The sequence below is a fragment of the Nelumbo lutea genome, chromosome 2 (genome assembly GCF_056320005.1).
Source record: "Nelumbo lutea isolate HS-2025 chromosome 2, American lotus-T2T, whole genome shotgun sequence".
Taxonomy (NCBI): domain Eukaryota; kingdom Viridiplantae; phylum Streptophyta; class Magnoliopsida; order Proteales; family Nelumbonaceae; genus Nelumbo; species Nelumbo lutea.
The window spans coordinates 109,075,105-109,139,406 of NC_142685.1; the positions used below are offsets into that span (position 1 = coordinate 109,075,105).

Here is a 64,302-nt window from a genome sequence, read left to right on the forward strand (position 1 = left end):
TGGCCACGTGCCGACCTCGACGGGTACTGTCACTTTTCCAAGGGGCCTGACTTCTTCCCCCCTGAAGCCCACCAAGGGAGTGTTCGCGGGCTTCAAGTCACTTCCCTGCAGCTAAAGCTAGTCAAACGCTGATTTAAAGAGAATGTCTATCGAGCTGCTTGAGTCGACAAGTACGCGCCTGACTTTGAAGTTGTTGATCCTCAACTTTATCACAAGTGCATCGTCGTGAGGGTAGTGGACCCCTCGCGAATCGTCTTCTGTGAAAAGAATTAGTTCTTTCATCTTCGGCCTCTTTGGAGGATTCTAGCCTTCTCGGGCAGTTTCACGAACTGACGTCCGGGCCGCTGCCAAAGTGCACCCTGCTACAACCGAACCTCCCACTATCATGTGGATGGTTCCTCGAACTAGCCTCTCTTCCGGAGGTTGTCTCTGTGGCTGTTCGGTCGGCCTATTGGTAGACTCGAGAGCATCCTTACCGTGCTCCCCTTGCCGACCTGTCATGTTATTATTATTATTATTATTGTTATTATTATGTTGTACAAAATTTCTTAAGTACCCACGGTGGATGAGTTCCTCTATCTCATCGCGAAGATTATTACAATGTTTGGAACTATGATAGTGATCTCTATGGAAACTGTAGTACAAGTTTTTGTTCCTCTCGTTTGGGTTCCCTTTTAGGCAAGGTGGCCACTTTACATACGGGGCGTCTTTGATCGTCATCAAGATCTCAGCCCACTTCGTGTTCAAGGGCATATAATATGTCCGACCTGCCACGGGAGTTCGGAACAACTGGCTTGGTTTCGGCGCCCAAGCTGGATCCTTCCGGCTGTCTCCTTGGTTGGGGAGTTCTTTCTTTCTTTTTTCAAACCCACCCCCGGCCCTTTGGCTGATCTCCTCCTCCGTTCGCATGAACTTGTCCGCTAGCTCAAGGAATTTGGCGATGGTCATGGGCTGGTTGGCCACTATGTGCCACTTGAACTCCTTGTGTATCACTCCCATCTTGGCCGCATGCAAGCTGAACTACGGGATTAGGCACGTGTCGTTAAACCGCTTGATGTAGCTACGGATGGGCTCTCCTTCCTTCTAGACCACGCCGAGGAGGCTCTCCTCGGTTCGGGGGCACCGCTTGCTAATGACGAAATGCACGGTGAAGATCTGCACGAACTAGGCCCAACTCCTTATTAACCCGGGGGCCAAGTTCCTGTACCATGTGCGAGTCACTCCTCTGAAGGTGGTTGTGAAGGCCATGCACATATAGGACTTGCTGGCCCTAGCCAGGTGCATCTGGGACTGGAAGACATTGACATGGCCGCTGGGGTCAAAGGACCCATCATACTTGTCAAGTGGGGGGAGTTTGAAGTCTCTGGGCATAGGAACTGCAAGGAATTCTGATGACAGAGGGAAGGGACTGAGAGGATAGGGGCATCTTTTACCTCGTCTGAACTCACTTCTTTACCTCGGAGCTCGAGTAAGGCGTGGGTTGCAGTTCGGTGACTTCGTCGGTGGCGCCTCTGCTGCTTGGAAGGCCCGGCGTTGGCACTGCTTTCCTCGGTGTTCCCGAGCTCAATGGGCCTGGACTGTTGGAGGTAGTCCGCGGGTAAGGCACTGAACCAGTTTTCGGTGTGCAGGAGCCCGTCCTGAGAGTGCCGAGGTGATGCTGACTTGACAGGTCGGGTTTCTGATCCGCCGGCGCATGGCGGGGTAGGGGCAGTCGCTCTCTCTCCTACCGGGGGATGAGGCTTGGCTCCTAGGGGGGCTCCGAGCCTGGGAAGCCCGAGCTTGGGAGCCTCCTAGTGGGGGCGCCCGCCTTGAGGGGAGGGCTTGGCTTGCCTAACGGCGGGGTGCCGAGGTGGGAGTTGCTGCTGACTTTGAGGCAATTGGGGGAACTGCTGCAGGTAGTGGTATTGGGAAACATGGTGTAGCATCTGCTGCTGATAGATCTGATGTTGTTGAAGCTGCTGCACTTGGGCTTGGATGGCCCGCATGCCATGCATCAGGTCATCAAACTGGTTCCGGCCAGCTGCCGGGGGAACAATGGTTGGTTCAGCAAAGGTGGTTCCAACAGATGGAAGGGGGACGTTCACAGTGGGAAGATTCACGGGCGACACTGTTCGTGGCGCATTTAGGCTGGGGATCCCATCCACCGAAAGGGGGATGGTGAACTATCCGATGCACACCATGGGAACTTGAAGTTGTTCCCCGTAGCGTTCATCTCCGTGATACGTCCGGCATTGCTGGAAGAAGCCATGGGTGTTGGGGTTTCTTGGAAAAAAAGGTGTTATGAAAGTTTTAGAGGGAGGCTTTTAGAAGCGCTTCCCACAGATGGCGCCAAATGATGGAGCGCTATCCGGTCGGTCCTACCTGTCAATGTTCTCGCCTTTGACTGGAGCAAAAGGTGCCTGAAACGGGGAGGAAAGCGAGTAGTCTCCGGGGAGGAAACCGGTGAGAGTGCTCCGAAGCTCAAGTTAGTATCTTATCAAAGGCAAGGTAAAAAACCAGATAGCGCAAAGTTATCACATACCTCCATTCTTGGGGGGAAGAGAGCCTCTTATAACCACTTCGTGCACTCACTCCCAAGCTCCTGTCAGGTCCGGTATCATTACCTCTGCACTTCTGCCAGTTCGGGTGTCATCACCTCTGCTGGGGCAGACAACCGCCACTGGTCTCTTTGTCGGAGCCGTCTCCGTAACTAGAGGTGGCGGTGGCAAGTGGCCGTTGAAGTGCGACTGTGAAGCATCAGATCCTAAGTCAATCAGGCACGCCGCCTCATGATACGGACTCCTTTGGTGTTAGGTACGGTTGTTCAGTTCGGCGGCCTGGAAACAAAGTGTTGGAGTGGCATGCGGGATGAAGTCTTGAGTTCGGATAGAAGTGTGGCCCGAACTGCCCTGGGATGGGTCAGTTCGGGTTGTTTGCCCTTTACACTCCTCGCAAGGCTTGGGGTCAAGGGGAGAGTTCAGGCTCCTTTTGGGGAGCTTGGGTCACGGGTTCCTCCTGGAGGAGCTCGGGACACCTCTTCTCAGAGATCACGCCTTGAGCACTACCGTACCGAACTGTCGTTCTTACCAGGTCACCCTTGATTGCTTCCACGTGTCGGGTGGCCAAAAGGTCGGGCCAAATCTACCTCCATCACTTCCCAATCAAATAGTTAGAATTAGAATAACCTATTCTGATTCTAATTCCAGACCCCTATTCCTACTAACCAAATGGAGCCTAAATAGTCCATAAAACCAGACTACCCGGTCCATGTATAATGGGACTGTTTCTCAGTCAAAAATATACAAAATGAACATTACAAGTATACATTACAACTAAAATGGCATTAAAAGAATCGAAAATTACTCCCTTGTACTATTCTTACTAGTTTTTTCTTAATAAAATTCTATTTGGCAAGTTGAACAAAACCATGGATGGTTCAGTTCGGTCCATTCCATGGGATCAATTCATACTATCTCACAATTTTTCATTTACATTGAATTTTGTGGATCAGTCTATAACACCGATGTATCCAAATATTCTTATGAAGTTTTGCACTAAACGACCAAGATTTTTTATTGAAAATTTTGTTAACAAGGCATTCGTACCAAGATTTCTCATCCATTCGCTAACCAATGGTGGCTCAGTTGGTAGGTCTTTTGACTCGTTGAAGTAAGAGAAAGGGGATGGGCTACCCCTGTTGTGTAGCCCCATAAAACACAAAAAGAAGAAGATTTCTCATCCATTCCTACTGAAAACCCCCTCAAATTTTGAACTAATGGACTCTATATCTATTACCTAGGGTTGAAACTTGGGTTAAGTTAGTCCAACCCAAGTCAAAAAAGGTCAGGTTGGGTTTCTTGACTTTAAGTTTATTTATACATGTACATATATAAAGCCGACTAATGCTGCATTTGTACATTCCTAATTTTAAAGACCAATCTTCTTTTTACTGTTAAAATGCCGTTATTAATATTGAGTTTTTAATTCAATCTATTTATAATATTATTAGATTCATTATATATGTGCTTACCATTGTCTCCTTAAAATATAGTATTGCTGTCAACGGGTCGGGTCTAGCTAACACCCGACAACAGCAGGGATAGAGAATCATGAACCACACAAGTGGTAGCTCTGTTGGCGCTATATGAACCGAGTGATGATGGTGGTAATACACATTTTCATCATCATTGGAGGTGTCACTCTTATTTCTACACTACAATTGTGCAATTCTTTATTTGTGCCCTAATTGCGGCAGAAATATTTTGATTCCCCCTCAAATTTTATTAACCATTATCAAATGAAAAATCACAATATGCACGCCTTGTCCCATGCATGCCCAATACAAAAAAGCACTCATCACCGCCCTCTCAAAACCCACCCCAACAAAGTAATTAAAAAATACAATCAGATTTAACCAATTCTGAGAATGGAAAGATTAACATAATCCTCTCATGCAGCAGTCTTTTAAGTTTTGGTGGGGTATGAAATACGGAATTAAAAGTTGCATTGCTTTTCAAATTCACACCCACATTTGAAAAGCACTCATCCGCCTAACATCCTTGGTTGACATATAAAGAGGGAGTTTTTGGATGGCATTAATATCAATCAACCACTTCTTCACTCTTGAATTAGACATGGGGTGATAGCTTTTAAATTGTCAACTTGAGAGTCAGATTTGCACTGACGCCACCATGCTCTCACCCGATCACCAATATGTTGTGAGGGATTAATGTGTATTCAGCTCTATGGCTACCACAACAACAACATTTTGAAACCAATTAACCCCACGCTTCATGACTTTGTCATCAGTTGGAAGAGCAGCATGCATAAAAATAGGGATTCTAGTAGGCATGCCCTTTTTCCAAACAAAGCTTTCCCAATCGATCATACCACCCATTTGGACCAGGGGCACTTTCTAATTTCATAGACAAGACAGTGTCTTTAATTTCTTCGCTACTTGGAACCCGAGTCAACATTCGATTATCCTTGTCATTTACAAGGCAAGGGATAGTTTGAAACAAGTAGTCATGGTTTTCACACCCCTCATCAGTCAACATTCTTTCAAAGAAACTAGTGGCATGGTTTTTAATAGCATTCTGGCAAGTAATTTTCATACCATCCTACCAAATTCTATTAATTGAAGAATAATTTTGTTGAGCTTTAATAGATGAGAAGAAATACCTAGTATTGCGATCACCATCCATTAACCATTTTTCAAGAGATTTTTTTCCTTATAAAAGCCTCTTCTTGAGCAAGACATTAGTGGAGATTGTCATTCGCCAGCCGCAGATTCATTTGGTTATTCTCTGAATTGTCCAATTGGACCCTCAATTCAGCATTTGCTACATTTTCTTCTGCTGCCTTTGCATTCTCAAAAACATTTCTATTCCAATTTTTCAGCCAAAATAAAAATAGCATTTCCTTCAATATTAACTTCCCAAGACTCCTTTACTATAGTCATGAAGCCCGGGTGGAGAGTCCACATCTGTTGGAACCTAAAAGGCCTAGGCCCACTTTCAGGTTTGTCTGTAATTTTGACTAGCAGAGGGGCATGGTCCAAGCAGGACCTATTTAAATGGAAAACTTCTGTGAGAGAGAAAGAGTTCTGCCAATGCATATTAACCAAACATCTATCTAGTCTAGCAGCAACTGAACCGTTAGACCATGTGAACCGGTTACCTATGTAACCCAAGTCAATCAACCCCACATCTAGTATAAAATTTTCAAATTCAATAATTGGGCCTAACTGAAAATGGCAGCCCACCCTTTCAGTAGTTTCTTTTACAACATTAAAGTCACCTCCTAAAATCCAAGGGAGGTTTACTCCAACAGATAGAGTTTTGATATGTTCCCATAATTCACGCTTGATGATGTAATTACAACTTGCATAAATGGCTGTAACTAAACGGGAACCATTTGATCTTTTTTCTATAATTTTAATAGTAATGCATTGATTCCAAGAGTCCACCAATTGGGTTTGGAAATCAGATTTTCCAAAAATCCAAATCTTACTATTTTCATCATTTCCCATAATAGAGAAATCCATCCCAATTTTCCCCGCTAAATCTTGAGCTTTAATAGAAGCAAGAAAAGGCTCTAAAATAACCACTAAGGAAATTCTATGAATTTGAATAAATTTCTTTAAACGCCGTACAGTTTTTTGGTTGGTAACACCTCTAGAATTCCAAAAGAGAGATGTAATCATGGCTAAAAACAAGGCGAAGATTGAGGTCACTCATCCATAGCCTTGATTGGCTTTCGAACTCGTTTCGATTTCACCTCCACAAAAGTTGGTTCAACCACCGGTTGGCTTGGTTCGTGAGAGATAGGGGTGTCTGCCACAAACAATTGTTATAATTCCTCCGACACCGGCGAACTTTCACCGTTATCTGGCGAACTGTCAAGCTGAGACCCTTCATCATCACTCTGAACAATCTCATACACTCTTTGAACAGCTTCTGTTACTTTCGTAGCAAGGTTGCTATAGAATCTCCTTAGGTACGTGGCATCAGCTCGTATTAAGTTGATTGAGTTTTCGTTAATAGTGTCTCCATCAGCAGACCTTGGTCTCTCTTGATGGCTTTCAATGACCCTATCTCCCATGATTTCCAGGTCATCATGAACATTAATTTCAGCATTCTTTGCATCCGTTGGCGTGCCAAACACCTCTTATAGAGCATCATCAATTGCTAACTTCATCTCCTGCGTAATATTCTTGTTAGAGCAAGAAATATTAATTGACGTTGGGGAGGAAGAGACCGCAACAACTAGATCCTCGGCGAGATAATGATGTCAAGTTTGTTGACAACACCAGTCGGCTTCCACTCTTGACGTTCGATCCTTCCTGGTATCGTTATCTCCTTCACTTTTCCTTTCTCTTCAAGGGAGCCACCCTTCTCAGCGAAAAGATCTTTCTTCTCATTGATTCCTCTGTTTTCTTTAGTCACTTTATTTTCCTTTGTATCTTTTTCCATTTTCTTACATTTTCTTTGGACATGGCCAACTTTACGACACTTGTTTCAATAGCTAGGGATGTTCTCATAAACAATACCTTGGAAGAAACCATCTTTCCCCACACCAATCCAAACCTTTTACACGAAAGGCTTGGCTATATCTACTTCAACACAAACCCGAGCAATTTTAGCCAGTAGCGATATGGATTTTTAGTACCTTGCCAACGTTGCCTGCAATAGACTTCATGAAATCCTCCCCAAAAAGATAAATAGGTAGCTTTGGAAGATTAATCCAGATAGGGAGGACGGTGGGATCTTCATCAGGGTTAAAGAACGGAGACCACTTGAAGAACCGGAACAAGAATCCCTTGAGATAAATGACCTCTCTAAGCCAAACCTTCAAAATATCTTCCTTGCACTGAAATTGAAAGAGAAGGTGTGTGTGTGTAATCAATCACAGAAATGACCACCTCTTTTTGCAAAACAAAACGGGCCAAGAGTAAGGATTTGATTTCCAGCATTGAGGGTCTGCCATAAGAACACTTTACAATCAATGAAAACCTGAAAGGTTCACAAGCCTTCTCAATTTCAATGTCAAAGAAAAAAACTGCAGGTTCACCGTATTGGGTGAAAGAGGGAGGTTTAACTCCAGTGTGAATCTGTTCAACAGCACAAGTTTCTGCAACAACGGAAGCATAAGATCTTGGTTTCACGGCAGATGACGAGGGGCCCAGATTGCAGGGCCCCCACCGCACCGGCTATGGAGGATGGTCGACTATTTCTCCGCTAACTCCTCCTTGTAGTTCCCTTTCCTATATGATTTGCTCTGTCATCGGAAAAATAGGGGTGTCTCTGGACCCGTTTTCGATTGGATACTACCAAAATCAATTTGAATAGCTTGGACGAATCAAGACCATTACCATTCCAGACTTAATGGTCCAAAGTATTTATCGGATTGGATTGAACCTGCTCTATTCATGATGGTTGATCGACTTATATTGGATTGGGTCGGATTGAACTAATATCTAATCTATTGATTAATATTAGAATACAGGTGTCAATGGACCTGATTTGGATTACAACCGATCTAAATTAATACCAATTTGAACAGATTAGTATTAAATATTAAATTCGATCCGTCCAAAATAATTCAAAGGATTCCTAGATTGCATTAGACCCGATCCACTGTAATGGATTCATGTTCGGCCGGAGGGTGAACTGAATATCCTCATAACTCATAACATTTGGCACAATTTCCCACAATGGTTACTTTCAATTCAAACCCACATTCTAATGCCTGAAATTAATTTTACCATTGCACAAGTTATGGCCTCTTTTCAATTAAAAATAATATATTAATATCTGTCGTAAATATTGGGCTCAGTTTGGAAGGAGTACAAATATAAATATGTATTGCATAAATACATACAAAATATAAGATTTTGTACTCCTTTCAAACTGAGCCTTAGAATTGATTTTTTTTTAAGCCATAAAACAAAGCAGTATAAGATATATGATCAGTTAACTATCAAGATCATTCATTTAAAGGGCTAAGACCCATCATTGATCCAAGGTTTACAAAACCGACCTGGACAACGAACAGGTTAGGGTTTGGTTCTCAGGTCAAACGGTCCGACCATCTGAGTCGAATAATCGGCCCTGTTTTGATAAAAAATAAAAAATAATTAAAAAGAAAAAACAGTCAAAACCGTCGAACACTTCAAATGCTCGGGTCAGCGGTTTACTGACCAAATCAACATTTTTTGACAAAAATCTGGTTTTGAAGAAAAATGGAACCAATCACTTGACCGATTCCCAGTTTTTCCGGTCCGGTGTGATTTTGAAAACCATGACTTTCCTTGTGTGCAGGTTGTGGCGTTTTCATTGTTTACTAAAAATCCATTACACGCCAAGTGATATGTCTCAAAGTTGGAATTAAAAAGTTTTAGACATGACCAGTAAAGACAAGAACTTTTGTAAATGCTTTTCTATCTTTATTTAAATGTTAAATGTTGATTTAAAAAACTTAAAGCATTTGTTAGAACTTGACAGGCCTGAACCTTAAATTATTGAAATCAGATATTTGCATTTTTTCTCTTTGAAATAATGCAAATCCCATGAATCAAAAATCATGCAGATGAGATGCATGCAATGGAGAGAGATCGGGTTCAAATCTTCTGTGGATCTTGTCATACACCCAACAGATTTTTCACATCTGCCCTTGCTTCAGCTTCACATGAATGCTTTTTACCACATGATAAGAAATTGTTGTAGGCACTAGTCCCCGCTTTGAATGATTCAATCATTCAATTCAAATGAATGGCACATTTTGACTTAAAATAAAAAATAAAAAAATATCTTAAAACCATTATGTGGGTTGACAGTTAGACGTTTTGATTGTCAGGGTCAATGATTCATTAATCAAATCAACGGTTTTTGACCAAAAAGCAATTTTAAGGTGAAATGATACCAGTCAGGTGATCAGTTCTCAGGTTTTCTGATCTGACTATCTGGTCTAGTCCAAATTTGAAAATTATATTGTAAGTCTTTTTTTCTTGGGTATTTAAAATAATTACTCTCAAAGGTGGTAATAGCAAGACTTGAATCCGCATATATGCTAACATACCAACTGGCCACTAGTCAGTTGGTATTAGGGCTGTAAGTCCACTTCCCAATTTGAAAATATTTTCCCCTTTTCTCTCTTTTCTCACTTACCATTAGGGTTGTAAGTCGACTTATCCAATATGAAAATTTTCAATTATATTGAACTTTAGGTTAGGGTTTGGATCCATTGAAAATTAGGGTCTTTTGAGATCAGCCTCCTAGAAAAGGGAGGTGGGCCGGCGTAAATACATTTGGCGAACCAACAAATCAAATGTAAGGGATTTATCAAAAAAAAATCAAATCCAAGGGAAATTGAACTCGAAAAATTGAAATTTTTAACAAATTTCTAATCCAGTTCGACCCAAGTTACACCCTTAGATACATTCCCCCTTTTTCACATTCCATCTCTTCTCACAAAAAACCAATACACCACCAGCTGACTTGTCCTTGTTGCTTACTCCCTGTCTGATTGGAGGAGCTGTACTAGAGAATGAGATAATTTAAATTTCCCATTTTTTGCCGGCCTCATTAGACATATAAAAAGATTATATGGTAGATTCTGTTACCCCACCAACTGGAGTTCATGTATAATCCCAAGAAGCGTTCTATGTACGGGTGCTCATTGTTTGTTTCAAACCACAAAACCAAATCGAATCAAACTAAATTTATGGTTTGGAGGCACTTGAAAATGGTTTGGTTCGGTTTTATATTTTGCTAAATTGTGGTTAGCAGTTTTGGTTTGGTTTCTTTTATTTTATAATAAAATAAAAATTTTAAGTTTTAGGAGTGATATTTGGGCTTTTTAATTGCAATAAGCCCGATAGAATCAAAGAATTGTCCAAAGTTTTCCAAACCATATTAGAAACCACATCAAACAGTATTAAAACGGTTTGATCTGATTCAGTTTCCATGCTAAAACAGTTTGTTTTTGTCAGAGAATTTCTCAAATTGTAATTCAGTGGTTTGGTCTGAGATTTTCTCTCAACACTGTCCCATTAAGCCATTACAGTCAAACATTGGGAACATCTCTATCTCTCAATGAAAGACAAGGGAGATGCTCCCAAGGTGTGGCTGCAGTGGCCTGTTGGGACAGTGTTGGTAGCAGATCCCTACCCCACAAACACAGATGGCTTGCTGAGTTGGTGCATTATTTGTATCATTCAAACAGAGACTTGAGATTGAACCCCGCTGCCACCAGGGTTAGGGGATTGTGGGTATGGGGATAGGTTACCTCAATTGTGCAGATAGAAAAAAGGGATTCTGTAACCCAGAATTAGGTGAAATTTTCTGAAGAATAGAATTCAACCCCATGGCAAAGTTAACAAACTAATTCCACTGGAATCAAAGAAGGAAAAGAGAAATCGGACGACAAACAGTAGACTTCGGTCAATTCTTACAGTATCAAAAGAGGAGAAACAAAAGATGGGAAATAAAGTGAAAGTGACAGAGACGAAAGTGAAAGTGAGAAGAGAAAGATGATGGAAGTGACAAATACCTAACTGAACATACCAAATAACTAAAATAATTGATTTCATTTGTTAGAAAGACCACAAAAGAACCACCAAGAGCAGAGGTTCTATGTCAAGATAAAGGTATCGAAGACAAAATAAGAGCTTCTGCCCTACATATTTCAATTGGGTTTTTTTGGGGTTCTTTTATCCTTGTATTTCTTCATCATTGGTGGCTCCAGCAAAACCTTTGTTTCGGTTTAAAAACCAGTTTTGACCCCAGTATACGACCATTTTACAGCAACCCATAACCAAAGAAACAGCATTGGTTAGTCTAAAACCGGGCAACAGGTGAGAGAGGAGAGGAATGTATTGATCAATCCTTATATTCATACATGTTTTAAGCTTTCAGCTCATCCATAATAGTGTCACCACAAAGCACTCGACACCATAAACAGAAAACCTACATCAATCGGTTGCTTTCAGCCTAACTAGAGATCAAGTGATGCCTGAAGAAACAACCTACAAATTCATCATCTAATTTTTTTTTTTTCAATATAACCTACATTGCCCATAGAGGTTTAGTGAACTTGGCAAAGGGGAGGATATTAGATCCTTTAAACCAAAGGACCTGAGGCAAGGTGATCCCATCTCCCCTTGCCTCTTTATTATTTATATGAATGCTTTGTCCTTGTTCATTAAGAGGTATTGCTGTTAAGGTTCAGTTTAAAAAGAGTGTAAATATAAATATGTATAATACAAATACAAGATTTAAAAATACCATATTTGTATTTGTGTCCTTTCCAAACTGAGCCTGAACAGAAACTACTTGGATATGGTATTTCCAAACAGCACTAACTTCAACTGGGTAGACATAAGACGAAGGCTATCAAATCCGTGGTGGAAGCAATACAAGGCAGGTTGTAAGTTGCGCTGCAACTTGGGCCGGGCTAGTGCAAATCCAATCCAAAAGAGTATGGTTGAATTTCAGTTTAGGGTTAAGGTTGAGAAGTGTGAACCCAGGGTTGACGCCTTAGCCACCTAAATCCTAATTCGACTTTTTTTAGTTTTTCTTTTTCCTTTTAGAGTCCAACTCGAATCCCACTTAATTTCATCTTTGTATGTAAAAATATTATATAAGCGTCTTTACATATAAGTGTTTATGTATTTATATGTATGCCTTTCATATATCTATGTATATGTATTTTATGTATGTATGTACATGTAAATGCACACCAACAATCTTTAAGTTTTAAAGGGAAAATTTTGTTAAACCATCACAATTATGTATATAATACTAAAACTGAATTGACCTTTATTGCAGAAAAACCCAAGAAAACATATTCGAAATGGCATTCAAATGAAAATAAAACAGAGATAAAGAGAAAGTAAGCACAGAGAACACACAGATTTATGTGGTTCGGCTTTTAACCTACGTCCCTGGGTGAAGGAGGAACAAAAATCCACTATGTAGTAGGTAATGGAGAAGAAATACAAAGTTGTGCTCACACAAGAAACTCTAAGGCCCAAATACACCCAATGTCTCACTCATCTCTCACCAGACTCAGGTTTCTATATGCAAGAGAGAAAATCTCCAAAATACATGAATCTTCGTATTCAGTTCGGACCTATAAGATGAATACAGGTCGGGTCCATATCGCCTTTGCCTTCGGGTTTTTCTAAAATTAATTCGGAGTGCATTCATGAACCAGGTCACCATAAAGAATTCAAGGCACAAACATAACAAATCTCCACCTTAGCTTGAATTCTCTCAAGCATCACAGAATAGTAATCCCCCTCCACCTTCTCCAACAACAGCCCCAATTGGCAAACTCAAATATTGCAAACACCAATCAAGTCTGAGCAATAATTGAACTTAGCCACAGGAAGATGCTTTGTTAACATATCAACTGGGTTATTTGCAGTATCAATCTTCTTCATAATGATATCTCCTTGTTCTACAACATCACGAATAAAATGGTACCTCACATCAATGTGTTTCGTCCTCTCATGGTACATTTGATCCTCAGTTAGATGAATTGCACTCTGACTATCACAGTAAACAATAGTCATTTTTGGACCCAAACTAAGTTCACAAAAAAAACCTCTCAACCAAATCGCTTTTTTAACTACTTCAGTCATTGCCATATACTCGGCTTCAATAGTAGATAAAGCAATTGTAGACTGTAAAAAAGCTTTCCAACTAATAGCACAACCGCCAATAGAAAATACATAACCTATAAGTGATCTTCTCCTATCAAGATCACCTGCATAATCTAAATCAATATAACCTATCAAACTGACACTACTCCTCCTAAACTCTAAACAAGTATCTGATATACTTTTTAAGTATCTAAGAATCCACTTTACTACCTACCAATGTGTCTTGTTAGGACATAACATATATCTGCTCACCATACTAACTACATGTGAAATGCTAGGTCGTATGCAAACCATAGCATACATGATACTCCCAACTGCATTGAAGTATGAGACATGTGACATATATTTTTCTTCTTCATCTATTTGTGGTGACAAATTTGCTAAAAGTCTGAAGTGGGTTGTAATAGGAATACTTACTAGTTTAGCATCTTTCATGCCGAAGCGCTCTAAAACTTTTTCAACATACTTCTGTTGTATCAAATACAAATTCCCTACTTCTAGTCCCTCTCAATGTCCATGCCAAGAATTTTCTTTGCTGCATCCAAATCTTTCATTTCAAACTCACCGCTCAATTGTATTTTCAATTTGTTGATTTCAAATATTTCTCTTGCTGCAATAAGCATATCATCAAAATAAAGCAACAAGTAAACAAATAAATCATATGCAAGTTTCCTGAAATAAACACAACTATCATACTTGCATCTAGAATACCCAAGAGCCACCAATAAAGAGTCAAATCTTCTATACCATTGTCTAGAAGACTGTTTTAAGACATATAGAGATTTCTTTAACAAGCAAACATGGTCTTCCATTCCTTCAACAACAAAACCCTCGAGTTGATGCATATAAATCTGTTCATCAAGTTCTCCATGCAAGAAAGCAATTTTAATATCTAAATGTTTTAATTTCAAATTATTCACAACAACCAAAGCAAGAAAAACACGAATGGAGCTATATCTAACAACTGGAGATAAAGCATCACTAAAATCAATACATCGTACCTGACTATAGCCTTTTGCAATCAATCGTGCCTTATATCTACCATCCTCTACACCTGGAGTACCTTCTTTTCTTTTGAAAACCCATTTGCATCCAACAATCTTTTTTCCTTTAGGTGGTTATACAAACTCCTAAGTCCGGTTCTTATGCAAGGATTCAATCTCTTCATGCATAATTGTCAACTACTTAGCAAAATTAACAAATGAGATAGCTTCTACATAAGTATTGGATTTTGTAACATCAACATTCTCTACAACTGACAATGCATAGGCAACCAGATCAGCATAACCATATCTCTAGGTGGTCTAGTCTCTCTCCTTGTTCTACCTCTAGCAATAGAATACTACTCTTTCTCTTCTTCCTCTTGTATATGTTCTTCTATCTCAGTAGAAATGGGCACCTAGACTGATGTAAACTAAGGTGAGGAAGCACTTTTAACTTCTAACTCCACTTTCTTTCCTGAATCTTTTGTTTTATTTGCATCACAAGAATTTGAAAACATCTTTTTTGGGTGAAGCATAATAGATTCATCAAAATAACATCTCTGCTAACTATAAATTTTGGTGATTTAAGATTAGGACACCACAATCTATATCCCTTCACACCAAAAGCATAGCCAAGAAATATGCACTTCTTGGCCTCAAGCTCAAGCTTGTCTTCACTAACATGTGCATATGTTGGATAACCAAATATTTTCAAATTTGAATAATTATGAGGGTTGTCAAACCATACCTCTTCTGAAGATCAATTTACCAAGTGGCAATCCATATTAACTGCTTCCGCCCAAAAATCCTTTGAGAGCCCAGCATTTGACAACATGCACCTTGTTCTCTCTAGTAGAGTTCTATTCATACGTTCTGCAACTCCATTCTGCTATGGTGTTTTGACAACAGTACGATGCCTTACAATGCCTTCGTTTTTGCAAAACTCATTAAATTCATTTTCACAAAACTCTTAACCATTATCTGTTCTCAACCGCTTGACCTATTTTCCTGTTTGCATTTTAAGCAAAGTTTTCCATTGTTTAAAAGTCGCAAATACATCATTCTTATGCTTTAGAAAATAAACCCATAGCTTCCTAGAGTAATCATCGATGATGGTAAAAAGATATCAAGCACCACCCTTTGATGAAACTTGTGAAGGTTCCCATAGATCTAAGTGAACATAATTCAAAGTGCCCTTTGTCCTATGAATGACTGTATTAAAACAGGTTCTTTTCTATTTCCCGAAAACACAATATTCACAGAAGTTAAGATTTCTTATACTTTGGCCACAAAGAAGACCTCTCCTACTTAACATAGTAAGTCCCCTTTCACTCATATGTCCTAACTTCATGTGCTATAACTTGGTGGTGTCAAACTCAAATAGAGATGATGTAGAAATTGCAATTGAAACTATGATAGTAATACCCTATAGCACATACAGACTTCCTATCATTATGCCTTTCATCACAACAAGTGCACCCTTACTGATTTTCAAAACTCTACCTTTAGTTGAATATTTACACCTTTTAGCATCTAGAGTGCAAGAGAGATGACACTTTTATTTAAGTCCAGTACATACCATACATTTTTTAATGTTCTCACAACACCATCATGCATTCTGATTTGAAGTTTTCATTTTCCCACAATTTTACAGGAAGCATTACTACCCATCAATACAACTACACCATTAATAGATTCGTAGGTGGAGAACTAGTCCCTGTTGGGACACATATGATAGGAACAACCCGAATCCAAAATCCATTCATCCTTGGATCTGGTTCTATGATCTATCACTAAAAGAACATCCACATTTTCATCAACCGCACTAGCCTTTGCAGAGTTATTATTTTTCTTTTCTTCATTCTAGTTTTATTTTTCAACTTATAACATTTTGACTTAATGTGCCTTTTCTTGTGGCAATAGTTACATGTCAAGTTCTTATGTTTAGTTTACTATTTGAACCATTATCCTTAGGTAATGGAGAAGAAATACAAAATTGTGCTCTGCAAAGTCCACTATGTACTAGGTAATGGAGAAGAAATACAGAATTGTGCTCACACATAAAACCCTAAGCCCCAAATACACCCAATGTCTCACTCATCTCTCACCAGACTCAGGCTTCTGATGCAAGAGAGAAAACCCCTGAAATACATGACTTTTCATATTCAGTTCGGACCTATAAGATGAATATGGATCGGGTCCATACCACCACAAGCCACTATGAAATTTTACCTTCGGGTTTTCTCAAATTAATTCGGAATGGATTCATGAAGCAGATCGCCACAAAGAATTTAAGGTACAAACATAACAACCTTTAACCCTCAAGTTAGGAAATAAGAACATGTGACAAGAGGACGTAGAGAAATCAAAACAACCCAATCTGAACTCAACCCAAAGTTTTTGAATTGGGTTAGGGTTAAAGTTGGGGTTCAACAATAGTTCGGCTTGGGTTAAGGTTTATTTCAACCAACCTATCTTGACCCAACTTGAACACCTATGTGGAAGGCTAATTGTTTGAAGGAGATACTGCTCACTCAATCATGGCAACTAAGCTACCATCCCATTACATTCACGAGGGTGATAAAATCATATATACTTGTAATTTGGGTTACAAGCTCTTAAGTCAAGATGATATTTGAAGTTTCTAATTCTTCTTGGGTCTGTCATGGTTTCTTTTGGCACTCTCTATCGAAAAATGAACTATTTATCTCACGAATTAAGATGTTTCTATGGAGATATTGCATAAGTGTTATTCCAGTATGTGAAGAGCTAGCAAAAAGGGGGTCCGGATGTAGTAGGCATGTTAAGTAAGCACAATGAATGAGCACCTAATAGTTGTGTGACACATGTCCTAGCTAATGTGCCTTTCACCCAAATGTTTTTGTTCCATTAAATGGGAATTATCTATTATTTTACTATTTCTGTTAAAATAATTAAAAATACAAAACAATGAAAAAGAAAAACCTAAACATGTTGGGAGTTGGAAATCATTGGACTCTCTCCAACCTTCTGCCATTTAGGGTTCTCCCACCTCTTGACCTTTAGAAGTTTTCCTTTTTCATTGTTTTTTTTTTAATTATTTTAACAAAAATAGTAAAATAATAGATAATTCCTGTCCAACGGAAGAAAAACGTTTGGATGAAAGGCACATTAGCTAGGACATGTGTCACACAGCTATTAGGTGCTCACTCATTGTGCTTACCTAATGTGCCTACTACATCCGAACCCACAAAAAGATCTTCCCATGTGGAGCCTACTTGTAAGTTATGCTTAAATTCAAGCGAACCTGTGGGTTGAGTCCAGATCACCTGACAACAAAACATGTTTCAACGCTCTACCAGCATCGTCTTAATTCTCACACCACACATCTCATATAGAGGTGTAAAGAGGGTTGTGTAAAGCCGACACGGCATGGCCCGTGGGCGGCCCGCACTTTGTGCGGGCCATGCTGCCCTCCCGGTGAAAATTTTGGGGGTCGACCTAGCACGGCCCACGGCCCGAGCCCGTGTTGTGCCATGTCGTGCCACCGGCCGGGTTGGCCTGTGGGATGAGCCTTGGGCCAGGTCGGGTCGTGTATCAAACCAATGCAATTTATTTAAAAAATTGGCAAAAAAACTTAAAATTTTAATTTTATATGAATTTTGTGTATAAAATTGCTTATATATGCAATAATTACATAAATTAGTATAATAAAATTAAAAAATATATATATTTATTTTATTAATATATTATATACTTTATATTAATATATAATTATAATATATATAAAATATCTATAAATATAATATATATATATATGAAATATATATGGGTTGTGCCACGGGCCGTGCCAACCCGCAAGCCATGGGCGGCATGGCTCGCTCGATCGTGCCATGTCATGCTGGCCCGTGGACCTAAAATCCCTGGCCCAACACGGCCCGCATGGTCATGTCGAGCCTGGCACAGCCCATAGGCCGTTGTGTCGGGCCGGTCCAAGTTCGTGCCAGGCCGTGATTTACACCTCTAATCTTATATATGGTGGGTCCTAGTCTCATGGTGAGATGTGTAGTATTAGATCAAGTTGGTAGAGGGTTTGAACATGTTTTGTTGGCAGAAGATCAATTGGGAGAGCTCATTGTGGGTCAGGCCATGACTACTTGCTCTTTGATTGTAAGGGTATTTCCCAGTCTTTCTCTTCGATCACTTTCTCTCATGTATCCCGTTCTTGTAATAGTGTTGCACATGCGCTTGCTCATAATGTCTCTCAGACCTCTCTCAATCCTGATTTGATCAGATCTGCTATGTTAAATGAGATGAATCATTGATGAATGGATTGTTCCTTTCATGGCTTCAAAAAAAAAGAACTTTGAAACTCTTTTGACCCTCTCTAATACAACATAGATATAAATTAGATGGGTTGGGTGGAGTTAGGGCCAACGCTGGACCAACATTGAACTTGAACCTTGTCTTGAAACCAAACTGATGTCAAAACCTAGTTTTTTGGGTAAAAGATTTAAACATACCCTAAGTTTTCCTAAACTGACTTAAAAAGATACCTTGAGTTTTACGAATTGACTTAAATATACCATACCTTGTAGGTTGACCCCACTGGACTTATAAATATACCCTCATTAAAACATTAAGGCCCCATTCGCTTTTTGGTAAGTTACATACTCCGGTAAATGCACATACCTAGGTAAGTGTTCCCAGGAAAGATTTACCCGGGTAAGTGCATTTACCCATGTTCTTTTATTTCCCACACAAATAAGGTAATGACCATTTTAGCCATAAAAATTCATTATTATAAGGGGTATTTTTGTCTCATTCACGTATTGGCAACTTTCCCCCCTACCACTTATCCAGTAATTGATACCCAGGAAAATAAAAAAAACTTTCCCTGGTCCCCACATAAATATGAAAAAAGAACATGGTATTCTTGGTCAATATTCCCATTAATCAACTTTCCCCCTTTCAAAATCTAGAAAAAGAACACCCCCTAAGAACAATTAAGATGTGACATTGGGTGACTCATTTAAAGTTTTAAAATTCCTAATTTGCCCTTCACTATGCCAAAGTGCATAATTTGTGTAAATCAAACCTAAATTGGAAGAAAATAACTGACCTCCGAATGGCGTCAGTCCAGAAAACCCCTCGTCCACCCACACACACACTGCCGAACTTGGTAGCGTAAATGGCGTGTTGTAGATTAACATACAAATTCTACTAAGATAAGAAAGGTTTCTAGTTGATTTGTTTTTGTCTTAAATATGAAAATCAATCCAGAAACCATAATCTCAACATACTAGTCCATGCGCTCAACAATGTTCAAAGCATTGGAAATCTTGATACTGAAAGTTTCAATATTGAGTGATTAAAAGCATTGTTACTCTATCTAAGGCTGAGTTGGAAGGAGTACAAATGCGTAGAGCGCAAAACCTTATATTTTATATTATTTCGTATGTATTGATGCCGTATATATTTGCAAACTGAGTACAATTAAGTTCAAGTCAAAATTCATCTTTTCATCATTATTGTACTTGTACACCTACTACTTTTCATTATTCAAAGTTGACAGTGTCCCTAATTCCTAGTATTCAGAGTATGTTTAATTCAAAAACCAACATGTGTCATCTGATATATGCGAAAAATCTATGATGTCGGAAACACATGATACATGAAGAATTTTCACCAAAAAATCAGTACACTAGCATTCAGAGTATCGTTTGAGAGTCAGCATTCATCACCCCTTTGAATCACGTAATACTTGATTTACTAATATCGAGTGTATTGATAATTTGAACCATACTTAAATGGAAGATTGACAGCACAAGGATCAAATGTAGTTTCATAGAGATTTTTATTCTTGGGGAACTACAGCTTTATATTATATCTGTTGAGATAATGAAGGTAGAGTCCGTTTGGTTCGTGATCGGAATTAGAATAGGAATCCTTTAGAATCGGAATCGGAATAGTTTATTTCTCCTACCTGTTTGGTTCAAACAGGAATTGGAATCGGGTATCGATTGATGCTGTTTGGTTCATTAAGAGACTGGTATCGGGATCAGCCATGATTTTCAATTTTGCCCCTAATAAAAATAAAAAAGAAGAAAATGCATGAAAATTTTGTAGCAAATTTAGAAATTTTACTTGTAACTATCCACCGCTTCTTCAAACGTTTCCTCCGTCTCACTGTTAATCCACCCATACTCGCTCATGCCTCCAACCAAACCAACGGAGTTCCCTCCCTTGAGGGAGAGCCGCAATGTCAGCCGACACCGAGATGGCGACAACGAGAATTGCAACAGTGGGCCTCAAACCGGCAAAAGCCATCTCACGGCACAGACAAAGGGCCTCATCTAGGTGCCCATTCTGGGAGTAAACAGCGAGCACGGAATTCCAGAAGACCACTTCTCTTACCAGAATGTTGTCAAAGACTCGACACACAGTCACTACACATCCACACTTGGCATACTTGTCAATAAGCGCAGCCCCTACAAAGGCGTCCGATTCCCATCCCGCCCGTATGATGTGGCAATGGATTGAGGACGAAGGGGAAAGTGAAGTTGTTAGGGTGGAGACCATAATCAAACATTTGGTGGTAAAGGGAGAGAGCGGTTTGATGGGATTCATTCCAAGCATAGCCTTGAATGAGAACGTTCCAAGGGAGACATTGTCTTTAGGAATTCTGTCGAACAAGCAGTGAGCATGGGGTAAATGGTTGCAAACCAAGTAGAGATTAACAAGTTTAGTGGCTACAGTGGTTCTCAAACCGATGCCCGTAACGAGGAAGTGCGTGTGGGTTTTCTTCCCAGGCTCGATTGCTTTTCCCTCGATAAGAGACTTGGAGGAGTGATGCATAGTGGTGGCTAGCAGTAGCAGAAGACGATGATGGTGAAGTTGGGCCACGGTGGTGGTGAAGATCATATAGAGGATGTATGATTCTCGACGAAGGCACGAGTGGCAGATTTGGGGAGGTTCTTTGCCAAGGTAAAACCCTGGTGTACCCACAGCATCTTCCTTCTGAATTGCACATCCAAAAAATAAAAAGAAACTAATAGCAGAATGGGAATCACATTCCGGGGGAAGGGGTCGGGAATAGCCATTCCCCCATATGGTGGGCTTCTTTGATTCATTGGGCTTCTTTGATTACGTTTTCACAAAGAACCAACAGGAGAGAAATCTTACATGATATCATAATTCAGACCTATCAATTACGTGTTACTTAATTGTCACTGTCTATATATTTCATGCTTTTCCAAGTTTGGACGTTGGGTCATTTTATCCGTGTGACAACCTGTGAATTAATGAATCCTCTTCCGACCACCCAGGATCTGCCTCTGAAGAAACACGAAAGTTAATGAACTGCTGACCGTCTAGGTGTAAGCGTGAAGCCATCAGCCAACGCTAGAGAACCACAACCACCAGAGGAAGCAGACGTGAAATTTCAATTTCAAACATATGGTAACTGGCCTGACTAAAGGGAATGTGGATGCTCCATTGATATTCCAAGGCCAAGTTAAATATCTGGATTTCAAATTTAAGACAAACTGATTAAAAGAGCTCTTGCTCTTCCCAATTAATACCAGCATACCCAATAAGCAACTAAAGGAGTAGAACTGCAACTTAAAACTGAGCAAACCCATAACTTATTTTCAAGGTCAAAAGCCAGGAATTGAAACTCAAAAAAGAGGTCCAAGCAAAACTGGGGAAAAAAGGCAAGCGCATGGCATAAACCTAATAAGCTCTAAGTGAGTCCTTTTAAAGAGACCAGTGCATTTGGTTATTAGAAGAATGATACGCCCTTGAGCTCCCAAGTTCCATGTATTGCCTGCTACCTTGCTGAGAAAATTCAAGCTCACCGGAGAACTGACCGTCGACAGACTGAGAGAATTGTCTAATGCCTAAATCATGGGGAATCTCATGCGAGCTGCTACTACATTCATTTCCCTTGAAAGTCCATGAATTGCTTGTTAAGTTGTTTGGTATAGCACCATGAGGTGCTGATGATTGAACCATTGGGGCCCCTTCCTCGTTCAAGTTATTTGCTGCAAGATCTGTTGTACGAGTTCTGGAGCCCCATGATTGAGTTGACAGAAGAGAGAGAGCACAGCCAGAGTCAGAGACTCCTGCAAAACAATCACCCGGAGGAATTCCGGAACTGGTAAATGCAGTCCCACCTGCCGGACCTTGCAGATATGGGTGTGACCCATGAGAGAAGGCATTGCTCGGAGGGTTCTCTGAGCTTCCCTGCCATAGATGTGGAAGAAATTTTCCCGTAGCAGTTGGTTGGTTGCCAGGTGGTCGATCACCAGCTCTTATGGTCGGCCACACATCCCTCGATGGCTGTCTTGGGTATGCCGTAAAATCCATCAGAAAGCTTCCAACCCTGCCGCTAGCTTCTGCAAATTAAGAATAAAATTATGTGACCACAAACTATATACACAAAGGAAAAAAAATGAATTAAGCTCCATAAACAATATAAATCATGCCCCTTCTGAAGAATGTTCTACTGTCATTGTCTGACGGACCATGGAGAGAGGATGACAGACGTCCATAGCGTGAAGCTAACAAAGATCCAGGTGGTGGCTTCCTCCGACGCTCATTGTGCCCTGCCAAACGTCTACGACAACTTCGCTTTCCTTGGTCAAATTCAGGCAGCTGATGAAATCTGTAGAGGAACTACCCAGAAGTCATTAATCTTGACAGCCTCAGAGAACGTAGAAATGGCATTATCTTCTTTTTGTTCATAAATAATAAGTGCATGCTGAATTGAATGTACATGATGTTAATAGATAAGAATTCCTACTAAAGACTTGCAAGAGTTTATTAATCAGTCCAATGCACATAGCGCATGATGCAGTTTATTGGGGTCTATGCTGTTCAGATCTCTAATTGAAGCAGAATACTATAGGGTCAGAAATGAAGTCATTCGAAAGAACCTACGAGTAGCTCCAAGAAGTGATCAATGAGATAAAACTAAGATGGTTTGATTACGTGCATAGAAGACCTTTGACAGCACCCATAAGAACAAGTGATTTGTTGCAAGTTGAAGGGGCTAGAAAGGTAGGGGTAGAACAAAAAGGACACGGGTCCAAATAGTAAGAAATGATTTAAGTGCTAATAACAATGGATATGGCGGAATGGCAAAACAGAATTCATGTAGCCAAACCCATGTAGTTGGTACAAGGATTGGATGATGGCGATGATGATGATGATGCTAATGATGAACCAACAATATCTAGGGTTTATCTGAAGTCATCTATCAACTGTTTAAGCAGTACAACATTTGATCCATGAAGTTTCATCCCACAGCAACAGAGTACAAGCATACACCAGAATGCTCCAAAAAAACATGACAGCATATCAAGTAACCATTTTTTTGCATGTTCCAGTATATACTCAGTGAATCAAGTTTATACCAAGGTTTTTAAAATCAAACCGGACAACGAACTGGTCAGGGGTCCGGTTCCCGGGTCAAATGGTCCAACTGTTTGAACCGAATGGATGGTCCATTCTGACAAAAAAAATAAAAAACGGCCAAACCGTTGGAATGTTCAAATGGTTCGACCGCCCGGGTCAGCGGTTTGCTGACCAAATCAACAGTTTTTGGCAAAATAATGGTTCTGGGGTAAAACGGAACTGGTCACCTGATCGGTTCCAGGTTTTTCCAGTCCAACCATCCAGTCCGGTCCGGTTTTGAAAACCATGGTTTATACATGCATATAGAAAGGGAAGATACAAAATCAAGATCAAATCAATTAATAAATGCATATTTAAAAGTCAAATTGACACCTAGCTGTTTTCAACTCAGTAACAACGCTAAGTGAAACTATAAATGAATCAGCAACAAAGACAATATAAATGATATAAAAGATGATATAAAAGCAAATAAAATTTTCAAAAACCCCATTAACTGTCTTACAAAACAGACTTACATTTTTCTTTTGTATTAAGTTCACAGTATTAGAACAGAACCTGCTAAACCAAATCATTGTTTTCCATCACTTATAAATGAATCAGTTTTTGTTACTGTATTTTATTAGGGTCTGATCAACACATATTCAAACGACTGAACTACAAGAGAAGAGACTTGAAGAGTAACTATAGGGATGCCTTCCTTTTAAGTTATTTTTTTATTTTTTCTTGGACTGAGAAAAGGGGCTTCACCCCCCCCCCCTTCTCGGTATTTTATTGTTCAAGGTTTTCTTTTGTTTTATTTATTTATTTTTTTTACTTTTTTATATTTGACAGAAATAGGGACTCCATCCCCTCCATTCTTCTATTTTGAATTTTTCTTTTTCTAGTCCTAAAAATAGGCAGATGCTCATTCTTGTTTTTATTTTTTTATTTTCTTTGGTTTCTGATAGGTTCCTTCTTGCTGTTTGATTAGTAAATTTTCTAATTGCTTTTAGTCTGCAATTGCTCTATGCTTTATTGAATATTTCATTTCATTACTATATTGAGTCTGGAATATCAATATCAATAGATTTAGTGACATTCTCTTATAGATATGAAGATTCTCTACGCTTTGGCATGAAGTTTATCATGATCTAGTAAAGACCATTGCCTTCTTCCAAATAAAGATGTCCATCATGCTATAATTCTAAGGAACTAACATAGGATCTAACAACTTTTATAGTCAAAATCCATCACCTAAGCGCACCTAGTCAACAAACTAGGTGACTGGGTGCTTCCCTGTGTTCTAGCTTCACCTTGGCACCCTGACAAATGCACTCACTCCTAGTTTATAGAAGGCTGTTCAGGGAGATTGCATCAATTGGGGAGAACATAGGATGATGTACAACATGGACATCATAAGCAAAATAAGGAAAAACAAGTCCCCCAAGCTGCATAATTATGCAACTAAAGAACAGGAAAAAAATAGTACATGGAAAAGGATAACTTGTGATACATCTCAAATCTAAAATCCTTGGATTTAGCTAATTTATATATTGTGATTTCTCTAGGGGTCCATCTTAAGACAGTTGTATATGGAAAAAAAAGAACTTGTTTTCATTCAAATGATGGGGCAAACCTCCACTAGACCTTTCCCCCTCCCCCCAATTTGATAGCATGGGATTAGTCCTAACTCGACCCTCAACAACAATAATAACAATACCCTATCATCACCTCTGCCTTTGTCAAGTTTGCCTCACCACTGGTCCATTAAATATCAGGGGTGGAAAATGGATGGTTTTGGTTGGCTTGGATTTTAATTGAATGCTAACCCATCCATTTACAAGCCTAGGGCTGCAAATGGATTTGATCAAATTTGGATTTCGATTCAATAAGAATTTCAATGAATTCAAATTCTATAAGAATCTGATGGATATTTTAGTTTGAGATTTGAATTCAATTTGACAATATTATTGGATATCCGATTTGAATACATTGCAGTGACAATACTCAAGGATGAAAATTTCCTAAAATATATAAATGATTAACCTAGTAAAGAACAAATATATGGATTTAACAAGAAATTATCCAAGGTAAAAAAATAAAAGAGAAACCCCAAACCTTATGCACGCTGTTCATTACTTGATTAATCCTCTTTTAGTTTAAATCTAGAGAGAGAGAGAGAGAGCCAATGGCCTCTTATCTCCTGTCAGTTGTGCACTATGTGGTAGACTCAACAGCAGCCTTCAACACCAGAGGATGCTCAGAATGCCCTACCTCATTGCAGACATCACATTACAAGGTCCAGACCATCCCATTGCAAGGGGGTAAGGCAAATGTTAAGGAGAATGCTGCCAGCAGACTAACAGAAAAAAAAAAATGATGAAAGAGATGGAAATTGCAGGAAATGCATACTGATCTTGTGACATCTGATTTCAGTCAAGTAACAAGAAGAGAAAGGGAGAAGAGGGAAGACGAGGAGTTAAGATGGCCAAAAGAATAGGCTGGCGGCACCAGACCTTGTATATACAGATTAGGGTGACCGTACAAAATAAAATAATAATAATAATAAAAGAACAGACTAAAGTGCCCTTGCGGCACATAGTACTTATTACATCACTCCCCCTCAAGTTGGGGCATAGATGTCAATCATCCCCAACTTGTCACAGATCATAATGCCTCTAGGAGTTTACTCCCTTGGTAAAAACATCTATTGTTCCTCAGGCATAATGTATGGAGTACACTTCTCCCTTCTCAAGTTTCTCCCTAATGTAATGTTTGTCTACCGCAATATGCTTGATAGCAGCTTTATTGTCACAATAGAGTGACATAGGAACATCAAAGTGAAAAAACAATTCACCCAACAGGTTCTTGATCCATAGTAACTCAGCAACTCCATGTAACATGACCTTGTATTCTGCTTCTGCACTCGATCTAGCCACCACATTTTGTTTCTTACTTCTCCAAGTAGCAAGGTTTCCTCCTACAAAGGTACAGTCACTAAAGGTGGGTTTCCAACCATCCACTGAGCTGGCCCAATCAGCATCAATGCAAACCTTTACTCTAATATGTCTGTACTTCTTGAAGAGAAGTCCAGTCCCTAGGAAATTCTTTAGGTATCTGAGAACCCTGTCTGCTGGCTCTAGGTGTGCTACCTTGGGTGCATGCATAAACTAAGGCCACCCACGGCATATGCAATGTCAAGCCTAGTCATAGACAAATAGAGAAGTCTAACCACATGTCTTTAGTACTGCCTTGGATCTTTCAAGGGCTCGCCACTGCAGTCCCCAAGTTTGTGATGACATCTATAGGGGTGTCAGCTAGTTTAGTTGGGAAATAAAGATACCCTGTTGGGAGCGGGTAACTTCAATTCCAAGGAAATAGCGCAAAGGCCCCAAATCCTTCACTTCAAATTGTGTAGCCAAGAACTTCTTTAACCTTTGTACCTCTGACACCCAATCTCTAGTGATAACAATGCCATCCACATAGACAATCAAAGCTGTTGCACTGCCTGGTGGAATCTACTAAACCAAGCCCTAGGAGACTATTTTAGGCCATATAAGGATTTCTCTAATTTTCAAACTTTCTGTTCACCTGTGTAAAACCTTTTGCTACCAACCGAGCCTTGTATCTCTCCACAGTGCCATCTGCCTTATGTTTCATAGAGAGCACCCATTTACACCTCACTGGCTCTTTTCCCTTAGGAAGGTCTAACAACTCCCACATGCCATTTTTATGTGGGGCATTGATTTCTTCCTCCATTGCACTTGTCCATTCAGGAACAAATAAGGCCTCTGAAACACTCTTAGGGAGAGGAACACTATCAATGGCAGATAGAAAAGCACAAAATGAAGATGAGATATCCTTATAGGGCAAGAAAGGAGTCATGGGGTGGTGTGTGGTGTGTGGTGCATGTTCAAACATGCTTCCTTTTTGCAATAGGAAGGCTCAGATCACAGCTTGAAGTGTCAATATCAATATGTTCAGGGATATCAACTGGAATAATGGTACCTAGGTGTGGTGAAGAATCCAACCTTAAGAGTTCAATGGCATTGGTCCCATAGCTTTTAGTAGCTCTATGGCTATTGAACTCTGCTGGCCTTGACTTTTATAATGTTGTCTCCGGAAGACACAAAATGGAGGATCATGAAGATAGGGTAGTAAAACTTGTTTCTGTTTTTGTTTCTCCTCAACTGGACTCACCCCCTAAGGGGAAATAGGAAAATAAGGAACATCTTCAAAGAAAGAAACATCCATAAAGACAATATTTTTTTGACATGGGATCAAAGCAACAATAGCCTTTCTAAGAAAGAGGATAACCAAAGAAAAAACACAGAATAGCTTTGGAATCAAGTTTACCACAAGGAGAGAGATCATGAACAAAGCACTGACATCCAAAGACACGAATAGGAATCGAAAACATTGGGGCCTTAGGAAAGGAGCTAATGAGAAGACTTATATTCTATTAACCGAGATGGCACCCTATTGATAACATAAGCAGCCGTCAGAACAACATCCACCCAATTCTTTTTGGAACATTCATTTGTAACAGAAGTCCCCGAGCAACTTCTAGAAGGTGGTAATTTTTTTCTTTGCAACCCTATTCTATTGAGGGGTTCTGGCATAGGAGCTCCAGTGATGAGAGCCACATGATACAAAGAAATCTGTGAGATCACCATGAAAGTAGTCCTTGGCATTGTCTAATTGAAAAGTTTGAATTTCTATCTGAAATTGGGTATAGACCATACGCTAAAAATCTCTCACAAGTTGGGAACTCCTTCTCGTGAGTGCATAGGAAAGTAGTCCTTGGCATTGAGGGGTTCTGGCACAGGAGCTCCGGTGATGAGAGCCACAAGATACAAAGAAATCTGTGAAATCACCATGAAAGTAGTCATTGGCATTGTCTAATTCAAAAGTTTGAATTTCTATCTGAAATTGGGTATAAACCATACACTAAAAATCTCTCACAAGTTTGGGAACTCATTCTCGTGAGTGGATAGGAAAGTAGTCCTTGGCATTGAGGGGTTCTGGCACAGGAGCTCCGATGATGAGAGCCACAGGATACAAAGAAATCTATGAGATCACCATGAAAATAGTCCTTGGCATTATCTAATTGAAAAGTTTGAATTTCTATCTGAAATTGGGTATAGACCATACGCTAAAAATCTCTCACAAGTTTAGGAACTTCTCGTGAGTGCATAGGATAAAACCAAGTGCATCAAGAGAAGTCATCAATAAAGAAGATGAAATATTTGTAGCCATTCTCAATTGGAATATTAACAGGTCCCCAAACATTAGAATACACAATGTAAAAGGGAAAATATGATCTTTTATTACGTAAAGGAAACTAAGTTCTACAATGCTTACTTAGTTGACACACTTGACACTAAAAATCACTAACTGACACAGACTTAAATAAATATGGAAACAAGTATTTCAAAGACTCAAAAAAAAAAAACATATAGCCCAAACAATGGTGCCACAAAATAACTTGACTCTTACTTAATTGACTCAAAGACTCTAAGACCGCAAGAACAACTTTATTCTCCAACATATAGAGACCATCGACCATGTTCCCTCTACCAATCATCCTCCCGGAGGCTAAATCCTAAAAAGCACAACAATGTGGAAGAAAGGTTATTGAACAGCTTAAGGCATGTGTAAACTACTAATGAACAAGTTAATGGGTAACTCTGGAACATGTAAAACATTGGATAATGAAAGACCAAAAGGCAAAGATATAGATCCTCGACCAGCAATGGAGAAGAATGATCTATCAACTAACCTCACTTTATCTCTATTAAAGAGAAGGGTGTATGATTGGAAAAAGGTTGACTTACCAGTCATATTGCTTGAGGCACCGGAATCAATAATCCATGGGGATTGCGGATTATCAATAAATACATGGAATGCAAAGATCGAGTTACCTGAGGAGGAAGGAAACGAAGTTGAAGGTGTGGATCCAGAATCTGCATGTCTAAGGGCCCTACCATATTGTTCCAAATGGTCATCGAAGGAATTGATAGTATCCTCCTTGGGATCAGAACAAAGGGGGCAATCCTGAGAAGAACTCATGGTAGAGAAACCACCCTGATGCTCATGAGATGCTAAGTTTGTTGAGCTTCTGATTTGGCTTCTTGCTCTACTCTTGTGCTGATTTCTTGCTCAATTCATGTGCCCACTTTGGTTTTCCATTCAATTCCAATAAGTCTCATGGGTATGTCTGGATTTTTTACAGTGACTGCACAACAATTTCTCTTTATCATCTACCTTTTTCTAGTTTTCTCGCTTTCTTTTTGAACCTATGTTCACAACTTGTTGAAATAGTTTATTTTATTTTATTAGGGTCTCTTTGGTTGGTTAAAGCCTTTTTATTTTTTTATTATTGTACTTCGGTTACAGCAGGGGCACAAGGGTCTTTTCCCTTATTTTTGTCGCCCTTTATATTCTAATAGAAGCTGGCGCCGCCAGCACTATTCCATTGCCTCCAATCTTTCTTCTCTTCTTTCTTCTCTTCTTCGCTTCTCTTCTCTTCTCTCTTATTTTCAATCGGATTTATTGCCAAGATGGTATCAGAGCAAGTCTATTGAATCTGGGCGAACAAGTTCCTTCTTCAAGTTGTTGAATCTGGGTGGAACAAAGGATTGAATTTGGGTTTGATCGAATCAGATCTGCGATTGGTACAGCCCTTTTTTTTTCTTTTTTTCTTTCCTTGGTCGTGTACCAAGAGAAAAAAAAATGAATCTAAACTACTAAATATCATCAGACCCTTCTGAGGTTTATACCTCTATTTTGTTTTGGATCGTGTAATCTTGTACTTGCGAAAAGGTGACTGTAGATCATGGATGACCTGTTTTCTCTGCTTTTTGGCTTGATTTCATGTGTGTAAGGATCTCTCTTAACGATCAATGCTTGTAGACCTTTTGGAAACTTAGTAGGTTGGGACTGTTATCCCGTACAAGTCTGAAAATCAGTTTGGTCATACTTTTTTTTCTGGAAACTGTTGTTGTTCTTGTGCTCAGATTAAGTCCAAAACCAAAGTGTGTGTGGACTAGTTACTTGTTGTGTGTGGAGCAATTTTTTTCTGATATAAGGAGGGATCCTAAGTTGAGAATTTAGACTAAAATTCTGTGTTAACCATGTCGTCTGAGAATTCTGCAACTTCAGGGGTTTTAGGAAGTCAAAAAGGAGTGAGTGGGCAAGGGATATGAGTTTCCCCATGGCTATTATTCCCTTTGATGGTCTGAACTACCTTGAATGGTCTAGGGAAATAAAACTCTACATTACTGCTAGGGGGAAAATATGATACATCAATGGGAAAGTGAAGGAACCAAGGAACGGAAGTGCTGAATATGATAGGTGGAACCAAGAAAATAGTATGGTGATGTCATAGCTCTTGGTTTCCATGCTTCCATAGGTAAGAAAGACAAGCAAAGCCCACCTATTCAAAGCAGAGACACTATGCCAAGATATACCAACTGCAAGTTGAATCCTCTACTTGCAAGCAAGGGGAGAGGAGTCTCTCGTTATACTAGTCATATCCGACATCGATCTGGAAAGAACTTGATCACTATCAGAATGTGAGTTGGAAGTGTAATGAAGATGCAAAGGCATACAAGTCACTTGTCTCTCAACAACGGGTATTTGCTTTTCTCTTGGGGCTGAATCCTTCACATGGATCAGGGTGCATATCTTGGGAAGTAAAGACTTACCATCAGTTCAGGAGGTTTATGCCTTAGTTTAGTCAGAAGAGAGTAGGAGTGTGAGGAATTGTACAGAGGGGGAGCCAGTTTCCCTAGCTATCCGGGAAAGTTCAGATACTAATGTCGGAGGTTCTTTTAAGAAGGGTGATTCTCAGAAGAGAACAGATGACAAGAGTAAACTTTGGTGCACTCACTGCCAGAAGACAAGACACACCAGAGATACATGTTGGGATCTCCATGGAAAACCTAAATGGACACAGGATTTAGGTAAGAAGTCAACAATTGATCAAGGTAAGAAACCAAGTCAGCAGAATCAGAAAAAGTATAACTAAGCTAATATGGCATCTCAAGAGACTAGTCCCATGGTAACTCAGGAAAGGCAACCCAATTCTAACCCTAAGGAAGAGATTATCAACTCCTTTCCTAACCATTTGGAGTTATATGGTAGGACTCTTCGCCAAATGGATTCTGGTCCTACTCCTACCTCTTTCGCATCTACATCAGGTAACACTGCTACTACCTTCCACATGTCATCTCATACCTCTAATTCTCCTTGAGTAATTGACTCCAGAGCCTCAAACCAAATGACCGGTAAGTCAAATTTATTTCAGGCATACAACTTTCTCTCTAGGAGCTCCACCACAGCCAACCAAGGAACCATATCTCTCCCACTCGGCCTTACCCTTTCTAATGTATTGTATGTTCCTAAATTACCTATAAGTTTGCTTTCCATTAGTAGTATTACTCACTCCTTGAACTGTTCTGTTACTTTCTTTCCGTCTTCATGTAAGTTTTAGGATTTGGCCTCGGGGAAGACGATTGGTAAAGGAAGCATGGTGGATGGTCTCTACGTATTGGAGAATAAAGCTGGTCTTGTGGCTATAGAGTCCCTCAGTTCGTCCAGTGAGAGTCAAGCCTATTTATGGCACAGCTGTTTTAGTCATCTTTCTTTTGAGTCATTAAAAGTCATGTTTCCAAAGTTGTTTGAGTCTTTGTCAATGAGTCAGTTGCAGTGTCAAACATGTCAATTGAATAAACATTGTAGTTCTTTTCCTTTGAGAAATAAAATATCTGAATTTTTGTTTCATATTGTTTATTCCGATGTTTGGGACCTTGTTACTCAACCAAGGCTGGATATAAGTACTTCATTACCTTGGTCGATGATTACTCTAGATACATTTGGGTTTACCCTATGCGATTTAGAGATGAGGTGCCTAAAATTGTGAAGGATTTTCAATGCATGGTGTTCACTCAGTTCCAAACTGAAATTCATATTTTCCAATCGGACAATGCAAAGGAATACTTCCACAGTGCTCTCACGGAATTCTTTGCTTCAAGTGGATCTCTTCAACGAAACTCTTGTGCTAGGACAACCCAACAAAATAGTGTTGTTGAAAGAAAAAACATCTTCTCGAAGTAGCTCGTGGCTCGTTAATCTATATGAATGTTCTGAAACACTTTTGGATGGATGTTGTTATGTGTGCTACATACACCATCAACTGTATGCCATCTCGATTACTAGAGTATAAGGTCCCACATCAGCTTTTGTTTCCTACAGCACCGTTGTCCCCCATTCCAATGTGTGTTTTTGGGTGTCGTTGCTTTGTTCATAACTTGTCCCCTACTTGGGGTAAACTTAACCCTCGTGTTATTCCTTGTGTTTTCCTTGGTTACCCTTTATCTCAAAAGGGGTATCGTTGTTATGATCCCACCTCTTGCAAGTACTATGTCTCCATCGTATCCTTCTTTGAGAATCAACCTTTCTTCTCGATTTTTCCTCACGGGGAGAGTAGGGTTGAGGAGAAACAAGCTCAGACTCAACTACCTCCTCTACCCGATTCTCCTCCATTCCGCGTCTTTCTTTGCCACCACAAAAGCCAAAAGAGTTCAAGAGTCATGGCACCTAACACTATGCAACCAACATCATCGGATTCGCCGGAGGTAGATCCTTCTCATCATCCAGGTACACTTGCTCCCATTGATATGCATGTTCCTCTCAATGTTGATTCCCCTGTCATTAATGATCTTGATGTTCCAATTGCTAAGAGAATGAGTGTTAGATCTTGCACAACTAATCATCCTATCTCTCACTTTGTGTCCTATGACCATATTTCACCTTCATATCGTGCTTTCCTCTCTTCTATTGGCGATATCCTCATTCCTAAGAATGTGGTAGAAGCTTTATCCAAACCTAAATGGACAGATGCAATGCAGGAAAAAATTGATGCATTACACAAAAATGGCACTTGGGAGTTGGTGGATTTTCCTAAAGGGAAGGAACCAGTGGGTTGCAAGTGGGTGTTCACGGTGAAACACAAGGCTAATGGAACTGTTGAAAGATATAAGGCCAGACTGGTGGCAAAAGGTTTTACACAGGTATATGGAGTGGACTATGCAAAGACTTTTGCTCCAGTAGCCAAGATGAATTCTATCAGGATTCTTCTTTCATTGGCAACAAATCTTGACTGGGAACTTCACCAATTGGACATTAAAAATGCTTTCTTGAATGATGACTTAGAAGAGGAAGTGTACATGACCCAACCTCCAGATTTTTGTGCCAAAGGCAGTGAACAAAAAATGTGCAGGTTAAAAAAATTTTTATATGGGTTGAAACAATCACCCCAGACCTAGTTTAGAAAGTTCCACTTAACAGTTCAACAGATGGGGTTCAAACAATGCCAGTCAGACCACACTCTATTTGTAAAGAAAGGTGAAGGGAAAATTGCAGCTTTAATTGTGTATGTGGATGATATAACGATCACAAGAGATTGGGAGGCTGAAATACAAAAACTAAAAAAAATCTTAGCTACTCAATTCGAGGTGAAAGATCTAGGCCCCTTACGTTATTTCCTTGGAATTGAAGTTGCCCGCTCTCACAAGGGCATCTTTATTTCCCACCGGAAGTATGTACTAGATCCACTTGAAGATACAAACAAGATAGAGGTGAAACTAATTGACTCACCAATTGAACCTAACCATCAACTGGGAGACAATCAGGGGGAGTTCTTGAAAGATATGAAGAAGTTTCAAAGACTTGTAGGGAGACTCGTGTATTTGTCTATGACCAGGCCTGATATTGCTTATGTAGCGAGTGTCCTTAGTCAGTTCATTCACAATCCTAGGACAATTCACTTTGAAGCTACAGAGAGGATCCTTAAATACCTCAAGAAGTTTCCCAAAGCTGATTTGTTATTCCAGAAACATGGACATTTAAAGGTGGAAGTATATACTGATGTTGATTGGGCAGGGGCAGTTGATGACCAAAAGTCTACCAGTGGGTATTGTGCCTCTATAGGAGGAAACTTGGTCACATGGAGAAGTAAGAAACAAAGTGTGGTGGCTAGATCTAGTGCTGAAGCAGAATACAGAGCTATGTCTCATAAGGTTGCTGAAATCATGTGGATAAGAAACCTGTTAGGTGAATTGGGTTTTGCAGTTAGCAACCCTATGTCACTCCATTGCGACAACAAAACTGCTATCAACATTGCAACTAATCCAGTCCTCCATGATAGGACGAAACACATTCAAGTGGACAAGCATTTTATTAAAGAAAAACTTGTAAATGGAGAAGTGTGCACTCCATATGTCAACTCAGAAGAACAACTTGCAGACATCTTCACCAAGGGTCTTCATCATGTGCAGCATAATGATTTGTGTGACAAGATGGAAATGATTGACATCTATGCTCCAACTTGAGGGGGAGTGTTGAAATAGTTTATTTTATTTTGTTAGGGTTTGTTTGGTTGGTTAAAGTCTTTTTTTATTTTTCTGTTATTGTATTTCACTTACAGTAGGGGCACAAGGGTCTTTTCCCTTTTTATTTTTGTTGCCCTATATATTCTAATAGAATTTGGCGCCGCCAGCACTGTTCCATTGCCTCCAATCTTTCTTCTTCTCTTCTTTCTTCTTCTCTTCTCTCTTATTTTCAATCGGATTTATTGCCAAGACAACTAAAGCAATGGTCTCCCCCTCTTCCTACTTTCCTAAGATTGAACCAGTGCATATACCTCTTTGACAGAAGGGAGATCCTTACTACCTAAAATTTTTACCCGAATGGGTTCATACATGGGATTAAGACCCAAAAGAAAATCAAACACCCTTGCTATGAGACTAGCAGTTTATAGGCTTTCGAAGAGGAGAAGATGAGGAAAGGGGACCTTTAGAAGAGGAGAAGGCTTAATGCCGAGAAGACTTTAGATACTTTGCTGCACCAATCTGAAGTCAAATGGAGGCAAAGAGCTCGGACTATGTGGCAGAAAGCAAGTGATAATAATACTGCTTTTTTTCCACAAGGTGGCCAATGCTAGAAAGAGAGTTAATTCTATTCAAAAATTGGAGATGGAAGGAAGGTAGTTCAAGAAGAGAAAGATATAGCAGATGCTTTTGTTTGTTTCTACAAAGGTTTGTTCAAGGAACCTTGCAAGATAAGGCCAAGGCTGGATGGTTTGATCTTTAATTGCTTGGATGAGGAGAAGGTCTCAAAGCTAGAAAAACCCTTCTTAGAAGAAGAGGTGAAGAAGGTTATTGAAGAGTTGGAAAGGGAGAAGGCACCGGGGCCGTATGGTTTCACAATGTTGTTTTTTAAGAAGTTCTGGGAGCTCTTGAAAGCTGATTTGCTAAGGTTTTTTGGAGGAATTTCACGATTCTATTGCCCTCGAGAGAAGCTTAAATGCAACTTTTATATCCTTGAGTGGCCTGACTAAGGAATGTGGATGCTCCATTGATATTCCAAGGCCAAGTTATCTGGATTCCAAATTTAAGACAAACTAATTAAAAGAGCTCTTGCTCTTCCTAATTAATACCAGCATACCCAATAAGCAACTAAAGGAGTAGAACTGCAACTTAAAACTAAGCAAACCCATAACTTATTTTCAAGGTCAAAGCCAGGAATTGAAACTCAAAAAAGAGGTCCAAGCAAAACTGGGGCAAAAAGGCAAGCGCATGGCATAAACCTAATAAGCTCTAAGTGAGTCCTTTTAAAGAGACTAGTGCATTTGATTATTAGAAGAATCATACGCCCTTGAGCTCCCAAGTTCCATGTATTGCCTGCTACCTTGCTGAGAAAATTCAAGTTCACTGGAGAACTGACCGTCGACAGACTGTGAGAATTGTCTAATGCCAATCAGCTTGGTTGGAAGTGTCTACAAGATCCTATCAAAAATTCTGGCCACCAAATTAAGGTGATGGACATTTTAATTTCTAAATATCAAGGGGCTTTATCTTAGCAATTCTGTGGGCTTTGGTTGCAAAGGAACAGGAGAGTCTTTGATTATAAAACCTCTTCTGCAGCTGAAGTCATCAATCTGGCTGTAGATTTTGTTAGAAGTTGGTTGGCTATACTTCCTGATTTTAAAGGGGATACCTCTGATTGTAATTTTTTGAGGATGGACTTTTTTTGAGGTTCTTCTGTTTTGTTGTGTACAGATTCTTATTGTACAAAGGACCTTTTTTATCAATACATTGATGATACTTCACCTTTGCTCAAAAAAAAAAAAAAGAAATGGGGAAGGCAATTATGTTAAAATTCAGGTCTGCCTTAGAGTTCGGCCTGACTGAGTTCAGTTATGTAGAAGAAGAAAGAGTGATAGAGAAAGAGAGAAAAGAGAATTCTGGTTCGAACTGAAAGAGTCAACTTGACTTCTCCCATTCAGCCAGTAAGATTTTATATTATTATTAAAACATACTGAAAAGACCTATGTGCCCTTACTTAAGTTAAGAGCACATATTTCAACACAACATTACAGATTAGCAACATCAATCAAGGTATAAGGACAGAAATACCCCTACGCTAACACTCCCCCTCAAGTTGGTGAGTATATATCATATACTCCCAGCTTGTTACATATGCAGTCCACTCTTCCCCGACTCAAGCCTTTTGTAAATAAGTCAGCCCACTGATTTCCTGTATTAACATGTGTAGTGTCTAGCTCTCCATTCAGCACCTTCTCCCTCACAAAGTGACAGTCAACCTCAATGTGCTTGGTTCTTTCATGAAACACTAGAGAAGATATGAACTACAGCCTGATTATCACAAAAGAGCTTCATTGGAGTGTTAATGTTGTACACTACTTCCTGTAGAAGGTTCCTTAGCCACACTAATTCACAAGCGGTATGCGCCATAGCCCTATATCCTACCTCTGCACTGCTTCTTGCCACAACCGTCTGCTTCTTACTTTTCCATGTCACCAGGTTACCTCCCAGAAACGTGCAATAGCCTATAGTAGACCGCCTATCAAACATAGAACCGGCCCAATCAGCATCAGAATACCCTTCTATTTCAAGTTTTCCCCCACTCTTGTATATTAGACCGCAACCCGGGGCCCCTTTTAGATACTTCACAATTCTCAGAACCGCATTCCAGTGAGGAGTCAAAGGTTTTTGCATGAACTGGCTTACCACACTAACTGCAAATGAGATGTCTGGTCTGGTAATGGTTAGGTAGTTTTGCCCACAAGTCGTCGGTATCTGCCAGGGCCTTCAAACACTTCACCCATATCACTGCTTAGCTTGGTATTTGTGTCCATGGGTGTTCCAGCTGGTTTGGCACCCAACAAGCCTGTTTCTTCCAGCAAATCAAGCACATACTTCCTCTGGCACAAGTTAATCCCATACTTGGATCTCGCTACCTCTATCCCCAAGAAGTATTTTAGTTTACCCAGATCCTTTGTCTGAAAGTGATCCTGCAAATTCAGCCTATCAATACCAATGTTATCATTTCCAGTAATAACAATATCATCTACATACACCACCAACAGTATTTTTCTTCTCGGAGAGTCATGACTAAATACAGAATGGTCAACTTTGCACTGTTCCATGCCAAACCTCTTTCCCACCTCACTAAACCTACCAAACCATGCTCGAAGAGACTGTTTAATCCCATATATAGCCTTCCTTAGTCTGCACACCTTACCATCCTCCCCCTGAGCAACAAACCCTAGAGGTTGCTCCATGTAGACCTCATCGACTAAATCACCATGCAAAAAGGCATTCTTGATATCAAGCTGATATAGTGGCCACTCATACATGGCTGCAAGAGAGATCACAACACGAACTGACCCTATCTTAGCAACCGGTGAGAAGGTCTCTGTATAGTCAATGCCATTGGTTTGGGAGTACCCTTTTGCAACTAATCGTGCTTTCAGGCGTTCAACACTACCATCAGGCTGGTACTTAACCGTATAAACCCACTTACAACCAACAGCTTGCTTCCCAGGAGGAAGAGCAGCGAGGTCCCAAGTATGATTATGATGAAGGGCTGAGAGTTCTTCTTCCATGGCATGGCACCACCCTGGAGAGGCAAGGGCTTCCTGGACATCTTTAGGAACAATAACTGATGATAACAAGGTAACAAACTGGCGATGGGAAGCGAAAAGGTGAGTAAGAGAAACATAATTAGAAATGGGATGAAGAGTGCAAGTACGTTTACCTTTCTGCAAAGCAATGGGTAGATCAATCTCAGATGCCAAGTGGGGTTCTGGTGCCGGATTCGTTGACAGAGATGTAGCCGGAGGAGTAGTAGCCAGTGCACGTGGGTGATGTGTATACACATGACGGATAGGTGGGCGTTCAACAAGTGGTGGCACCGGAGGCAAGGATTTGGTCACAACTGGAACAAACTAAGGATCGACAATGGGAAGTGGAAGGGGAGGAGGTGATGAGGAGGAAGAAGCATCACCAGACCCCAAAAAGAATGAAATAGACTCAAAGAAACTGACATCAGCACACACAAAGGAACGTCAAGAACCAGGATGGTAACACCTATACCCTTTCTGGGTCCGAGAATAGCCAAGGAAGATGCACTTGAGAGAACGGGCATCAAACTTGTCGTTCCCAGGACCCAGATGATGGACAAAACAAACACACCCAAAAACTCTCGGCGTAAGAGGAAACGGAGACAAAGAGGGAAACAAGACCTGAAACGGAGACTGACCATCAAGGATGAACGTGGGCATCCGATTAATCAGAAAACAAGAGGTAAGCACTGCATCACTCCAAAAAGGTTTGGGAACATGCATGTGATGCATTAGGTATCTTGCTGTTTCGAGGAGATGGCAATTCTCTCTCAGCCACCTCGTTTTGTTGTGGGGTGTAGATACACGAGGTCTGATGTATAATGCCGTGTTGGTCCAGGTATTCCTGAAATGATGAGGATAAATATTCGCGGCCACTATCAGAACGAAAAACTTTGATGTGGGTACCAAATTGGTTACGAATTTCAGCATAAAATTTTTGGAAAATGGTAAATAATTCACTTCTTTCTTTCATTAAATAGAGCCACGTCATCCTTGAAAAATCATCCACAAAAATGACAAAATATCTGTATCCATTATATGACATTACTTTATAAGGACCCCAAACATCTAAATGAACTAAAGAAAAATGACTCGACACACGGTTATCAACCCTAGAACTAAAGGGAACACGATGGTGTTTCCCAAACTGACACGACTCACAATCCAAAACAGAAAGCTGACTCAAGGACGGAACCAAGGACTTCAAGACTTTGAGCGACGGATGACCAAATCGCCAGTGCCACTAGAGAGGAGAAAGAGATGACTGGAGAGCTGTTGAAGTTCTACCACCACCACCGTCAAGATAATATAGTCCACCTGCTTCATGCCCTCCACCAATCTTCATCCCCGTCTTGAAATCCTGAAAGACACACATAGAAGGATAAAAGGTAAGGGAGCAGTTAAGTGATTTGGTCAGCTTACTAACAAACATAAGGTTAAAAGGCAATTTAAGAACATACAGAACTGATGAGAGGGATACAGGATTTAGGTCAACATTACCAACACCACAAATTGAGGATGTGAAACCATTAGCAAGGGTGACAGATTGTGATGTTGAGCAATGAGATAAGGAGGAAAACACACCTAGAGTTCCAGTCATGTGATCGGAGGCTCCAGAGTCAATGATCCAGGGATTGGGTCTAGATGCCAGACAAGCCATACCTAAGTGAGCAAAAGTTGTCGTTTTCTGGTGTGATTGGATAAACCTCTCATATTCATCACGGGGAACACTCACCATCTCCTTCATGGGACCATCTGTGGATGTAGGAGGCAACTGGTCAGATGAATGATTCTCCTGTTTAAAGCTGGAACTTGAGTCACCGGTCGCGGCATGATTGGCCCAGGTTGAGGGAAGACCATGTAAATCATAACAATAGTTGATGGTATGTCCATCCATACCATAATGAGTGCACTTCCTCGGGCCTGAGCTACGTCCTCTACCACGGGCTCCCCCTGAATCTCTGCTCCCAGTACGACCACCACCACAATTATAAGTAGACCCACCATTGCCACTTCGGCCATATGCAGAACCACTACCAACACCACGGCAAGACTAAACTCCCCGAGCTCCACCTCTACCACCACGGCCTCTCGATGCAGCAAAGGCCAATCTATCTGAGATATTAGAGTTCTCAGTAGATCCGATAGAAATCCTCCGAAGTCGAGCAAATACCTCTTCTAGGGACGAAAGAGCTGATCCCGCTAATATCTAAGCCCGTACTGGTTCATATTCAGACTTTAGTCCCATCAAAAATCTAGTCACATCAAGCTGCTCTCTCTGTTGTTGCTGAATCTTGACATCAGAAGTGAGAGGATGATAAACATTCAATTCATTACGTATGTTCCTCATGTTGGCATAGTACTCCTCAAGACTCTGATTGCCCTGTTGCAGATTAAAGTACTCTTGATAAAACTGATAAACTCTGGTTGTATTGTCCTGCCCCGAATACAATTTTTTCGCATGGTCCCACACATCTTTGGCAGTATCAAGGAACATGAAGTTCACACTAATCATGGGTTCCATACTGTTCCACAACCATGTGATGATCTGAGCGTCCTCTTGCTCCCAATCTTCATACTCGTGAGAGTCAGAGGAGGGTTTCTCCTCTCTGATATGTTTTACCTTCTTCTTTGCCTTTAGAAAGACTTCAACGGATTTAGCCCAAGGCACATAATTCTCTCCATTTAACTTAATAGAGGTCATCTGAACATTCAGGTAGTCTGTAGGCACCATCACACTAGGTTTATAATCATTACTGTCTCCCATTATGTTATCACCAATTCTGCACACTTGCTGAATTCTATTATCACTGAGATCTGCACACTACACACCACTAGGTCACACCTGTCACACCTGTCACACTGATTGCAGCACTAATTGTTGCTGGAATGTGTGCTCTTTACACCACAAACCCTGCTCCTACAACTACCTGAAATCTCACCACAATATGATCATATCTCTTCCTTCAACATGCACAAAGAAACCAGCATAAACCCTAGCACTTACTGGCCGAAACACTAACAAATGATCTGAAACACACCTCCTATTTAATCCATAACCGATATCAAGAACTGAAATCTCTTACCTTATCGTTGAAGTAACACCCATGCGAGCAGGAGAGCAGTCCACACACAACAGCCGCTTCACACACGACAGCCACACATAGTTCGGCCCTCTATTCTTCCTCTACTAGGAGAGGGCGATCTCAGAAATCACAGCAACCGACCACATACGACCTGATTGGAGGCATAGAGACCCCCAAGGGAAGAGGGCGATCACTCCCTTTCAGCCCTTTCCCTTATCTCCAATCGAACACAGAAAAAAAAAAAAAAAAAAAAAAAAAAGAGGAAAACCCTAGATAGGGTGCACAGAGAATGAACCCTAGGCAAGCAGAAATCTAGGCAGATTTAACCTGCTCTGATACCATGTTAGAATTCAGGTCTGCCTTAGAGTTCGGTCTGACTGAGTTCAATTATGTAGAAGAAGAAAGAGTGATAGAGAAAGAGAGAAAGAGAGAAAGAGAGGAGAGAATTCTGGTTCGAACTGAAAGAGTCAACTTGACTTCTCCCATTCGGCCAGTAAGATTTTATATTATTATTAAAACATAACTGAAAAGACCTATATGCCCTTACTAAAGTTAAGAGCACATATTTCAACACAACATTACAGATCAGCAACATCAATCAAGGTATAAAGACAGAAATACCCCTACACTAACAAATATCTTATCCTTGTTGCCATGCCCAATGAGAATAGGATATTCTACTAGGGCTGAGTTGCTAGCTGTTCTACAAGGAATTCAAATTGCAAATCAACTTGGTGTGAGCAGTCTGATTATAGAGGGAGATTCTAAGGTAGTGGTGGGGTGGATACTGGATCCAGATTCTGTTACTTGGCACTACAGGGACCTACTAAAGAAAGTCAAGTAGCTAACAAGGAAAATGACAACTAGAATACAATGGGTGAGCAGGTTGGCTAATGCAATGGAAGATTTCTTAGCCAAACAAGGGGCTTTTAGGGAAATTCTTTATTAGGCTATGTTGTAATTTCCAGTTTTGAGATGCAATTGTATAAGGGTGTGGCTGCACATTGCACCCCCTCCGGATGTTTGTATCAATTGCTATCTTTTGATAATTAAATCTTATTCAATTAGCAAAAAAAAATAGATGTTCATGTATTTTTTATAATTCTAGAATGGAATGGTTAGTTTGGTCATTTTACATGTTATCTGTTGCTTCCAGCCTAGTAGTTTGATTTGTCAAGTAATACTTAGTTTGTATTTAAAATATCAAAGGCACTTAGGAGTTAATGTGTTTTCTTATGGTAGTGGCAATAGGGGTGTAACTTGGGTGGGCTCAACTTGAAGACTTGCTAAAATTTGATTGGGTCATGCCCAAATGCCTGGACTCAATGTTGTGTAAATTCTTCAAATCAGGTACCCAACTTGCACATGTAAGTGGCAATACTATAATTTTTGTTCTTCTAGTTCAACTGTTCAAGTAGGATTTATTTTATTTTTTGTTTGTTTGTTTGTTTGAAGAAGGTAACTAAAAGTATTATATAAAATGTTAAAAGACAAAGAAAGGGAGCTTCCACTTGAACAGTTGCCAACTCATAGATTCAGCACAGAAACTACACCGGCAGGGAGTTTTCACTACACATAGATTCTTTTTGAACACCCAATGTTGCCAACTCATCAGTCAGTGAACTTAACTCCCTAGGAATCCACTTGATTATTACATTCATCAGACCCAAAAATGTATGTGTTTGGTTCCATCAGCGTTTATCTTGGGGTGTTTATTGCTTTAACATTTATTTGAAAAACTGTACTTTAAACGTTTCTTGCTTTTGCTGTTTGGTTGAGCATAACTTTAAATGTTTCTTACTTTCCATCTCAGATCGACACCCCATAGAGTATGCCATATAAGCATATCATTTCAAGAAATGCTGGGGAATTGAGGGAAATAAGGATTTGATGTTTCCCTAAATGTCTCATGCACATAAATCCAAGCATTTATGTTTTTTAGTGTTTATTTGATAAACATTGAAACCAAACAGTGGCTTCATGCACAATAAACACCAATGCCTATGTGGCACTGATGTGGCGGCGTTTTTTTCAATAAACACCCACAGAACCAAACATAGCCAATATCTCTAGCCTCAGCCAAATAGTGTGCCAGACTCTAATGGACCACCATCCTCACCTAGCTACCTTATAGTGTGTGCAGAATCTCCTTCAATGGTTAAGACTTGAGAGAGGTATGCCCAAGTTTTTTGCTATACAGAGCCCAGTTAGAGCAGCCATAAGCCCAAAATCTCTGCCTTTGTAGAACCAGCAATGCCAATTGGGCCACTGTACACCCAGCAGATGGTACCATCTCTCCTCTGGACACCCACCTATTCCAGCCACACGTGAATTACCTACCACACCACCATCAAAGTTACCTCATTTCCACCTTCTCCCTTGTGTGTGAACCCCTAAAGGAGGCTAAAGTCTTTGGAGAAGAATGAAAAAACTCAACCATATTCTTTTGCAATTCATTTACTGAGATTCCTTTGAATTCTGCAGAACTTACCACCCAAGTGTTGCACAAGTAGGTTAGAAGAGAAATCAAGTCTTCTAGAGATCTCACCTTGTTATAAAAAATGTGATTATTTCTTTGTTTTTTTTTTTATCACTAACAAGAAACTTTATTCTTGGTATAAAATTATGTGAAACTTTTAAGTACAAAAGGGGGAAGGTAAAATGTCTTAACTCCCTACCAACAGAATACAATGGAAGACAGTTAAAAATTAGCCCAAAATATAGACTCCCTATTCACCCCTTGCTTGGCTAACCCATCAGCAAATGAGTTAGCAGTTCTCTTCACCCAGCTGTAATGCATCACAATATCCCTACTCAGCTATTTGAATTTCTTCTTCTCATTGATATAACTCCACAAACCGCTGTCTTCTTCCTTTAGCCACCAAATCACCACCTCTGAGTGTTCTTTTCTTGTTTGAAAATATTCGTTAGTTTCTTTCTTCCCATAGGGACCAACACACTGTTGCCCTAATGCTTCTCCACATAATCTTCCCTCTCTTCTTCGACCATCTAAAAAAAGAAGAAGAGAACAAGATTTGGACGCTCCCAGGGGGAATCCAAATACACCCAAATAGGGAAAAAGCCCACTCCCATACTGTTTTAGCGACTGAACAAGTAACCATAAGGTGGTAACCAGTTTCCCCATCAGCTTTACAGAGAGTACACCTATTAGAAAGTAAACAAGAACTGGGTCTCTTTTTTCTGAAGTTGGTCATTTGTGTTAATTCTTTCCAAGAAAGTTTCCCAACAAAAACTACCAACCCAAGGAGGAATGGCTTACTTCAAATTTCTTTAACTGGGAAGGACAATCTAATAGGATTAAACGGCTGAGTTAACGTCTCAAAAAACGAAGCACAAGAGAAAATACCTGAGGAGGAAGGGGTCCAAAATCTGCTGTCCTCCTTATTAGGGTCCAAGAAAACATTTTCAAGGATGGCTAATAGAGACATGATGTAGCCCAAGTCTATATCCCTAATTGCCCTTCTCAGGCCTAAGTTCCACCCAAAACTAGAAGGAGAGTCTGAAGGGCATAAGAATGATGATATGGGTTCATTTTTCAAATCTGATAGAGCATACAAAGAGGGAAATTGGTCCATCAAAGGTGAGTCCCCAACCCAATGTTGTTCCCAAAATTTTATTCTATTACCAGAGTTAAGACCATACCTGATCCAAGGGGAGAAAACTGGAAGCAAGTAATGAATGGCTTTCCAAGGAGAGTCAGTTGTAGCCCTTGCCAAAATTCCAAGTTCCCAACCATTGTCTTCCATCCATGTATGCTAGCCACAATCTTTGTCCACAGTTTGTCTCTTTCCAATGGAAACCTCCATAACCATTTCTCCAACGATGCCATGTTCTTTTTCCTAATATTCCCAATCCCAAGACCTCCTAGCTTTTTACACCTAGTTACTACCTCCCAACTCACCCTATGGTCCCTCTTTTCCTCTCCTGGCTCCCACAAGAAATCCCTCATTAATTTTTCCAAAATGTTAGAAACCATTGTGGGGATCTTAAACGCTGACAGCAAGTAAACAGGTAGGTTAGCTAGGGCAGACCTAATCAAAGTGACTCTCCCCCCCCCCCCAAAAGAAAGACAATTTTTCCTCCAAGAAGCAAGCCTTTTTTCAAATCTCTCCAAAATCGGGTTCCAAAAACTTTTCTTCTTAGGATTATCCCCTAAGAGGAGGCCTAAGTAAATCATAGGCCAATCTGAGGTTGCACAACCTAGCACACCTACATATTCACTTAGATCCCTCTCCTTCAAATTCACACCCAGCATACTGCTCTTATCCAAATTCACCTTGAGGTTAGACATCTGCTCAAAGAGTTGTATTGCCAATTTTAAATTTCGGATCCAATTTATGTCCCCCCCTTCACAAAACAAGATTGTGTTATATGCAAACTGCAGATGTGTAGGTGGTACCTCCTCTCTTCCTACTATCCAACCTTTTATTAAATTCCTTGAGTCTGCTCTATGGATCAATCTCCCAAGGACATCTGCAATCAAAGTGAAAAGAAAAGGGGATAATGGATCTCCTTGTCTTATTCCTCTCAAGGCGAGAAAGAAGTCCACTACAATTCCATTCATCAAAATAGAATAGTGACCTCTCCTAACATAGCCCCAGATCCATTTACACCACCAGTCTCCAAATCTAAAATTTTTCAACACTTCCAACGGGAAGGATCAATCAACCGTGTCATAAGCCTTCTCCAAGCCCAGTTTGCAAACCACTCCCTTCTTCTTGGATTTCCTAAAGCTCTCTAGACTCTCATTTGCAATCAAGATTTGATCGGTAATCTATCTCCCCTTCATTTGCAATCAAGATTTGATCGGTAATCTATCTCCCCTTCTTAAAGACAACACTTTTGCAATTATTTTATACAAACTGTTCACCAGACTAATAGGTCTATAGTCCCTTGGTTGTGATGCATCTTTCTTCTTTGGTACCAAAGCAATGAATGTAGAGTTCAAACCCGGGTTAATTATTCCCCTTCTGTGGAACTCCTCAAACACTAACCCAAGATTCTTCTCCACAATATCCCAACAATCCTGATATAAAAAGCCATTGTGAAACCGTCTGGACCAGGAGCTTCTGTCCTATCCATTGAAAAGACTGCTTCCTTTATCTCCTCCAGCTCAAATCTCGTTTCTAACCTCTCAGTTTTTTGCACTTATAGTCAGCCATTCCAAACCCTCCAACCACACCCTTTCATTTAAAGGTCTTCTAAAAATAAATTTGAAATGACTTACAAAGGCCTTTGCTATTTCTACCAGGTGGGATATGACTACTCCTTCAACTTCGAATTTTGAGATGAAGTACTTCTTTTTTTTTTTTTGATAAATAGATGAAATTCATCTTTCTCCTACCATTTGCCACTGAATGGAAAAATCTAGTGTTTCTATCCCCCCCCCCTTTAACCATTTACACCTAGATTTTTGTCTCCAACTTATTTCCTCCTTGAGCAACAAGTCCTCCATCTGCCTCCTTAGACTCCATCTCTTCTCCTTGTCTTCTTCTCCAAAAAAATCCCCTTTCTTCCTTCATATCCAGTTCCTCTATCTGCTCCAGCAATATCTATTTCCTTTCCTCCACTCTCCCGAACTCCATTATGTTCCACTCCTTTATTTGGGATTTTAGGAATTGAAGCTTTTTCGTAGAACCTCATTCCTTCCCACTGTACCGGCGGATTAAATTTCTCCCACCACTCCCTGATTTTCTCAATGAAGCCCAGATGGATCAACCACATGTTTTCAAACCTGAAAGGGGGCAGGTCCATCACCTCTCATTTCCTCCTTACACATCACTATAGGTCAATGGTCTGAGGTAAGTCTAGGAAGTGCCCTAGATGTTAAATTACCCCAATGTTCCTCCCAATCCGTAGAAAATAGGAACCTGTCCAACTTAGAGCAAATTGGACTTGACTGGAGGTTGGACCAGGTGAAGGTATTATTTAGGAGTGGAAATTCTTTAAGCTCAAAAGTATCCACGAACTGATTAAATTTCCTCAGACTTGTTGTCACTCTCTGTCTAGGGTTGTTGGTTTCCTCTGTGAATCTCACTCGCTACATTAAAATCCCCTCCCACACACCATGGTCCTTCCCAAAGGCCCCTAATACCACTCAGTTCTTCCCGCAATTTCTTTCTCTGCCTGTAGTTATTAGGGCCATACACATTTGTTAGTACCCATTCAAAACCATCTTCCACTTGCCTGAACTTTAGAGAAACATAATGATCACCTCATAGTTTTCAAGGCGTCTAGGCAATTCTGGGCGACATTGGCAAACGCCTAGGCGATGCCTAGGCGATAAAAATTTTATAATATAAAAATCCGACTTTTGGCTAGTTTCCTAGTTTTATATACCATTCAGCATGTGTTAATTAATTGAAAAAATAGCAACTTTCTTTATTAAGAACATTAAATTTCCTCTAAAAATATGGCAAATCATCACTTCTAAAAGAAAAAAATCTTTTACATATATTAACTTCATTATTTTCAAAAACAATACTACCATAATAAGTATTTAATAGAGAAAATTCATATTAATTAGCAACTAAAAATGGTTATCAACATTATATGATAAATATTCAAGATGGAAAGCAAAACAGAAAAAAAAAAAAAAAAAAAAAAACAAGGATGGAATTTCTGTTTTATTTAATTAGAGAGTGAGAGAGTAGAAAAATAATTTTATTATTCTATTCTTTCTTTCCTCTTTCTCCTCTTTCTTTTCTTTCTTTCTTTTTCTCTTCTCAAAACCCTTTGATCTTTTAAACTTCAATAGTAAAACATTAAAACAAAGTATTCTTTCCTCTTTCTTTCCTCTTTCTCCCCTTGTATTCTCACTATGGCTTCCTGTTCGTGGGCCTATGACTATTGGTTGGGAAGGGAATCCGGAACAACGGACACAAAACACTCATCAGTAGCAAAAACGGAATTGACAGAGTAACCTGATTTCAATTGAGGGTTGTGAGAAAGGGGCAAATGAGGATGGTTGGTTTTCGATCCCTGTAAAGAACAGTTGGAGCTTTCTGTCTCCTCGGTTTGGAGGGAACTATTTCTCGTCAAATGGTCTACACAAAGACCTTTTCCCTTACCCAATTGTTCACCTCTCTATGATGTACCCATTGTTCAGTTCTAGGTTAGCTTGAGTTATCTCCTTCTTAGTTGCTTGCATGGCACTAAAACTTGGTAAAGGCTTGTCCATTTTTGGACTTTGGACTACCCTGTTATTATTCACTTCTAGGTTAGCTTTGAGTTATCTCCTTATCAGCTGCTTGCATGGCGCTAAAACTTGGTAAAGGCTTGTTCATTTTTGGACTTTGGACAACCCTGTTATTGTTCACCAGAACCTCCAAGTTTTCCTTTTGTACCTTCACCATACCTCCAGGAAAAAGATGCTTCGAGTTTAAGGTCTCTTTTTTGACCTTCGAGAAGTCCTTCCTCTTTTGAACTATCAATACTTGCAATCTCTTCTGAACTCCCCTCTAAATCACTCTCAGAGCTACAACTTACCACCCTTGGTCTTCCTCTTCTCTTTCTTCTATTTTGTCTCTAATGTAGCACGGGTTTGGGCGATCAACTACATTGAAAAACTGCCCATCAATGTCCGATCGATGGATCCAGCTCAATAGTCAATCTTCTCTTTCTGTTCGCGATTTCTTTGATTCATTCAGTTCGACCGAACCTTTCTTGGAAGAAGATAGATGAAAGTTCTCGTCTACTAACTCTCTTACCCTCTCCTGCTCCACGTGATACCTTAAGTTGTCACGTGGTCCATTATTTGTGGCATGTGGTCCATGTGTTGGCTCACGCACTCTCCCAATCGGTTCAAATAGAGCTATCTGTTGAGACCCACCGAGCCATTAGCACAGGAAGGGCCACCTAAAGACCTTGTCTTTAATTCAAAGAATTTTGAATTAATAGCTTTTAATGGTAAGCTTTGAGAATTGGTAACCTCCTACAACTGTTCATTCTCTTCTTTTACTCTATCACGTGCTACAGGTTTCTTCACCATTCCCTGGGGGCCACGTGTGCTCCATCCTGTGACCTCACCATCGCCTCCTACCTCTATTTGTCTTCCCCAAAGAGACGCCTCAACTTCCAATGCTAACCAAACTCTGTACCAGGCGCCATCTGAGAATATGTCAAATGAACGAGGCAAGTTCTTTGGCTTAATCCCTGCTACTTTGATCTCCACAACACGCAAGCTTCTCAGGTTTAGCTCCAGTAGAACACCACCTAGGGCTCTGATGATTTTCCTTAAGGTTGGTTCATTCCAGAGATTAAAGGGAAGCCCTAATAGTTTGATCAGGAGGATGTCGTCTTTTGGCTCTACTTCATTGCAAATTGGAACCTTGTTTTGAATTTGTATCAGTCCTCCGTCTATTTGGACTATATTGAAGCTCACTTTCTCGTCACCAGTATCAACAATGGCTTTCTTCTCAACAAATGGCAATAAGACAGCATCGCCTTCTAAGCCAGTCTTTCCCAATGTTTTAAAAGTGCAAGGCACAAAAAGGCGCAAGGCAAGGCACACGCCTTTTTTAGGCAAGGCGCATGATTCAAAAAAAAATCAAAAAAATACAAAATTTTCAAAAAAAAATGCAAAATATTCAAAAAAAATCAAAAAAAATTATAAAAACATAATATTAATAAAAATATAAACTTAAAGTTTTAAAATAAATGTTTTAGAAACCTATATCTAAAATTAAAATACATAAATATAATGTGTAAAGCATATTCAAATGAGAATTTAAAAATGAAATCAAACATATAAAACATTTTCAAGCATACAAAACCCACAATCTCTTTTTTTCTCAATTGCATCAAGTAGCTAATGTGACATATTACATTCCTAATTCTACGAGCCACCTTTGTGCCATGCCCCTCGAGGCAAGCCCAAACAAATCCATGTTAGGGTCTTAAATTCTGAGTTTTCACACAAAAATAATGATTTTATAGTTTTAATTGCTTTTAAGAAGATATTATATTAGGATGAATGAATGGACAACATTACCAAATAGGGGATTCTCGAAGACCCTAACATGGACTTGTTTGGGCTGGCCTCGAGGGGCGTGGCACAAGGGTCCAAGGGCGGACCAAACTCAGAAAAAGGAAAAAGCGGCAAATTTTCAAAAGGCGCATGGCACACCAGGCGTGTGCCTTTTGAATGGGTTGCACCTACCCTAAAATGTGCCTCACCTATGCGCCTAGGCGCACCTCGCACCTTTAAATCACTGGTCCTTCCGCAACTGTCTCTAAGACTTTTCCGCCCCCGGCACAGCCACCAGACTCAAAAAAAGGAAAAAGTGGCAAATTTTCAAAAGGCGCACGCCTGAGCTAAGGCGCAAGGCACACCAGGTGTGCGTCTTTTAAATGGGTTGCGCCTACCCTAAAATGTGCCTCGCTTATGCACCTAAGCATGCCTCGCACCTTTAAATCACTAGTCTTTCCGCAACTACCTCTAAGACTTTCTTCCAATCCCTTACAGCCCTATCTGCTATTAATACCATTCTATGTTCCCATTTGCCTCTCCCTTCTTCAAGTGCTAACTTTCGATGTCCAGTTGAACTTGCTACCATGATTTCTTGACAAAATGAGCTTTGCTTCTTGCTAGTCTTCGGAGTACAACGGTTTGTTGGAACACTTTCGCGCAGATTGTTATCAATTTCTACTGCAGCCTTCCTCTCGATTTCCAGGAGAAACGCCTAAAGATTATTGGCGAAGGAAACCCAACCTTGTCCCCTTTGTCTTTCCGGTATGCAAATCATTTCTTTTTTGTTAGTGCCAAAGTGTTCTGTTACCATGATAAACCACCCTCTCCCATTCCTTCTCTGTACTGTTTCATAACTCTTCCCACAATAGACTAATGAGTTTTTCCAACCTTCTTCCCTAATAGTGCTTACTGTTCCATCAACAAAACCTTTTGACCAGTGACATGCTTCCTCTGGTATGAATATCATTGCCCTACTACCTCCTATGATTTTCAGATATGCCTTACCTCTTGCCCAATGTCCATCCCTACCCTACTACCTCCTCTGTTATATATATATATATATATATATATATATATACATATAGAAATATATGTATACCGGTCAGTTCGGTTAACCGTCATTTTTTATATTGGTTAACCGAAACTGAACCTGTATCTTCGGTTTTTTAAAAACACCAAACCGAATGTCATTAAAGGAACAACTTGCCACTGCTGCCCAATTCCTCCAAATGTCATTAAAGGAGAACTGGTGAAACAAGTCTAAAGACTTCAGTCAATGAATCACCCTAACCAAGACGCAGTCCTTTATCTCTTGAAGGTTCCTTTCCTTCTCCAAAAAAGTTCTAACATTCCTTTCTCCCAAATTGTCCATATCAATGCAGCTCTTGCACACCTCCACATGATTTTACCCCTTTTCTGTTGCTAAACAAAAGTAGAGGGATCAAAAAGCAGTCTTAAATCTGCTTGGGCAGCTTTCTCTCTCATCCAGGTAGACAACCCCACTGCTCAGATTCAGAAAAATAGGCCTTTCCAATGGTCATGCAGACATGTGGGTCCCTTTTTGAAGATAAATAAAGAAGAAAATTTATTGAAAAATATAGCAAGGTACAACTTCTAGGTGACAAGGTGTCACCACTCACAAAACAAAAACTGGAAACACCAAAAATGAAACAAACAGATCAGTAATCAGATCACTAATTCAAAATACAAAAACCCAAACATTCAAGGTACTCCAAAATTCTGCTCCAAAGTCTTCTTTACTGAAGCCTTCAAATTCTGGAAGTATTAGAACCCATCCAATTATCTGTGAACTGATTAACGCCCCTAATTCTTCATTGCTTTTCAGTTTCCCCTCAAAAATTATTTTATTTTTTCCTTCCAAATCCAAACCTCCCCAACACGCTGCAAAGGGGATGAAGATCCAAATGATTTTTGCTTCAGTATTCCCAAGTACTCTTGACCAGCTTCCAAAGATCTCAGCATAACCATTGGGTGACCACCAAGCCATGTTGAAAAGTTTGAAGAAGCAAACCAAAATCCTCTCACAAAGCTGCATTGGAACAGCAAGTGTAGAATATTCTCCTCCTCAACCATACATAAAACACATCTGTTTGGGAACTGAAAAGCCTCTTTTTTTTTTCAACTTATCTCGAGTGAGAATGCTGCCCATTGAAACCAGCCAAGCACATGTGGGTCCCATTGCTATGTGTATTCTATACTGCTGCTCTTAATCCCCATTTTCTTAATTAAAATCAAATCCTAAAACTAAACTCTTTTCATTTCTTATACCACATCTCTAACTCTTATATTCATTTCATGCAAAAAACAAACATCTACTAATAAGTCTTCCCACCTCTTATAAATGACACACCAAAAAAGGGCATTACCCAATGTTGGTCCCAGCTATCTGGGGTCTTGGGATAGGCGGACTGGATATGGACCTGACCTTGGCCTTTTCTTTTCACAAAGGACCAATCTCAGACTCATATTCCCAATTTACTAACAGCTCAACAAGGAGTCATATAAATTCAAATTTTTTTTAAGAGATGAAAATAGATTCGGATTTAGAGACCTAATCAACCCTAAACCAGAAAACAGGTTATCAACTCATTGCTCCCATGTTTAGCAACAACTTAATCAAATCATGCCCACCTTGCACATTGTGTTTAGTTAGATAGCAGAGAAATTACACCTTAATTAAAAATATGGGACTTGCTTCAGAAAGAACCTCCACACTCGAAAGTTAAGAGTATTAGGAGTTGATACAAGTAGCATGGAATTTGATTTTAATTAGCCTTGCCTCAATTGCCCACAATCAACATTCAGAGTGTTGTCCTCTTTCAAAGAATAATGAAGATACCTTCGCAACATAAATTGATATTTTTCTGCTAACCTCTCTTTCCTTTCCAGAGTGAGAGAGAGAGAGAGAGAGAGAGAGAGAGAGGAAAGATTGATATCGGCAACAATTGTATGCAAGATGAAACATAAGGCAGAAATAACTTCTGTGCAAAAAAACTTCTTACTTTTAGTTGGGAAGTGAATAACAGAAAAGAAGCCCAATAAGAGAAGTTTGTTCAGTGACATGAAAATCCAAAGCCCCCACGGTTACAGTAAAAGAAAAAGAAAACATTTAAATACGACTTCAAACCAAATTCACAATCACAAACAAACTTGAGACAACCTCGAAAAAATATTAACAGATAAACAACAGAACCATAATAACAAGAAAAGTGCACTCACAACCCAACATAATCAATCTATTTAACAAAACCAAATCCAATAAATCCCAACCGATACAAAATGACCAACATCTCTTCACTCTAACACCGGCCAAATCATTCCAAAGGTTCACCTAGGAAATAGAAAAAGCAAAGTCTGACTAAGAGTAAACATAAAGACTACACAGCCTAGAGCCCTAGACATTAACAGTAATAACAATGAAACATCTAAAAAGAGGCCCAACGAATCCAAACGCTCCAATCGAAGAAAACTTACAAATGATCTGTAGAAACCAAATTTAAAAATGTTTATATGTACAAGAGAAAATAAGTTAAAGCAAAAGCCGACTGACCTGCTACACTGCTGGCAGAACCTTTGCTCCAGACCAGCAACAATCACCTTGGGAGACTTGGAGTGCATCCCACAAACCTTGTGCCTGGAATAGTAAGCTTTGGCCCCACTCAGATCCACCTTACACCCCTCAACCTGACACCTGGGAGGCTGCCCACCCTGCACAACTCCCCTTCCTTTCTTCGTCGGCGCCGGCGCCGGCGCCATAGATGTCGATGTCGATCCCTCGGAAACCGAAACCGAAACTGAAACCGACGACGACCCACCTCCTGATTTAGCTGCGCTTCCAATACCCACATCTTCAAAGTAGATTTTCTTGCCAAATTTCAAGCCATTGAGTGAATCAGACGAACCAGAGGCCGCTGAAACGGCCAAAGAGTTCGAACCCATCTCCATGTGTGGCCTCTAGTTTCCATTCATGGCTGTTTTGTGGGGCACAAGACTGGAAGGTGGGTTTTCGAGGAGGGAGAAGGGTTAAAGGTCTGATGGAGAAAATAGGGAGGAGGGTTTTACTGGTTACAGCTTTCCGGTCTTTTTGCTGTAATAGCTGGTAGTGTTGTATAAAGCCGACACCTGCCATTTGGGCCATGCCAGCTCGGGTTATAGTACTCTCAGAAGACCGTCCAATGGAGAGAGGAGAGTGAAGAGAGAGATTAAAGAGAGTATGTGTGTGCGTGTATGTGATTGTGTGTGTGATAAAAGAGAGAGAAAGTACATTGGCCTTTGCGTCAATATGATGGAGAGAGCTTTTTAATCTCCTTTTCTCTCGCTAAAGTTTTAACTGGGAGTCATCAATCATCAAAAAAGAAAAAAAAAGTAGTATTCTTGTGAGGTGAGGGCTCAAACTTTCTTTTTTAGTAAAAGAAAAAAAGTAGAAAGGAAGTCGTGAGTACCTAATCAACTGTTGTTGAATACTTGAATGTAATAGTGTATTTGGGTTTTTCGGTTTTCCAGTAATTAAAATTGCTTTTTATGATATACTGTTTTAAAGATATATCACACCTCTTGTGTTTGACAAAAGTCCTCCGACTATCCCTATTTCTATATATCAATCAGTTTGAGGATCAGCTTGAAAAAAATATATATATCAAACACTTAATACAGCGTTCGTATGAATAAATTCAAAGAGTGAAAATTTTTAGTGGTTCATCACTAAAAAAAAGTAAAACTGGTCTCAAATCGACGAGAAATATTAAGGTCATCTGTAATTTTGGATCTACAATCAATTCTCAAGTCCGTGGGATCTGATAGACCTAATTATAATAAATCTGTTGAAAATATTATGCATTTAGTATATAACTTATTTAATACATTAATATATAGTTAACTAACATGTATAATTTATTTAATACAAGGGATCATTATTGGTTTCTCATTGGTTTTTCTTCTTTAAAGTGAAAATGCAAAGATTTAGTATTTTTGATCTTCAATGTTATATCAATTCATTAACCAATTGAACTTTAGGACATTAATGTCATTTTCCACTTTCCACCATGAGATAACAGTCCAAAGTTGTTAGGGCTACAAACGGATCTCAGATAGAGGTATATCTGAATTCTATCCAATAATAAAAATATGAGAAATCTGAATTTGGTCTGATATCTGATTAAGATGGAAAACATAGATTCAAATTCTACACATCTGAATATATATGAGCATATTATTCGTACTAAAATATCAATAAATCTATATTAAATTATAATAAATTTTAATTTATAAAATTACATGCAAAAACAAAAAGCTTATGATGAAATTGGATGGGATGGAGCAATTGTGTTTGCAGCCCTACTAGGCTACTATCAATGAACTTTTCCAAAAATTTAAGGGTTATCGAGTGTAATTTAACCTTTTAATCTAACACATACTTTGTATAGGAAAAAGGTTGCTTCATGTAGATTTTAAAGTTTTTTTCTGTTATATATATACCTCTTTAAACTGTAAAACTCTTCTATTTAATATTTATTCATTAGGTTTGATTATGATATGGAAAAGATCTGATATCTGAAAAACTTCTTAATCAATTGGAATCATAAATGTGGTAGCCAATCAGGTTGTTATTTATCAAAATTCATTGATCAAAACTCTTTTCGTATCATATCTTTTCTGCATCATATTTTAATATTATCGAGCTTCTTAATGGTTGGGAGGAAAGAAGTAGCTAAATATACTAAATTTTGAGGGTCGTTTTTCTTTTGGGTATTAGAGGTTGAGGATCTTCAGATTAGAAGGCTTTTGGATTGGTATGGACAAACAATATTTTTAGAACCCGGAGAAATATTGGCTTTTGTATGTTTTTTAATGGTTTCGTCTGGATTTTTCTGTATTGTTTTTCTCGGTATTAAAGGGTTTCCTCTGGATTCTAGGTAAGTGAGGTACTGCTATGGAATCTAGCAAACACATCTTGATAGAATCGACAGGACCCTGAATAATACCCATTTTCTTTCCTTCTCTGTTTGGAAAGATGCATGCATGCGGGTGGTTGGTTTTGTACTTTTGTTGCTCTTGTATGCAAGGAAAAGAAAACCTAGAAGTATTACTACTCAGTGGTTCAATTTTATCAGCAGAACTGAGCTTAGAGTGCAGTTTGTTAGCCTAATTTGGTTGCTGTTAGGTTTAGTTTCTATTTATTGTGGAAGAAATATTTATTTTCCTCATCCTATCTACTTACTCCTTATGGACCCTATTGCCATTTCCGGCACATTGGTAGTTTGGTTTGGTTGTAATTAGGTTTAACTCCAATCTTAGAGAGAGAGAGAGAGAAATGGGTTGCAGCTTTTTGTTTTGTATTATGTTGTCTAATTTGAAGAGAGAGAGAGACATTGGAAGAGTTAGGGTACCAAGGTTTTTCATGGCAAAATGCAAAGGAGGAATTGCACCTGCACACTGGTAGTTTGGTTTAGTTGCAATTAGGTTTAACTCTAGAGTTTTGAGGGGGAGAGAGAGAGAGAGATGGGTTGCAGCTTCTTGTTTTTGTATTGTGCTGTCTACTTTAAAGGGAGAAAGAGACATAGGAGGAGTTAGGGCACCAAGCTTTTATGTAAAGGAGGAATTGCACCTGCAAATGGTTCCAAAAGGTAGCAGCACTGGTTTTGTTTTAGTTACAGAATGGTTGCAAGAAAGATGCCTCATCTAATTAGATCATCTGTGGAGAGATGTGTAGTATTTAAGAAATAAGAACCTTCTTCCTAAGGTTCAAAAGTTCTGTTCAAGAACATGGAGAAGGGAATTAAAGCCTTGAATTACAAGTCATTTTCCTTCTTTAATTCGTACATGAAATACCCCCCTCTTTTTCCACCAGAAAACGACTTGTCAGAAATTCATGAAGGGACAATCTACATTTATAAGGGGTGGAAATTTAAAGCAATTAAGAAGATACTAACCAAAAGATGGTCATTAATCTGCTTTCAGGAAAAAAAAAGACCAATCTAAGGGAAGTTAGATCCCTAAAGCTTAGATACATAATTTGTATCAAATTCAGTTTTGCATCTTTTTTCAGCAACTGCGATTTGCACTCTTACCTAATGCAGAATTGCATAAAAAAAAAAAAAGACCAAAACAATTTTCACCACCTTCTTTCTGCCTTTCTTCTAGTAGGGACTACTTTATTTTATTCTTGTTTCATTGCTCACAAACAAACAAGACAAAGTTAAATTTAAAGCATAAGTAAATCAAAATGTACACTCAGGTGGCCAGCATTTGGTAAAACTGAACTGTGATCTTTGAAAAGCAAAAATAAAAGAAAGATCTTAAGGTGGCTCTAAGCCCCAAGTAGTCAAAATTTGCATTGTTTGCTTTTCTTTATCTCTGAATGCAGTGTAACTATTTGAATATCTGAATCTTGTAAGTATTTGCAAGTAAATTGTTCCACAAATTTACCCCTCTTGAATTTATCTGTTTGATAAATATAACTATTGTAACTGGTATTGCAAGATATAAAAAAAACCAGCCTTGGTATTGCACATTATAAAAAATCAAGAAAAAACAATAAAGAGAGATGTTAGAACTCTTCCAGACATTGAAATAGTAGAAGACAAAAGCAAAAAAAAAAAAAAAAAGAATGAAAAAAAAAGAAATGCCTACTAATTACAAGCTGCCATTGTGGTCTCCAACAAGCAAAAGAAAACAAAGAAATTTAGAGAAAAAGATAGGGTCTTGGACAAAAAGAAAGTCATGGGCATTTTTGCCATCAGAAATGTTTATAGGGACAGTTTTGGAACCAAAATTTCATGAAACACCTCTTAATGCATTAATAGTGAAATGGACCTTCTCAAAGACATTTTAAAAACTTATAAAGGGTTCTTATAGAAATCGGACCAAGTGAATTTGAGCCTCTTAAGAGTCATTTTCTCAAAAGCTAAAAGGTTTATTCAATATAAACAATCACCCTTCAACCCATTTACACTCTCATACCTAAAAACAGAGCCCAAAGTCCATTGGAAAAAGATCAAACTACCTTTTTTTTTTCTTTTTATGTAAGAATTAATCAATTTTTAGGGGGGGGGGGGGGGTAGGGATATGCTATCAACCCTATCCCAATAAACCACTGCAACCACACAGTAGGAACTTCTTTTTTGTCATTCATGGGGAGATGTTCCTATGTACGGTTGCAATGGCGGGGACATTATTGACAGTGTGTATTATTAGCTTATTTGAACTCTAATATGGGTGTTGGTGCAAATGGTTGGATTGTTCCATTACGATTTAGGTGACGAAGATTCAAATCTTAGAAACAGTTTTTCTATATCTACAACTACATTAGAAAAGGTATATGTTTGGTTACATTTATATTTATTGAGTAAACCTTTATTGATGGTGTCACATAGACATCAACAAATGACTCATTAATTGCATTTGTGTGTATGGAAGCTTTTTTGTGTCTCTCCCATTTCAGAAAGCTTTTTGCTGATGTGATGCCTAATAATGACTATATATCATAAATACTCTCATTAAATGTATTCCTTAGTTTTACAGTCACACAAGTATAAAACATTTATTGAATAATGGAAGTAAACACACTAAGATTATCTCCATCTATCCATTCCCAAACCCCACATTTGTGTGAGAGTGAGAGTGAGAGGTAAACATTAACTTGAGAGCAAATTTGCAGGAAAAAAAAACGAGTATGGTTGCTTGCTTGCATTCCTTTTGGGAGGCAGAAGCAGCGTGCGTGGAGTAACAGAGACTATTCAAACATGTGTCAAAAGGTCAATAATCAGCTGGTGGCCCCCATCAGCTTTAGATGTTCGCTTCTAAAAAATCTCTCTTTTTTCGCATCAGAGATTTAGAATTTATAGTGTGTTGTCTGGTAGTGGTTGATGGTAATATCTTAGAGCAAGTGCGGATCAGGGCCCACCCCCAAATTGGGTTGGGCAAAAGGCCCACCAAATTGGTTGGATCACGTTTCACACCTACAAGAGTGCCGACACAACAAGAATTGGCATGGAATCAGAGCATTTTAAACCAATGTTTGAATAAACTGGCCATTGATTGCATGGAGCTGAGATTCATTGAACCAGCATTTATTATGCAGTTATAAGCAATATAATGAGCTCAGAAATTGAAGGAAGAAAGTATAAATGGTCCACCTGAACCGGTCAGGCCAGAACCGACTTGTACCAGTTTTACAGGTTTTTGTCGAGTATAATTGAGTCTTGTCAAGTCGGACTCAATAAACCCCATTAATAATGGGACTGGTTTTGGATTCGGTTTGATTTGCAGAAATGAAGTCTGGAATCTGGTTCATTTCAATTTTAATTATTTGATTGGGTGGAATTGGAATTTCATTCTATTTGTGGTGGAATAATATTTCCTCATTTGAGGGAATACTTATTCCCTCCTTTCATTTAAAATAAAAATATATTCCAGTCAATTGGATTTCAATTTCAATTTCAGTCTGAATCAAACAGGTGAGAGGAATAGACTATTCTGATTCCGATTCAAAGAAATAAAAAAGAGCTGCTTTGATTCTCAGCCCAATCCGACTAAATGAAAAAGGGTTTATTTAACTTGACCTGACCCATCCCATATATAGCACACCTATGCTCAATCAAGTTTATATATACAAGTATTTCAACAGATCAGGTTTAACAAGGACCCATTTCAACCTCACTTGAGATGGGTCAGTGTGGGTTTACCACTTAACCTGACCCACTGACACACCCAAACACAATTTATTGTTTAAAATCAATCAATTGGTTTATCACTTGAATGGTTGGTTCAATGAAAACCAATATTTCTCTGAAAACTAGCGGTTTACTGTGTATTGGCCTCAATCAAAGTATTGGGAAAACATTGTTTTTACTTTTTACCAAGTTGATGCATAAACCGTTCTCAGAACTTCCTAAGACCTTTTCTTCACCAACCAAAATTTTGTAATAAACAGACAACTGCAGTAGTGTTTGGAGTTGATTTTTAACCCAGCAGGGCCCATTGGTTGCAAACCTTCTAAGTATGACATAGGTACATGACAGATTATGGGCATTCAACACTGTTACAAATCTTCTAGCCCAAGGGCCGCCTATAACCAATTACCTTAATTTTAATTTTGCTTGGTATCTTCAGGTCAAGGTTCAAAATATCACAATATATCGATGTGTATTTTATGATACATATCAACTTTTGAACCCATTAAAACACAAAATACAATGAGTTAGGGGGTTCTTTATGTTTAAACACTAGAACCCCTCTTAACATGTCCATCGTGAAGAAATGGAACTGAAAATTAAAAAAAAAAAGTTTTGCCCTTTTGAAGTGTGTGATTCATAACAAACAAACGTGTGTATCGATACTTTGAACCATGCTGATTTTTAACTCAATTGGCTTTTAAATGGTTGGTCAAGTTGATAGCTTTTTCTTAATGTAAATGTAAATGAATTTCAACGGAAAAGGGGCTTAATTCAATTTTCAGATATTAGGAAGAGATAGAGATACTTTTTTTTTTTTATTAATAACAAGATGAATGGAAATGGAAATACTACCCATTTGCTTAGCTATTGAAAATGACTGCAACTGGCTCTTTTCTTTTGGAGTCTTCTTTTTTCTTTTTTTGGAAGCAAAGAACAAGAGTTGGTACTCTCTTTAACATGAATTTTCTTCTGTTTTCCTTGTTTTTGAAAAATGCCATATCAGCAAAACAAACAAAAATGCATTATTGTGTTTGTTTTTTTCTCAAAAACAAAGCGAAAAACCTTTTTCTTTGGAAGCAACAGCAAGATGCCTTCAAAAACAAAAACATGTCTTCATTTTCAGAACTCTGACGCTGGCCACTATTTTAGTATGTTGTACACAGAAATCTTCTATAGATCCTATCCATCATGGCAATACACACTATGGGAATGGGTCCAAGTGGAAACAAAACAAAAAATAATTTTTTAAGTAAAAATAAAGGTTAACTAATATCTACTTGATTGGAGTCTCCAATATAAACTTTATATGTTTTATGAAACATAATATTAAACAATCAAAGAGTAAGCCATGTTTTAGCAGAAGGTGATCCCATGCCAGTCATAAAATGCTTGGAGCCCATGGGAGAGGTTGGGTGGTTATCGTGCCCATATATTTTATGACTGGTATAGAGTGTTATTATTGGTTCCACAGCTCGCTATCTTGCCAATTTGCGGGATGGAGTTTTCTCTTTGAATCAGAACAAAGAAAACTTATCTTGCCATGTTGAAGAGCACTCCTTAAACAAACTGAAAAGTAGTTTATGTTAGGAGGGGATAAAAAGCTAAAAGTTAGCTGATTGGTCATCTCGAACTCTGAAACTTTGAAATGCTGCGAGCTGTCAGTGCCTTTGTAATGAGGTGGCCAGCGACAGGTTCCCGAGGCAAAGTGGAACCACAAGTTTGCATTTAAGGATGGAAACAAGAGGGCAAGGACAAACAAACCAAAATAATGGCTGAAGCCCTCTCAGGGGGTGGGGTTGCAAATGCATAGGCAACTATGTTAGATAATGATTGTAGATCTGTGGGTAGTATTGTTCGTAAAACTGTATCTGAACTTGTAATAATTTCTTCTTCGTGTTGGGATTACAAATCTACGACCCCCCAAGTCTCTGCATACCAACTGAGCCAGTTAGCTAACTGAATAACATTGTTTTTCTTTTTAAATATTACATATTATATATTAGCAAGGATCAAAATTTTGCAACGTATCAACCTGTATTGATTGATAGATCGGTGGGTCATTGATATGTGAAATCCTTGCTGTTTGAGAGTTTACCTTATCTCGGGTGTATTGGACTGTATCGATATTTTGAACCTTGGTGACAAAAAAGGGATGCATACAAAGTCTATTAACCTTAACATACAACTGTACAATTTTTAGTTCCAATTATTTGTGCCAAACCTGAAAATTACCATGATCTGAAAGTACCATTTTTAATCCAAATCATCGACTAATGCTCTTCTCCTCCAAAATCCTTTCAATAAAGTTTGCCTATAAAAAGAAAAAGTCTTCCACTCCAAAAGCCTTCAAAGTGGAAAAAAAGAGAGTGTGAATGACATTTGTATTTTGTGTAGAAGGTTAATCTAAGAATTCTAACTCTAACCAAGTTTCAATCCATGAAAAATGCACATTAATTGCTGATGACAGAGTAGTTGAGATGGCCACTCGGTGACCTCCGACTGGGATCAATCCCAGACCATAGGCTCTCCGTGGTAAGGTCAGTAGACCTCACATGCAACCTGCTCTCTGTCCCCACCTCAAGGTCGGTGTGAGGAGTGCTCTGTGAGGAGCAGATCTGGACTCGTTTAACTAGGTATATAGTGCAGCTTCAATGAACAATCAGAAGGAGGAATATCCTTTTGCAAGTTGCAGGCTTGCAGCATAACTTTATATCATTTCCTCCAATCACATCGTGCATTTTGTCTAATCAGCATATATCCCCAAAATCTACATGGAATAGATAATGGGGTCATTTACAGTTATGTAATGTTCAAATTGAAATGACCAGGGAGAACCAATCAGGTATATAGGATCAAAGTACCTCCATGATATTCTTCTTCTTCCTCTTTTTTCTTTTTATTAGCTATTTTTTTTAAATAAATTTGAACATACACACAAATAGACATTGAATAAGAATGTCTAATCTGATCTTAATTACCTTTGCTGCTTCTAAGTAGGCAACAGCCCATCCCTCCCGTGAATGGAGAACATCTCCCAATGACAAACACAGAAGATATTCCCAATGCACGAAGATGATGGGCTGGGGGCACGCTCTATTGGGAGCCCATCCAAACTCCACTTTTTCATCTTAAAACCAGTCACATCGTTCAATATCAAAAAAGTTTCAAAAAAAAAACCGAGGAGATATGGCCTTATCATCCAGAGAAAAGCTAAAAACCAAGTACGGCCTTGTCATCCACAGCCATTCACAATTGCCTCTATTTTTCACTCAAGTCAATATAATTTGTTATATCTAAACAACAAAGAAGTATTTTTGGGTCTGGGGTACATCATTTGTGTATGGATCTAGGATCCCAAAAATTAATGCCAAAGATCAGCCTAAACAGATGATTTTAACCATTTGATTTGTGGATATATTTGTAGAGATGCTTTTCAAGGAAACTTTGCCTTTTTCATTATCGAATCAAATGCAATAAAACCAAAGAATCATAAGCTTTTGCACATACTGGTTTTTAGCCCGGACGATAATAGTAGGTAGGACCCGTCTGATGCTGGATTCCAGTGAACAGATCACAGGACAGGTGGCAAGTTATAAGGAACCCAGACCCCAAATAGCCTAGTAATAGATATAGCATGCACGAAAAAAGGGTTGGACTGAAGTAACCTCTTGTCAATTAAAAAATGCAAAAAACAAAAATACTTTGATCAAGTAAAGCAAAAAGGTATATCTTTATTTTGCTCCATTTCAATTTTTTTTTATTGATTTCTGATTTTATTCATAAAAAACCCCACCTATCAATATGATGCAATTCCCTCTTGTATCTTAATATATTCCCCCACTTGTCACTGTTCTCAATTGTACAAACCAATAAAAGTTTTCTGAGATGGAAGAATGGAAGATTTCCCAAACAAAAAGGAAAAAAAAAAATTGGACATTTTGCTTTTGCTGCACTTGATTGGAAGGGATGCTCTATTCAGCAAAAACCGCTAGTGTTTTGATCACATAAATCAATCCCATCAATTAGTTG

The 64,302-nt window shown here is 39.2% G+C and overlaps 1 protein-coding gene and 1 long non-coding RNA gene across 2 annotated transcripts; one reads left to right on the top strand and one right to left on the bottom strand.

Annotated features, from left to right (window-relative positions):
* The first annotated feature begins 6,086 nt into the window (after positions 1–6,086).
* On the top strand, positions 6,087–7,854 carry LOC148872674 (uncharacterized). The gene is made up of 2 exons (XR_016106892.1): positions 6,087–6,477; positions 6,592–7,854. It is a non-coding gene; the product is annotated as an uncharacterized LOC148872674 (long non-coding RNA).
* Positions 7,855–21,726: 13,872 nt separating this feature from the next.
* LOC148872675 (squamosa promoter-binding-like protein 17) lies at positions 21,727–54,818 on the bottom strand. Its single transcript, XM_088972361.1, has 3 exons — positions 54,150–54,818; positions 22,638–22,777; positions 21,727–22,508 (listed from the first exon to the last, which is right to left on the bottom strand). Exons 1-3 carry the CDS (start codon positions 54,542–54,544, stop codon positions 21,868–21,870), a joined length of 1,176 nt encoding a protein of 391 aa, XP_088828487.1. The 5' UTR covers positions 54,545–54,818; the 3' UTR covers positions 21,727–21,867.
* Between the last annotated feature and the right edge of the window lie 9,484 nt (positions 54,819–64,302).

What these genes read in the sequence shown, in the direction of transcription:
- LOC148872675 (XM_088972361.1), bottom strand. Translation starts at nt 54,544, where the DNA reads ATGGAGATGGGTTCGAACTCTTTGGCCGTTTCAGCGGCCTCTGGTTCG. An exon ending in TTCTGCCAGCAGTGTAGCAG is followed by an intron (nt 22,778 to 54,149) that starts GTCAGTCGGCTT and finishes GTTCCTCTACAG; the next exon opens with ATTTCATCAGCTGCCTGAAT. An exon ending in TCTGTCATCCTCTCTCCATG is followed by an intron (nt 22,509 to 22,637) that starts GTCCGTCAGACA and finishes CTTAATTTGCAG; the next exon opens with AAGCTAGCGGCAGGGTTGGA.